Source organism: Oncorhynchus tshawytscha, linkage group LG08 (assembly GCF_018296145.1).
Source record: "Oncorhynchus tshawytscha isolate Ot180627B linkage group LG08, Otsh_v2.0, whole genome shotgun sequence".
NCBI lineage: Eukaryota > Metazoa > Chordata > Actinopteri > Salmoniformes > Salmonidae > Oncorhynchus > Oncorhynchus tshawytscha.
The window spans coordinates 20,439,321-20,510,808 of record NC_056436.1 but is presented as its reverse complement, the minus strand read 5'-3'; the positions used below and the strand labels follow the sequence as shown (position 1 = coordinate 20,510,808).

The window sequence follows — 71,488 nt, the reverse complement described above, 5'->3', positions numbered from 1 at the left end:
TGTATTTTTCTTGGTGCATATTTTGTTGAGTATCCAAATGCTGCTTCAACCAGATACATTAAGTGCATAGCAGAGCACTAGCTGAATGAAGTGGCCTTCCTACCAGTGATTACATTAGCAAACATAAACTCAATATCTGCTCCAATTATTCATGTCTCTGTTCATCCATTCTCCCTTACCATCACCATTTCACCCATGGTTGTATAGAGACAATATCCCCAAATCAACTCGCTTTCATCACCCTAGATCCCTATTTAATTAACAAGGGTCTTTGTTGCAAAAAAACAATTTAATGCACATTGTTAGTCTTCAAGGGCAAGGTCTGCAGAGTCTTCAAGGTCTGCAGAGAAGGTCATTGGCTGCCACGTCCCCTCCATTGAGGACATGCACGACTCCAGGTCAAGGAAGCGTGCAGGAAAGATAATTGCTGACCGGGTACACCCCCTTTTCCAAAAACTCTCCTCTGGCAAACAGTTCAGGTCAATCATGACCAAAACCGTTTGAACGGCTAATAATTATGTCTGGAATGGAGTAACGGAATGGCATCAAACCATGTGTTTGATGTATTTGATTCCATTCCACCTATTCCACTCCAGCCATTACCATGAGCCTGTCCTCCCCAATTAAGGTGCCACCAACCTCCTGTGATTTAGATGTATTATTTATCCTGTAGATTATACATTCCTACAGTTTCTCTTTATTGCATGTCATGTATGTAAACATTATGCAAATTCCTCTGTCTGTTTCTGTATCTCTATTTGGTGTCTATTGCTATCAGCAATAGAAAAAAATTCTGGGTTTGTGAAAATGTGAATAAAGGTGACTCTGATTCATTCAGAGGGACAGGGCTGGTTAACAGTGCGGCACTGAGCTCCTGTGATCGACCAGGCTGCACCAATACTATTAAAATAAAAACATTTCTTCACGGGGAAACAAAATTCTTATTTCCATTGCTGTTATAACTGTACTAGTTGGCCGAGACGCCCATAACAAATATATCCCTGTTTCATCAAGGGTGGATAATCTGAAGTTTAAAAATCAGGAGTTTAACTTTCAAGAATAAACTACCAGCCATACTGGTTTAGTCCTTAGAAACAATGATAAAGCCTCAAAGGGAAATAAGTGATCTGAAATGAGTGACAGGTGACTATATCTATTGACATCTTATTTAAATGTGACTTGTGATATTGTGTATTTTAACACTGCTTGATGAATAGTTAGAACAAACTCTCCTTATCATTCCCATTGAGCTCAGTTCACATTCTTCCTGCCTTCGTTATCTGGCTGCATTTTGTTGAAGATGTGGCTTAAGTTTTTTTGCTGCACATTACTCTGCATTTATTCTCTTGTTCAAAATGCAACATAGGATTCGTACAGTATACTGTACTGTTGGCGAGTGAGACTAAAGTGAATTGGCATTGACATTAAAATGGTCTACACAGCCAGTAAACAACAATGGTCAACCAGATCAAATCAAATCTACGTTAATTTATATTTTGGTGTTTTTTGGTGTTTATTTAATACGTACGATGAACACTTTCCACGCTGCTCTTTGGTCTCATTCAATTGACGACGGACGTAACAGAACCTTGGTACAGAGCAACACTCTGCTCAAACAAAGCAAGAGGAACAAAAGCAAGTACCAAGGCCTTGCTTCGTCCGAAATGGCACCCTACTCCCTATATAGTGGACTACTTTTGACAAGAGCTATGGGCCCTGGCCAAAAGTAGAGCACTGTAAAAAGAATAGGGTGCGATTTCAGACGCAGATCCTGTCTTTGATGGAGGTGGAACAGCTTGCCTTTTCCTCTGAGACTCAGCTGCCTCCCCTTCCCTAAATGCATGGGCCATGTCTGAACAGCACTCATACCACTTTGAATGTGGATGTGGACATTAGGTATTATGCAGTGAAAACAATTAACCGTAGTAGCATCATGTTTTTTGTGTTACCACAGATACCTAAGAAGTCATTTAGTTTGAAGGCCTGGCATTCTAGACTTGGTGTTGGTTTATACAGTGCTCTGTTGTGTCACATTGATCTCTAGCCTAACAGGTAAACTGGTCACATACTTTTTGAAACAACAAAAGAGTCAGAAGTCACACAGGTGAGTAGTCTTCTCTCTGCCTGCTTTCTCTTTGTTCCCTTTATTTCACACCATTACCCACCTTTAATTGGTATTAAATTGAGCACTGTTTGTCTGGTAAATTCATTTTTGTCTAGCTAATCTGAGCATAGCAAAGCCGTGTTTCACTATAGGACTACATCATACAGATTACTGCCGATTTCAATGACCAAATCTTATCTGTCTGCTTGAAATGAACTATACTGAGGAAAACAAGCTCAAGGTAAGAGGCTTGAGATTGTATAAACAAGTATAAATGGGATAGTTACACCATGCTCCAAAATATGTAAACATGGTCTGGGTGCTTTTCTTTTAAAGGAGAACAAGGTAGTGTGGGCATGATGATCAGCTGTGTTTCTCAGCTGCAATAACAATGTTTCTGGAAAGTGTTGTGCAGTTGGTTTGATTGTAACGCACACTGTACTTGTGATGTGAGTATAGCCTCGCTGTCAGCCACTCTCCTCTCTGCTCTTTAACGGTCTGATGTGATGTTAGCCCCTCTCCAGCCCCTCTCCAGCCTCTCTCGTGTGTCTGTGCGTGCGTGCGTGCGTACGTGCATGCACGACTGCTCATGTGTGGGCCTGCCTGCTTGTGTTAGTCCAGGCCCCGGACTCTTCATCTGCCCTGTAATGATGACGGACATATCCAATGACTTGTCCTACTGGCAGACAAAACACATGTATCCTGTGTTGCTCAGTTTTTAGAGCATGCCACTTGCAATACCAGGGTTGTGTATTCGATTCCTTAGACTGCTAAATGACTAAAATGGAAAAATGGAGGACTTAATCCAGGACACATACCTCACCTAACAGTAGAACCTTCAAGTCTGGTGAGGAGTTCAGCCTTCTGTGTTGTATGTCTGGGGCAAAGAGTGTTAGGGAACATTGCATTAAAAAAAACACATTGCTATGATCAGTATCTCATTTGTTGCATTCAGTGGAGCTTTGGGCACTACAAGGTTTTAATGATGTACCCATCCTAACTGGCAAAACTTTTAATGAGGGTTTCCCAAAACAAATGTAGAGAGTAAAGACATCCCCAAATGTTTATGGATGGAGTGTGGTGGAACATTGTGAAATAATCAATGTGCTGGAAGTGCTGCTAATTATTGCACCTTATGACAAGTTTTTGATTCCAGATATATTTGAATATGAACAAGGCAGCTTCCAGCTCTCAATATGTGTGGATAATGTTTATAACATGTTTTCATTTCCATGAACGTAGGAATTTGGCTTGGTGACAGGAGTAGATGGGGATAATGTTATGCAGAGGATTCTTGTCTTTCAAATCCACTTGGGGATTCTGTTTCCATTGTCTCTAGGAGTGAGCCTGTGTTTCTGGCAGCTGTCTGTGTCACAGATAAGCGTGTGACTATATCACTTGAAGGAGGTTTATGCCGGGCTGCTCTTGCTGCTCTCTCACTCGCTCTCTTTCTCTCTCTCTCTCTCTCTGCCGGATCAGAAGACTGATGGATTACCAGCAGGTGTGTGTCTGTGCGCGCGGCTGTGTGTGCTTGCATGCCTGCATGTGTGTGTGCATGCAGGGAGCATAATGTACTGCAGACTAGAAAAACAGAACAAAATGGCGTCCGTATCACATTGAGCTAAACACCCCCCCCCCCCCACCCCACGCTCCCCCAATCAGAAATCAGACCACACATGACCAGCTGTCTCAAACACTTCATATTCTGTTGCTCAGCCAATGTACACACGCTGAAGTATACACACATGCTTTAATGATGCTGGATTGGTACTGTATAGTCTGCTGGGCAGCTACAATAAAGGCACATCTTGAAAGACCACAGAGACTGCACAGCAGGAGGGCAAAATGCAAATGAGTACAGTGTAAAGGTAATCTCATCTTCCTATTCAAATACAGTTAGACTTAAAACCCAGACAGCAGGGCCACAGACCTTTGGGGGGGAAATGCTCAAAATAAAATAGTGCTGCCGCACACCCCACCACCGAAAATAAAATTGACTTTCATAATTCATTACTCGAAAATCATAACATCATAACATACCAACTGCCTCTGCAGCATATCAACATTTATAGGCCTATTTATTTTCTGATACAACCCACTCATTCATCACACATTGTAAGCCAGCTAGTGCCAGTGAGTCCTAGGCCTAGAGACAATGAGAGATGATTGACATCAGGAAAAGAGTGGCTATTAGCTGATCAGAGCGAACGATGATATAGGCTAAATGTGCTAGCTAGTTAGCTATGCTGTTGAAACAAAATAGTTTTCACTTGATTTGAGTTTGTTCGACTGCTGACATATGCCTCTTACTAGCAAGCAGTCGAATTGCCCTATTCTTTTCCCCTAACAGTGAGAGAGACACATGATCGATCCAACTCAAAAGTAGCCTCCTACCGGTATTCATGTCTCCCTGCCAGGCGCACGCAGCCAGTGGCAACTGCATGCAAGTCAGACCAGTGCACCTTTGGGTCGAGAGAGTGGGGAAGGTTTTTTGAAATTCAAGAGCTTATGAAATTAGCTAGTTTGATGTGGAATTCGTTATATATTTAATAAAAAATAAAAAATTTAACTCAAAATAATTCATAATTCATAAAATAAAATAAAATCCACTGAGCTGCTAGGGCACTTTTTCATAGGCGGGCAAAAGGGCAGGTGCTTGGGCACTGGTTGAGCCCTATCTGTGCACGTGCCTGCCAGACAGAGTGTTTTGATATGGGGACCTATGGACTACATGGCTATGTCTTGATGGTCCTAGTTAGATAGTTGGATACAATGGATATACCAAACTCCAGCTCCAGCTGCATCCCTGGAACATATAAAGAAGCTACTCACCTGCATATAAATTAGTCGTATGGAAGAACAGCTCATGCAGGCACCAGCTCAAGGGCAAAGTAAAAGCTATTTTCAAATCAGTAGCTTCATTAACTAGGAAACACACCAAAGGGAGAAAGCATATCTCGTATACCCTACCTGTCACTAATGTATTCCGGTTTGGTTGTTGCATAAAATTAAAGCTGGTTAATCTCCATCAGGGTAATTAGCCCCCTTTTCAATGTTCTCCATTAATTTAGACCACCAAATAGAGGAAAAACAACCAATGCAAAAATAAACCAATGTAACATGGAGCCTATCCAAATATGCACCATGAAATAAGTCCCTTGGGGAATGTACATTCTCTATTACCATTATCTGGTATTTGGTATTTTATTAAGATTCCAATTAGCTGTTGTGATAGCAGCAGCTACTCTTCCTGGGGTCCACACAAAACATGAACATGACATAATACAGAACATTAATAGACAAGAACAGCTCAAGGACAGAACTACAGTTGAAGTCGGAAGTTTACATACACCTTAATCAAATACATTTTAACTCAGTTTTTCACAATTCCTGACATTTAATCCTGTCTTAGGTCAGATAGGATCACCACTTTATTTCAAGAATGTGAAATGTCAGAATAATAGTATAGAGAATTATTTTTTTCAGATTTGATTTATTTCAGCACATTCCCAATAGGTCAGAAGTTTACATACAATCAATTAGTATTTGGTAGCATTGCCTTTAAATTGTTTAACTTGGGTCAAACGTTTTGAGTAGCCTTCCACAAGCTTCAACAATAAGTAGGCCTCCTTGCTTGCACACGCTTTTTCAGTTCTGCCCACAAATTTTCTATAGGTGATGCCACCCCCGTGCTTCACGGCTGGGATGGTGTTCTTCGGCTTGCAAGCATCCCCCTTCTTCCTCCAAACATAATGATGGTCATTATGACCAAACAGGTCTATTTTTGTTTCATCAGACCAGAGGACATTTTTCCAAAAAGTACGATCTTTGTCCCCATGTGCAATTGCAAACCGTATTCTGGCTTTTTTATGGCAGTTTTGGAGCAGTGGCCTCTTCCTTGTCGACTTGTTTTACTGTGGATATAAATACTTTTGTACCTGTTTCCTCCAGCATCTTTACAAGTTTGTTCTGGGATTGATTTGCACTTTTGGCACCAAAGTACGTTAATCTCTAGGTGACAGAACTCGTCTCCTTCCTGAGCGGTATGATGTCTGCGTGGTCCCATGGTGTTTATACTTGCGTACTGTTGTTTGTACAGGTGAACGTGGTACCTTCAGGCATTTGGAAATTGCTCTCAAGGATGAACCAGACTTGTGGAGTTCTACCATTTTTTTTCTGAGGTCTTGGCTGATTTCTTTTGATTTTCCCATGATGTCAAGCAAAGAGGCACTGGGTTTGAAGGTAGGCCTTGAAATACATCCACAGGTACACCTCCAATTGACTCAAATGATGTCAATTAGTCAATCAGAAGCTTCTAAAGCAATGACATCATTTTCTGGAATTTTCCAAGCTGTTTAAAGGCACAGTCAACTTAGTGTATGTACACTTCTGACCCACTGGAATTGTGATACAGTGAATTATAAGTGAAATAATCTGTCTGGAAACAATTGTTGGAAAAAGTACTTGTGTTATGCACAAAGTAGATGTCCTACCTGACTTGCCAAAACTATAGTTTGTTAACAAGAAATTTGTAGAGTGGTTTTAAAATGAGTTTTAATGACTCCAACCTAAGTGTATGTAAACTTCTGACTTCAACTGTACATGCATTTAAAACGTCACGTTTAAATGCCCAGTGCAGTCAAATATGTGATTTTCCTGTGTTTTATATATATATTTCCACACTATGAGATTGGAATAATACTTTGAACTTGTGAAAATTATGATAATGTCCTTTTAGTGTAAGAGCTGTTTGAGCTGTTTACCAGGTGGTAAATTAGTTAATAGACCAATAAGAAAGAGAGTTCAAAGCCTCTCTGCTAATAACAGCTATGGTAGTTTTCAGTTTTCCCCTCCCTGCTCAGACCACTCTCAGACAGTCCTAGCAAAATTCTTGCTTGAGAAAATGCTCTTTGTTTTAGATTAAAATGGTTTAAAAAAATTATCACAGTAAGGTACATAATTGTTACCCAGAAAGTAATTTATATTGAGATAAAAATATGGCTGCATTGGACCATTAAGGAAATCAGATGAGATGAAGACCACAGGTGTGTGAGTGAAGGCACCATGCAGGTGTGTCTGATTAATAGGACAGGTAAGTGATTTACAGTGTTAGTGGATTATTATTCTCAATCTCCCACCTTCGTTGTGATATGTCTTTCCATGAGGAGCGCACATACATGTTAGTGTAAATTCTTCTAATATCGCTTTTATTTCATCATGTGAAGGTATTGCCACAGCATACACTGCATGACATGGCCTGTTTCCAAGTATGTATAGGTGTATCAAAATGTCTTTAATCATAACCAGCCAGCCTGTACTTAGTGGAAGTCGTGATGCGAACAAGTTTCAAGTGTCAGTAATTGGTTATCTCGCTGACTCTCTAACCACGTGATGTAGTGATGTGGTTAGTTATCTAATTGATATAGTTTACTCTAAAATAGCCATGCAATTAGTCTTTGCAATGTAATTCACCATAAACTTGTGTCAATTGTTTTGAGAAAATCTGATGGGTTATTGTTTACACTGTATCTCCAATGTATAGAATGGGAGAGAATAAAACACAATGATATACAGTCAATTAACTACTGTGAAACTACCGATGATCTGCTTCTTGCTCAGGATGTGTGACTATAATATATGTAATTTATACTGATACACAGTAGTATCACAATTCTGGTTATGTGATTTTGTTTTTTTCTCTCAAATATGATCAATTGTTCCTCTTATGTAAATCCCCTGGTGTCAGAGAATGATTGATTGGTTTTTCGTTTAATAAAGAGCATGAACACGTACCACGCTGCGCATTGGTCCTCCGATCCTTACTACAGCCGTTACACATAGACAGCCGTTACACATAGACATGTGGGCAGAAAGCTTATTTGGGCAGAAAGCTTAAATTCATGTTAATCTAACTGCACCGTCCAATTTACAGTAGCTATTACAGTGAAATAATTCCATTCTATTGTTTGAGGAGAGTGCACAGCTATGTACTTGAACATGTATCAATAAACCAATTAGGCACATTTGGGCAGACTTGATACCACATTTTGAGCAGTAATGCAATGGTTCATTGGATCAGTCTAAAACTTTGCACATACACTGCTGCCATCTAGAGGCCAAAATCTAAATTGTGCCTAAACTGCAATAACACATTGTGGCCTTTCTCTTGCATTTCAAAGATGTTTATTATTATCTTTTACGACATGTAATGTGTTATATTCTCCTACATTAATTTCACATTTCCCAAAACTTCAAATTGTTTCCTTTCAAATGGTATCAAGAATATGCATATCCTTGCTTCAGGTCCTGAGCTACAGGCAGTTAGATTTGGGTATGTCATTTTAGGCAACAACAAAAAAAGAAAAAGGGTACGATAAATAATAGATAAGTAAAAAATAGAAAATAAAAGTTACAAATAATTAAATAGCAGCAGTAAAATAACAATAGCGAGGCTATATACAGGGGGTACCGGTACATAGTCAATGTGCGAGGGCACCAGTTAGTCAAGGTGATTGAGGTAATATGTAAATGTACTGTAGGTAGAGTTAAAGTGACTATGCATAGATCATAAACAGAGAGTATCAGCAGTGTAAAAGAGGGGTCTGGGTAGCCCTTTGATTAGCTGTTCAGGAGTCTTATGGCTTGGGGATAGAAGCTGTAAAGAAGCCTTTTGGACCTAGACTTGGCACTCCGGTACCGCTTGTCATGCAGTAGCAGAGAGAAAAGTCCATGACTAGGGTGGCTGGAGTCTTTTACTTTTACTTTTTTATTTTTAGGGCCTTCCTCTTACACCGCCTGGTATAGAGGTCCTGGATGGCAGGAAGCTTCACCACAGTGATGTACTGGGCGATACGCACTACCCTCTCTTGTACCTTGCAGTCAGAGGTCAAGCAGTTGCCATACCAAGCAGTGATGCAATCTGTCAGGATGCTCTCGATGGTGCAGCTGTAGAACCTTTTGAGGATCTGAGGACCCATGCCAAATCTCTTCAGTTTCCTGAGGGGAATAGGCTTTGTCGTGGACCTCTTCACGACTTTTGATATTTGAAAAATCTCAAATCTCAAATCTATTTAAATTTGTTTCACACTTTTTGGTTACTACATGATTGCATATGTGTTATATCATAGTGTTGATGTCTTCACTATTATTCTATAATGTAGAAAATAGTAAAAATAAAGAAAAATCCTTGAATGAGTAGGTGTTCTAAAACTTTTGACTGGTAGTGTAGGTGATATATAGGGCATTCGGAAAGTATTCAGACCCCTTCCCTTATTCCACATTTTGTTACATTACAGCCTTATTCTAAAATGCATTCAATAAAAAATGTTTCTCATCAATCTACACACAATACACCTTCATGACAAAGCAAAAACAGGTTTATTAAAAATAAAAAACAGAAATGCCTTATTTACATAAGTATTCAGACCCTTTGCTATGAAACTCAAAAATGAGCTCAGGTACATCCTGTTTCCATTGACGATTGAGATATTTCTACAACTTGATTGGTCAATTTAATTGTTTGGACATGACTTGGAAATGTCCCTCAAAGCAAAAACTAGGCCATGAGGTCGAAGGTGTCACGCCCTGACCATAGAGAGCCCTTGTTTCTCTGTGGTGTAGTAGGTCAGGGCGTGACTAGGGGGTGTTCCAGATTAAAATTTATATGTTGGTGTTTTGGTATGGTTCGCAATTAGAGGCAGCTGGTAATCATTGCCTCTAATTGGGGATCATATTTAAATAGCTATTTTTCCCATCTGTGTTTGTGAGATATTGTTTTGTGTTTTGTGCATGTAGCACCACGTAGTCACGTTCCATTGTTTGTGTTACTGTGTTTGGGCACTACGACTTCACGTTCTTTAAGTTTTCTTGTTTTGATTCTAGTTTCACTTTGTATTAAAAAGATGTGGAACTCAATGCACGCTGCGCCTTGATCCGCTCATTTTGAAGAACGTGACAGGAGGAATTGTCTTTAGAGCTCCAAGACAGGATTGTGTTGAGGCATAGATCTAGGCAAGGGTACTTAAAAATGTCTGCAGCATTGAAGGTCCCCGAGAACCCAGTGGCCTCTATCTTTCTTAAATGGAAGAAGTTTGGAACCACCAAGACTCTTCCTAGAGCTGGCCGCCCGCCAAAACTGAGCAATCTGGGGAGAAGGGCCTTGGCCGATGGTCAATATGACAGAGCTCCAGAGTTCCTCTGTGGAGATGGGAGAACCTTCCAGAAGGAGAACCATCTCTGCAGCTCTCCACCAATCAGGTCTTTGTGGTAGTGGCCAGATAGAAGCCACTCCTTAGTAAAAGGCACATGACATCCTGTTTGGAGTTTGCCAGAAGGCACCTAAAGAACTCTAAGACCATGAGAAATAAGATTCTCTGGTCTGATGAAACCAAGAATGAACTCTTTGGTCTGAATGCCAAGCGTCACGTCTGGAGGATACCTGGCATCATCCCTACGGTGAAGCATGGTGGTGGCAGCATCATGCTGTGGGGTGTTTTTCAGCAGCAGGGACTGGGAGACTAGTCAGGAATGAGGGAAAGATGAATGGAGCAAAGTACAGAGAGATCCTTGATGAAAACCTGCACCAGAGTGCTCAGGACCTTCAACAAAGTACTGAATAAAGTGTCTGAATACTTATGTAAATGTTATATTTACGTTTTTTATTTGGTATACATTTGCAAGCATTTCTAAAAAACAGTTTTTGTTTTGTCATTATTTGGGTATTGTGTGTAAATTGATGAGGGGGAAAAAACAACTCAATCCATTTTAAAATAAGGCTGTAAAGTAACAAAATGTGGAAAAGTCAAGGGGTCTGAATACTTTCCGAATGCACTGTAACCTAGCCATGGCCATAATAACTTTACTTCAGATGTCGTTATTGGGTGCTATCGTTCCATCTGTGTGGAGCGGTCTTGAGAGCATGTTGTATGGAAACTACACAACTCTGAGAGGTGGTGGTCTGTAATATATGATTATATGCTTGTGGGTAAAGCCCCCTTTCCTCTAATGATTGTCTATGAATTACAATATAATTTCAGTGAGTCTGTATTTTCTGTAGATGATTGAGTATTTGTGACAGAAGTAATGTGCGTTCTGGTGTACTGCAGAGGGGGCTGGTGGGAGGGGCTATAGGAGAATGGGCTCCTTGTAACGGCTGGAATGGAATAAATGGAATGGTATCAAACACATCAAACATATGGAAACCACATTTGACTCCGTTGCTTTAATTCCATTCCAGCCATTACAATGAGCATGTCTTCCTATAGCTCATTCCACCAGCCTCCACTGGTGTACTGTTTTCAGACAAAAAATACTAAAGTTTCACAATAGTTTGATAACAGAAATAGTATGTCGGTCAAATACATTTGTTTTCTTCCCGGAAGTGTTCTTTGTGAGCCATTGTTACATATTACAACAGCTCCCCCATCTCACCACATCTGTCAGCGGCAGGCACCGCAGACCGATACTGAGACAGTCCGCAGGGTAACTCATTAGAATAACCATCAATGGGTAATCTTTTGATGGTTTAATGACTTGAGAATCCCCAGTAGAGACCATGTAATCAATACAAATAGAGGCCCTGGAAGCTCATTGACATAGAATGTACAAGTATCTGATGTAAAATGTGTTGCATAATAAGCACCAATGAGAGAACAGGGAATAGGGGTATCCACTAGTGTTTAGGGTTTCCCAAATTCGGTCCTGGGGACCACAAGGGGTGCACGTTTTTGTTTCTGCCATAGCACTACACAGCTGATTCAAATAATCAACTAATTATCAAGCTTTGATAATATGAATCAGCTGTGTAGTGTTCAGGGAAAAACCCAAACGTGCACCCCTTGTGGTCCCGAGGGCCGTGTTTGTCAAACACTGTTGCAGAGTTTCACAAAGTTAGGAGATTGCAGAATCTTAAACGTCATCGAACATTAGTTTACACTGGCGTGCTAATGAGGCATGGCAGCTGGGAACTATAGCCCTACATCATTCCAGTATAATTGTAATACAAATGCGACAAGAATTTGCTTCGAAAATGCAGAAACCTTTAAGATGTTAAACAAATATATTAAAGTTCTGTACTCGAGTCCCTTGATGCCATTGAAGAAGTTGGCGCTGTCCCTGGGGCTGAATCGCTCGTGAAACTCCAGTATTGAAAAATAATTGTGTAGAGATTAGTTCTGTCCATGGTACTGAATCGCTCGCTGAAGCAGTGTATATATGTTCGCGCTGTCCGTAGTGCTAAATCCCTCAAGGTAGTAGCTCGAGTATTACAGTAAACTTGCATTGATCAAGTCCATTACAGTAAACATGCGTTAATGAAGTCCTTGTAAACGGAGTAAATTTCAACAGGTAGGTTGTACAAGGTTAAAACAGGTTCGTAGAACATGTCCAGACTCTATTGACATAATAACTCCACTGTAGATGTAGATACCGTCTGCATGTTCCTTCTGAGTGGAGAAACCTTGTCTTGAAGGCACTGAGTCGCATCCAGTGAAATGTATTTATTGTAAGAGCTCAAGTTTCTACTGAGAAGCATTGACTTGCGCTAATACAACTGCAGTAACACAACACACACACCGTTTGGAAGTAATCTGAAACCTGGTATCCCACTCAAAAATGATGTCAGACTCCCATGTTATCAGCATTGCTGTGCGAATGAACAGGATATGGCGGGGTATACGTAAACATCAGGTACGTTGTTAGAGGAGCCAATATCCTACCCTTGCGATATTCCGTGCAGTTAACCAATAGACTTCAGTTGCCGTTGCTAAATTTAGTAAATGTTTTATAAACTACGTAAAGGCATAACGTCTGCGAAGACTATACACTATATTATAGTCAGTATCCCTCTTAATTGTTAGTGCAAAAACTACAACAGATGTATTAATAATTGTCAATTGTAAAAGTTATGCAACAAAAGAGTCGGGTGCGTGCAGTCGATTTCCTCCAAGATTATGCACGGGATCCTATTGTTTGACATCAGAGCGGTTCTATTGCCCATGTGGCGTCGTTCTTTAGGCCTACCTCTTTTGTTCAATGCAATACTATCCCGTCTTCCCTGCAAAAGCTCTACCACCAGCACTTCTTTAGCAGGTCCCACAGAGTGAAAGGCTGAATCAAGGAGTACGAACGAACGTGCGTATGAGCCAATCCGTGATGACTTCCTCCCATGTTTTTCCAATCGAAAGAAGAGGGAAAATAGCAAACATCACATGTCCCAGTAACTGCTGCTAAAGCTCTTAGTTTGTTAAATCTTCTCGACTGGTAGAACTAAGTATTTGGGGGGAGGGAAGCACAACGATGGCAATAGGGGGAGAACCGCTCATTTGTGCAGTGTAATGTGCGTCCTTTCTTTTTGGTCGAGATTTCAAATCGAAACTCCATTGAGCAGCATATATTTGGATAATAAAGCGCTGTTGCGGGGCTGAATAGCTGAGAATACGCTGAAGAAGGACTGAAGGAGCAAGCATTTTGATAACTTGGATGGAGGGCAAGCGGCACTCAGTCACTGTGGATTAACTCGGCGTAGAGGCACAGCGGGGGAAGTGCGTTTAAGGTGCAGAGGTGCAAAGGTCTCCCTGCTGAGAGTTGATCCGAGTTCCCCATCGCAGCCACTTTATCGCACTCGGCTGCAGAGACGTGCGATCGGCTAAATAGAGCAAGCCGGTGTTACTGCGGAGGAAAGCCTCTACTGTTGTGAGGTGTGTCGACGAGCGGCAGGAGAATGGCAAGGGCTTTAGCGAGTCTGAGGGAAAACCAAACGCCCGTTTTTCAGCAAAGGATTCTGTTGAACCGCGTTGGAATTTGACTCTTTCTGTGTTGGTTTATTTGGATCTTTATTTTAAACTCGGAAGAAAAGCACAAGTGGATTGGATTCTGAGGGGTACAAACCAATGGCATATCACTCGGGCACTCTGAATAGATGGGCTGTGCGGAATTGTGCGCTATGAAATCCAGCGCATCTTGCATCGATATAATTTAGCCAAAATCCAATGGAGCAAAACAAAAAGGAACATGGGAAAATATGAAATGTGAGAAAATTCGATTCCCCTGACCCTCGGTGCTCAGATCAGGACGGGCGTTCCTTCTTCAAGGTAAACTTTTACACTTTAGATGTTAAGAATGTTTGTACATTTTCATCCGTCCTTTTTGTGTTTTTTGGTTCGTCGTTTGTCGACATATAGAGCAAAACCGTGTTAAGATGTGGGCTACTATTGTCAAGGCTGAACCCATCAGGTTCCAAAGCAGAATAACCTGCAGGACGTTGTTGAAAACTAGGTGTGAGCAGTATAACCAGGTATTCAGGTACATCGCAAGGTCAAAAATAAGCCTGAATGAATATGGGTCGTTTAAAGGAATTCAGTCTGTCTGACTGCAATATTATGAATTTGAGGGTATGGTTGTAGATCAAAATTACGCAGTGGTATCATTTGTTTGGCCAGGTCGCTGGTTGAAATGTTATACATAGGCTCAGTTGTGGTGCTGTGTAGGCTATCTATCGTTAGGCCTGTTCAATCATTATCTTGATTTGGGTGAATGTGGTATATTGGCATTTTACTAGGATCCCCATTATTTATTAGGATCATCACTATTCCTGGGGTCCAAAATGTGATGGTAATGATGGTGTGTGTGTGGGTGTGGGTGTGTGTGTGGGTGTGTTAACGCAGGCACCCTCTTTTACTGCCTCACCCTGTCACGAGGAGCTAGATTGAAATCACCTCTATTTATATGCAAGCTGAGTTACCATGCCAATTCAGCTTGATAGATAACTCCGCTAAATGTCCCCCATGAAATGTGTGTACTAAATGTAGGCTACCCATGCATGTTACAATAGTCTTCAACCTTGGCATAGGTTCAAATGATGATAGAGGATTCAGGCGTCGTCATCTTCTTACCCTATCCTAGGCGATACATCATGCTCACTACCATGGCACCACTGTCTGGCTGCTTGATGCAGCCCACATAACCACCCACATATGCTTGATGCACTGGGATTACATGTATAGAGATCATACGTAAATGAGCAACCTTATTCTATAATAATCCTTTGGTTAGACATGGAGTTCATATTTGCTATGTATAGGTAAAGGCAATGCATGGATGTTATTTAGAATGGCAACAATGTGTCCTAGGAAATTTAAAACTTACGCAGTGTTCTTGCGCGCGTATTTGTGTTTTGAGTTAGCGTTCTGTACTTGTGGTACCATTTGTGCATCAAAACTATGGCATCTAGTGAGCACAATAGACTACGTCAATGCCCATTTGAATTCCATATCACAAGGCAATTATTTTATTTCAGCAACGCTGGTTATCCGGTAGGCTATCTTTACGCACGTGCGCTTCTATAAATCGAATCTGATAAACACGACATATTTCAATACTTCAGACCCTACGACATGTCATCCTTAACGGGGCAGGGTAGCTGCAATGGTTTTGGTGTCAACAATGTGTTTGTTGTGCTTTATAGTCAAACGTGTGCTATTTTATGGCGTCATTATGAGGAGACAATGACACGTCTCTGTGTTCTGATGAGGCTTACCTGCGCATGTTTATCCATTGACATGTATCTCACACCTGTCACATGAAAGCATATGGGCAAAGCACTATTATTACCATATATGAAGTTGATTTTCTCATTTACTTCTAGACGGCAGGGGAATAGAAAACAAATAGGTAGGCAGTTCAGCAGCCCCTGTCAATTCCTAAACCGCTCTTAGAAATGGTTGAAATATGAATTTGTTTTTGAACGCACATTGTGATATGCTATATAATTAATTTCACTTAATAAACAGTAGTTATGTAATGTACAGTTCCATGTACTGTATGTAAAGGTGTTCTGTACTCCATATCCTCTGACCAAGTATATAGGTAAACTGAGCTGCAGCTCCCCTGCCAGTGGCTGGTGGTGCTATAATTCACTTTATGCTACTGTACCTCCAAGTCCATACTGCTGCCTGCTGGAGCTCTGAGGGGCTGGGCAGCACTGAAGACGGACAGCAGCTTTATCCTACAACCTATAGACCTACGGGTGGAGTGGAGAGTGGAATGTATTTTTGATAAACACATTGGCCTGTATTCAAAAGAAAATATTGTATAGTGCATTATGTCTTCATTTTTAGACCTGTGGACTTCTTCAATTGTTGTGATATCATTTGAAAGATCTGTCTTTTTTTTCAATCTGTGAGGGATTTGGGCCGTTGGAGATGTAGTGGCAGCGGTCCCTGTAGCTCTGAGATGTGTTTTAATTACACTAGCAGTGCTTAAGACCCCGTGATGTCGCGAGCCTGAGCCAAGGAAGTAAAGAGCACAGTGTGATGATCCTGCTGTTACTGTGATAGGGTAACTGAGGGAATCAAGCGCTGCAAAACAACATCCTCCCCCAGGCAGGATTAGCACCACACTCTACCTGGGTGCTCAACAAGTACATACTGTATCCTCTAGTCTACTACAGCATACTGCCTTTGATATGCCCTCTGGGTGCATGTGTGAGGAGTTACCATGACATACAGTATTTGAACACATTTCCAGCCAATATTACTTGTTCTTACAGAGAGCATACGATCAGCAAGTACTTACGGTCCTCTACCACACCATCTTTATGCCTTTGATATGCATGTTCTTTTCCCGTCTGTGTGAAGACATACCATGATAGGTTTGAACACATTTATTGATACATGAGACATGAGACATGTGTCTCAGACAGATTCGTGTTAGCAGATGTGTGACTTGACAGCTCTGGTGGGATGAAACCTGGATAGAGTCGAACATTAAACTAGACATAGCACTCAGCTAAAATTCATGTGACCCATTTATGCTGAGTTAGTGTAACCCAAGATGCCTGTTTCCTTTCTAGAGATGTTATGTTTTACCATGATGTAGTATATGCTCTATGCTGTGTTTACCAAATGTTGCATATCCATGTGTCTTTTTTGCATCATATGCTGTCAATGAAACTGGTGATGCGGGGACTGTTATAGTTTGTTCAAGAGTTCAGCACCATGGACAGTTACAAGTGAGATTGTGTCAGAAGTTTGGGAGGCTAGAAGTGTGATTGTGTCAGAACCATGGACAGCTCCTCGCTCTTGATCTGGGTTCTGCATGGTAGAGTGCACACAACAGGGTAGGCCAGCTGGTAGAGCATGTCGTTTGTGACGTCAAGGTTATGTGTTCGATTCTTACGGGGGACCAGTACAAAAAAAGTAAGAGAATGTATGCACTAGAGGTCGACCGATTAATTCGGGCCGATTTCAAGTTTTCATAACAATCGGTAATCAGCATTTTTGGACACCTATCATGGCCGATTGCATTGCACTTCACGAGGAGACTGCGTGGCAGGCTGACTACCTGTTATGCGAGTGCAGCAAGGAGCCAAGGTAAGGTGCTAGCTAGCATTAAATGTATCTTATAAAAAACAATCAATCTTAACATAATCACTAGTTAACTACACATGGTTGATGATATTACTAGTTTATCTAGCTTGTCCTGCGTTGCATATAATTGATGCGGTGCCTGTTAATTTATCATTGAATCATAGCCTACTTCGCGAAATTGGTGATTTAACAAGCACATTCGTGAAAAAGCACTGTCGTTGCACCAATGTGTACCTAACATGAACATCAACGCCTTTCTTAAAATCAATACACAAATATAGATTTTTAAACCTGCATATTTAGTTAATATTGCCTGATAACATGCATTTCTTTTAACTAGGGGAATTGTGTCACTTCTCTGGCATCTGTGCAATAGAGTCAGGGTATATGCAGCAGTTTGGGCCGCCTGGCTCGTTGCGAACTGTGTGAAGACTATTTATTTCGAACAAAGACAGCTAACTTCGCCAAAAGGGGGATGATTTAACAAAAGCACATTTGCGAAAAAAGCACAATCGTTGAATGTACCTAACCATAAACATCAATGTCTTTCTTAAAATCAATACACAGAAGTATATTTTATTAAGCCTGCATATTTAGTTCAGGGTATATGCGAACCTGCATATGCAGAGTCAGGGTATATGCAACAGTTTGGGCCGCCTGGCTCGTTGTGAACTAATTTGCCAGAATTTTACGTAATTATGACATAACATTGAAGGTTGTGCAATGTAACAGGAATATTTAGACTTATGGATGCCACCCTTTAGATAAAATACGTAACGGTTCCATATTTCACTAAAAGAATAAACGTTTTGTTTTCGAAATGATAGTTTCCGGATTTGACCATATTAATGACCTAAGGCTTGTATTTCTGTGTGTTATTATGTTATAATTACGTATATGATTTGATATTTGTTAGAGCAGTCTGACTGAGCAGTGGTAGGCAACAGCAGGCTCGTAAGCATTCATTCAAACAGCACTTTCTTGTGTTTGCCAGCAGCTCTTCGCTGTGCTTCAAGAATTGAGCTGTTTATGACTTCAAGCCCATCAACTCCGGAGTTAGCGGGCTGCGCGCTAATAGCGTTTCAATCGGTGACGTCACTTGCTCTGAGACCTTGAAGTAGTTGTTCCCCTTGCTCTAAGGGCCGCGGCTTTTGTGGAGCGATGGGTAACGATGCTTCGAGGGTAGCTGTTGTCGATGTGTTCCTGGTTCGAGCCCAGGTAGGGGCGAGGAGAGACAGAAGCTACTGACAATACTGAAGTGCCTATAAGAACATCCAATAGTCAAAGGCATATGACATACAAATGGTATAGAGAGAAACAGTCCTATAATAAAACTTCTTACCTGGGAATATTGAAGACTCATGTTAAAAGGAACCACCAGCTTTTATATGTTCTCATGTTCTGAGCAAGGAACTTAAACATTAGCTTTTTTACATGGCACATATTACATTTTTACTTTCTTCTGCAACACTTTGTTTTTGCATTATTTAAACCAAATTGAACATGTTTGATTATTTATTTGATGCTAAATTGATTTTATTGGTGTATTAAATTAAGTTAAACTAAAAGTGTTCATTCAGTATTGTTGTAATTGTCATTATTACAAATAAATAAATAAGTTAAAAATTAATCGGTATCATGGATTAATCGGTATCATGGTTTTTTGGTCCTCCAATAATCGGTATCGATATCAGCATTGAAAAATCATAATCGGTCGACCTCTAGTATGCACTCACTACTGTAGGTTGCTCTGGATATTATGCTAAAATGTAAATGTTTCAAGCTCATTCATTAACTGGGAACCATGGACAGAAACCATATTATCTGTTTGCTCAAATATACTGTACTGTAGGTTTTTCTGCTCCCAAAACAGCTTTGATATGAGGCTTAAGAGAGAGATGTATTTATAATCTATCTGACCTTTATGTGAATGGATTTTGTGGTAATCATTATTCTTAGCATTTAATTACCTACTGTGTTTGTAGTGTTTAAGGATGTATTAGTTTTTATGGTTTGATAATTGCTAAACAAGGAGTTAATTGTTGAGTCAATTTTAAAAGTCACCAGGCAGCATTGCCTTTAAGCACAAGGTTAATAGAGATTGGGCCAAAGTGGATTGCTGGATATGTACATTTAATTAAGAATAATTGAATGAAATGCCAATCAGAGGACCAGGTCTGCTAGACTCTGTATAAGCTGTATATCCAGATGGGATGTAAATAACATCTTATAGTTTAGATAAACCCTGCTGGTCTGTTTAACACATGACAGACTGGCTAGACACCTAGTATGGCAATAGATCCCTTTACTGATCCTAAATCCATGATCCAGGATTAACTTGAAAGATTACACAATACTTTTACCTTACTGATAGGTAAATTAACCTTTGTTGTTTTGGATTTCAAATTAAAAAATAACTATTGGTTTGTGATACTTAATGGATGCAAGTTTTTAGGAGAGTTTTTACTTATGGTATAGATAAAACCCTGGTATCCAATGTACCTTATTTAAGAGAGCATAGAATCAGACTGACATAGATCGTTGCCAAGGAATCTGTGGAGTCCTAACGCTTCTGGAGGATCCCAAACCAAATCAGGAGTTACAGTTCATTAGCGTAGGAGAAAACTTCAGCTGGGAACGACTAATCAAAACCACCAGGTATTTCAATGTTTTAATTTCCTTAATTTGTTGTTCCTCTAGTTGTTTATGTGGGGTGAGCTTTGTGTCAGTGTGTCATTGTAATGTGGTGACTAGAATGGGCTCCTCTGTCTGTCTGTGAGTGGGATGTACTTTGAGGGGTGTTTGTCTGTGATAATGAGCTGTCAAGGTGACAGCGGTGGGTTGTTTTGATCTTGCAACCACCCGCTGGTTTAAACAGGAGAAAAGTGGCAGTCAGGAATGGTAATAGTTTCTGTGGTGAAAGCTAGTGAGTCTGTCATGCGGTTACGCATTTGACTGATGAGGCACTGATCCCTAGTTACTAAAATATTGATAGATTGATATGCACTGGGATAAATCCCAAATGAAATGACAGCAGAACTTCATGTTCTGTTATTTTTACATCAGAGACACCAGGGATGTGCGCATACGTATTTGTATATAAGTTATTCCTCAGTTTACCTTCAGACAACATGTAAAACCACAGTAAGTGAGTCTATGGGAACAAGACCCATAAAATAATTATGTATTGAGACCCAAAAGGCAATTAATCTCAGAAGACCTGCCAACCACATGAGCAGGGGGATGGGATGGTTGGATGTTCGATTAACATGGGCTATGTATAGGAAATGTTAAGTTAGCGAGTTCCACTGCTGATTTTTATTCTTCCACTCTAATCAAGGACTGATCGAGACCTGGGACACCAGGTGGGTGCATTTAATTATCAGGTAGAACAGAAAACTAGCTGTACTCCGAACCTCCAGCTCGGATTTGAATACCCCTGTTCTATGGCATGGGATAAGCATAGAAATTCACATTTAAACCCACTAAGAAACATATGTATTCTGTTGATAGGGCAGGAGAGTTCATCTGTCTTAATCAACACTGAGGGAAAAAAATGGTTTAGTATTATCCCAGGACTTTGTAAATACAGTATTTACCAAGAAGGGTCCCGAACCAGGCAAGTTATTCACAGTTGATGCAATTTTCTGTTTTCATTCTATTTTTCCATTTCTAGTTTCCAACATCACATTTTGGGGGGGTTATAGCTTTAATTTGATAAAACAGAATCAGCAGAGCTGTCCTGGTGGTGCATCATTGGTCAATTTGCATTTGGGAAAATATTACCAGAAGTAGATGTATGGAAGTGAGAGTGTATTTAGTGAAGCTAGAGTAGAAGGGATAAAACAATAATTTGCTATCAAATAGGTAGATGTATACATTCATAAAAATACCTTCATGACACATACAGTACTAGTCAAAAGTTTGGACACACCTACTCATTCCAGGGTTTTTCTTTATTTGTACTATTTTCTACATTGTAGAATAATAGGAAGACATCAAAACTATGAAATAACACATATGGAATCATGTAGTAACCAAAAAAGTGTTAAACAAATCAATTTTTTTAATTAATATTTTAGATTCTTCAAAGTAGTCACCCTTTGCCTTGATCACAGCTTTGCACACTCTTTGCAAGCTAATATACTATCTTCTTTCATGATGTGTAGTCTAGCCACTTTCAGTTAAAACATGAATATTCACAATATTCTCTTAGCCTCTTAGGTGTTTGTAAATACAAACATATCATAATACTATCTATCTATATAATCTTAATGCTTTATCCGTTTTTTGCGACTGTCAGTAAATTGTAGTGTGTAAGGTTCTGGGCCGACTTCCTGTAGTGTGATGAGATTAGTGTGAATAGGTGGGTATATCCTCTCCTCTGCCTGGCCTTAATCTGCCCAGCAACACACGGACCTGCCGTGCCCTGCTGTACATATGGCACATTTGACAAGATTACACACACTACTGATGGGAAAAGCCCTTTACGAGGCTTTGGCTGTGACAGATGCAGAACTACAGACACGAGCTGCAGAGCTATTCTGTACAGTAACAATAAGTCATTTATTGGATTTATATAGTGCTTTTCTACCATCTGAGGTACTCAAAGCGCTTTACATAGTAATGGGGAAACTCACCTCATCCACCACCAATGTGTAGCACCCACCTGGGTGAGGAACGGCGACCATTTTGGTGCCAGAACGCTCACCACACATCAGCTTTCAGGTGGAGAGGTGAGGAGTGATATATGCCAATTGGGAATGATGCTTTGGCTGTGATAGAGGTAGAGCTACAGGAAACTACAGAGCCATTTTGGCTCACTACAGCACCACCACACAGTGTTACCAGCAGCCCCACCTCCTTTTCTAAATCATATTACTCTAAAGGGCAGATTATTTTAAAACTAACCTTCTTGTGATTTCAGTTTAAATGCAATTAGCCAAACCACACATTGATTTTAATAGCTGTTTTATGTATTGCATTTTCCAAGCAACCAACAAAGAGATCAGTGGTTTAAACCATATAGATCATTGGTGCTTTGATTTGGTTTGACCACCTGGGGTCTGTTCCCACAACTGTCTTATTGTGATTACACAGCTGATGTATAGCTATATACAGCTGTGTGTGTGTGTGTGTGTGTGTGTGTGTGTCTGTATATCAGTGTGATAGCCAGACTACTAAATCAATGATACCCAAACTATCTGCACTGTCTCTATCTTGCACCAACCCTACGCACTCTCACTATACTTTATATACACACCATATACACACTGACTAGACTTCATTTGCACACCATATACACACTGACTAGACTTTATATGCACACCATATACACACTCACTCACACACACTACACTGTCACTCCCACACAAATCCCTAACACATTTTCTTCAAACACTTATATGCACACCATATACACACTGACTAGACTTTATATGCACACCATATACACACTCACTCACACACACTACACTGTCACTCCCACACAAATCCCTAACACATTCTGTTCAAACACTACATGCACACACACACACACACACATAACACACACGCATACCGATACAACACAAACAAACAAACATACTTACACACACGCACACACTTTTACACTTGCTAACTTTTGTTATTGACCAAATACTTATTTTCCACCATAATTTGCAAATAAATTCATTAAAAATCCTACAATGTGATTTTCTGGATTTTTTTTTCTCATTTTGTCTGTCATGGTTGAAGTGTACCTATGATGAAAATTACAGGCCTCTCTCATATTTTTAAGTGGGAGAACTTGCACAATTGGTGGCTGACTAAATACTTTTTTGCCCCACTGTATATAATTATTTATTTAGTTTACTCTGCATTGTTGTACAGGTTCGTAAGCAAACATTTCACTGTAAAGTCTACACAAATTATATTCGGTGCATGTGATGAATACAATGTTATTTGATTTGTTATTAGGGTTTATCATTTGGCACCATACTCAGGATACTGCTAGTGATTGACCACTGTACCAGACCTTCAAATGGGTTTCTTTCTAACACTTCAGCAGGGCTTGATTGAGCTTGCCTGGTGGATATGAATATATGCATGAATAGTGATGTTCCTTTGGCACCATACTCAGGATACTGCTAATGATGCACGTTAAGGTAGCCAGTCTGGTACAGTGTACAGTGTGTATGTCCTGCATCACGTTTAGTGAGATGGAGCATGGAACCCTAATCCCCAACTCTTATGAGGTGGCAGCCATCTGTCCTGGCTGGCTTGTGTTCTATTATTAACAACCCTTTCCTGTAGTCAAAAGACCTAGTGGCCTCATGGGTGGAATGTTATTCATATTTATCATAATTTCATAATTTATGTTATATATATATATTTTACTGCCGAAAATCTGGTGTTTCCATGTCAAACAGTTTTGTTATATTTCAGTCTTCTGTGATGTATATAACGTGTAATACTGGGATGCAAAACTCAAAATGTAATACATTTCAACTCTATATCTGACATGGTACAACCATGTGTGTGAGGTGTATACTTCTGTTTCAAAGTAGATTCTCTATGTGTCCCTGATTTAGCCCACTGCAGTAAAAGGTTGACGAGTGCTGTGGATTGACAGAATGGCTAATTCTGTGGCGAAGTAGCCTATAACATACTTGGCCTATTATTGGGAATTGCCATAATTCAGACATGCAGTGTATTTATCAGAGATGAGATCGAATAACAACATCAAGGCAAAATAAGAGTTTTGGTCTGTATTCAATACGTATCGCCGAAGTAAAGGTAATTTCAGATTGAGCCGGCATATGCAACGTTTACATCGAATGCAGTCTGTGACTGTTGGAACATTGTCAACCGCGCTATAAAGTGTATTTTCTGTGCTACGGACTGAATAGGAATCTAAATCTAGATTCCAAGGATATTTAGATATTCCTGACGCGTTGTGATAACGGAGGTTGGGTTTCAGGTTCTATGGTGCATCTGATCTGAGTGTTCTCTGAGAGCCACCTCTTATATTGCTCCACACACAGTAATGAATTGGAATAGCTTTGTGCACATCTGTATTCAGCATAGAGGCCACAGTGTGATACTATAATGGTGTCTCTTGCTTCATTGAGGATGGGCTCATACCAGTTATACGCCTGCAGACAGTTGTGCTGAATACAAATGTAGGTTCCTGCATCTCTCTCATTTAATTAAAAAAACGATTGATCAAACACCAACAATTTTTTAAAATCCTCTGAGCATCCTCTGAGCATGCACTCAACCAGGTTCATTTCATATCTTCTGTGACCCTAAGTTACAGTTTGATATAATGCTTTGTAATGTATCATATTCTTTCCCTGGTGCACTTAAAGACAAACACACGGAAAAGAACAAAGAGTCGCTAGAATATTACAGATGAATAATTAAGGGAGCCGAATATCTCGGGAGAGATAGAGATAACGTTAATGCCTTGGTAGTGGTGGTGGGGATATTTCAAGTATTTATTGCATTAGAGATGAGGAAAGTGTCTGGAGGAGCCCAGCTAGTTAGGGCATTGAGTTGAATAAACCCATGAGGACAGATGAAAGGATGATAGGACAGTCTCCACTCCCCAGTATTTGCTCTGTCAAATAGGAGTCTGGAGAGAGTTACATGCAGTGCATGACTGAAACTCTATATAATACATAATGTTAGATTGGGCTTTTGTCAAACCTAATGTCAATGTGCTATTGTGAAGCTATAAATTGGGTAAGAATACATGGGAAGGGGGAGGGAGGGAGGGAGGGAGAGAGAGAGCGAGGGAAAGGGAGAAAGGGAATGGGGGGAGAGAGAGGGAAAGGGGGGAGAGAGAGATTACAATTGAAATTATTCTTTACACTTCTTCACATCATTCCACTGCTGAATTGAGCTTCCTATACCGATCTTCTACAGAGGTGTGCTAGTGCAGGATACTTATTTGACTCCCATTAAAAGATAAATGTTTAAACCGTAAAGATTCAATTAAACACTTCTTAATTTGCACAGCGGGAGATGAAACATGGCCAGAGTGTCACTATGAGTTTATTTCTAAGCTTATATTCATAAGCAGTGGGGTTGGGAGAGGTGGACAGATGCTGTTCACCACCACACCTTCCAAAGAGGAAGGTGAGGAAATGAGAGGGAGTAGAGGGAAGAGAGGAGAGGTGGGAGGAGATGAGGGGGGTAGAGGGATGAGAGGAGAGGAGGGAGGAGGGAGGAGGGGGAGGGGAGTGGAGGGAGGGAGAGGAGAGGGAGGGAGGGAGGGAATGGAGGAGGGAGGGGGGAGGGAGGGAGGAGGGGAGTGGAGGGAGGAGATGAGAGTGAGTAGGGAGGGAGGAGATGAGAGGGAGTAGAGGGAGGAGATGAGAGGGAGGAGAGGGGGGGAATGGAGGGAGGAGATGAGAGGGAGTAGAGGGAGGAGGAGGAGGGAGGAGATGAGGGGGAGTGGAGGGAGGAGATGAGGGGAGTAGTGGAGGGAGGGAGGGAGGAGGGGGGGAGTAGAGGGAAGAGAGGAGAGGGGGGGGAGTAGAGGGGGACGAGAGGAGCGGAGGGAGGAGATGGGGGGAGAGTAGAGGGAAGAGAGAGAGAGGAGGGGGGAGTAGAGGGAAGAGAGGAGAGGAGCGAGGAGAGGAGGGGGAGTAGAGGGAAGAGAGGAGAGGAGGGAGGAGATGAGTGGGAGTAGAGGGAAGAGAGGAGAGGAGGGAGGAGATGAGGGGGATGAGAGTAGAGGGGGAGGAGAGGGAGGGGAAGAGTAGAGGGAAGAGAGGAGGAGGGGAGAGGGAGATGAGGGGAGTAGAGGGAAGAGAGGAGAGGAGGGGGGGGAGGGGGGATGAGGGGAGAGGAGTAGAGGGAAGAGAGGAGAGGAGCGAGGAGAGGCTGGGGAGTAGAGGGAAGAGAGGAGAGGAGGGAGGAGATGAGTGGGAGTAGAGGGAAGAGAGGAGAGGAGGGAGGAGATGAGGGGGAGTAGAGGGAGGAGAGGAGGGGGAGTAGAGGGAAGAGAGGAGGGGGAGGGGGGGAGAGGGGGAGTGAGGGGGAGGGATGAGAGGAGAGGAGGGAGGAGATGAGGGGGGAGGGAGAGGGAAGAGAGGAGAGGAGGGAGGAGAAGAGTGGGAGTAGAGGGAAGAGAGGAGAGGAAAGAGAGGGGGAAGAGAGGAGAGGAGGGAGGAAATGAGGGGGAGTAGAGGGAAGAGAGAGGAGAGGAGGGAGGAGAGGAGGGGGGAGTAGAGGGATGAGAGGAGAGGAGGGGGAGGAGATGAGGGGTGTAGAGGGATGAGAGGAGAGGAGGGGAGGGAGAGAGAGGGGGGTAGAGTAGAGGGAAGAGAGGAGGGAGGGAGGAGATGAGGGGAGTAGAGGGATGAGAGGAGAGGAGGGAGGAGATGAGGGGGAGTAGAGGGAAGAGAGGAGGGAGGGAGGAGATGAGGAAACAGAGGTATAGAAAGGGCTGGGAGGAGATATGTTCATTAGAGGACAGGAGAGAGAGGAGCCTTATGCCACTGAAACAACCATGGACCGAGGTCAGGAGAGACAGAGAAGCATGTGGGACAATGTTAGTCAGAGCCAAGCTGAACTACAGTATATGGTAGAGTTGAGTTGAGTAGTTAGACACATCACAAAATGATTTCCTTGCTGGGTCCTTGGTTATATTATCGGTTAGAATGGCTTCATCTGCCATGCTACAATACCTTTATATATATCTATATACAATGGGCTGATACAACTAAGCGCAATTCATGTTTTACTTCTGTTGGCCATTCTCTGCTCATTTGGTGTGGGATTCCCTTCTGTTCTTAGTGACTAACAGTAGTTCTATCTTTCACAACTAGTTATCCAGGCCTACTGTGAGCGAGTGGCACGGGGAGCAGGGAGGGAGAGATGAGAGACTGCAACCAACCAAGCCGACTCGCCCTCTATTTGACTAATAGCTGTCATAGCTAGGTAATTTATCATCAAATATGATTACATAGTACCTGTCTTGGACTGCAGCAAACTGGGAGATGCTACTTAGCTAATGTTAGCTAGCCAGGCTAATTGAGGCTGCAGTACATGTGCTTTCTCATCCTACAGTTAAACATAACAATAACTCCATTCAGAATATTATGTAGCAGCCTACCTGTTGGCTGTTGGTCGTTGTAGCCGATCCTTCTCCTTTAACTTTTAAATACGTCATTTTAGTTCATCTCCTAATTTTTGCCATACAGGCGGATACATGAACAACTTCAAGCCCATTCTTAGTTATTGTGAATTAGCATTGCTTTGATATTAGTTTTTCACAGTAACAACATTAATCCACTCTCTAATTACCTCCCAGGGAGATTTGAAATATGTGAAGGGATAAAATATGCCAATTAATGACAAACATACAAACTCACACACAGAGAGCCAGCGCGACATGGAGAGGGGGGCTAGGGAGAGAGAGAGAGAAATATATGCCAACCACAAACATACAAACTTGAGAGAGAGATTAAATATACCAATGACAAACATACAAACTTGAGAGAGAGATTAAATATACCAACGACAAACATACAAACTCACAAACACACCCTTCCACAGCTGGCATGCTGATTGGGGTCTCAGACAGATAATATAACCATTCTATAGAGACAGTAGAATTATTAGCTATCTAGCTCAGCCGCTTGGCAAATCACTATCATCCCTCCCTACCTCTCTCCTCTATCAAGTGTCTCATGGCAGAGAGAGAGAGAGAGAGAGAGAGAGAGAGAGAGAGAGAGTTTTGAGTTTTTATGAAACCTTTATTTTTTACTCAAGTGTTAACATAAATTTTGTAATTCCTAAACAAAAATAAATACATAACATATACATTCAACTTATTTCATCAGCAAAAAATAATTTCCCCTCTACAAAACAAAGCGCTCCTTCGTAGGCCCACTTCTCCTCAAATAATAGGAGATATTTTACAGCTGAAAAGAACTCAAAATCTACTTTTATTCTTGCTTTCACTAATCCTTTAAAAACACATCTTACATCCTGCCCATATCCCGCTTCTATCTTATGTTTCCTACTCAGGTAAATTGACATCTTAGCTTGTCCCAAAATAAAATTTAACATTTGACATTTTCTTTTCTGTTGTTTACTATATTGAAACCCCAAAATAAAAACAGTGTTATTGAAAAACTCCCCTACAGCTTTAAACAAAGATTCCAGCATTTCCAATAGAGGTTTTATCCTCTCACACTCCATAAAACAGTGAAAAATGGTTTCTCTTATATTACAAAAAGGACATCCATCTCTAACATCTGAGTTAATAACAGATACAAAAGAATTAACTGCAATGATGCCATGTAAAACCCTCCATTGCATATCACCAGTACCCTTTTGTAACGGTGGCTTGTACAGTGCTCTCCATGCTGGCTTTACCTTGTCATCAATGCCCAATTTTACCCTCCATGGAGTGTCTTTTCTATTTTTCAATTTATCTCTATTCAACACCTTGACACACCCCCTATACAAGTCCTTCCCATTCACCTCATCCAAACCCACCTCCTCCAACCCTCTCAAATCCAGCAATGACGCCTTTCTTTCTGACTCTGGGATATTTGGTGTAATCCCTAGTCTTGGAAATGAGACGTCTTCATCTCGTACCTTCTTCTTGTGGCTACTAAGCATACCCCATTCTTCCGCTGACAGAGCCTTCCTGCAGCTCCCCAGCATTTGTCCGACAATCCTTTCCGACCTCATCCCCAAATGTTCTGCCACCCGTCTTCCATCCATTAAGGCGGGCCCAGCCATGGCCATTAACTGTTTTAAGGTGATGATTTTCCCCTTCACCAGAATCTTGGAGAAATGTGGAACAGCTGCAGTTGTACAATCCAGTCTTGCCCCATACACCAGAGGTTCCTCCAACAGCCAATGCACTGACTCCGCTGAAGTTCGTCTGGACACCTTCATTATACTCCACACTCTGAGAAGGCCTCTGTAAAACGGAGGTACTCCCTCCCTAGAAATCTGTCTACTATCAACCAGAAATAAAGCCTTCTTTAAACCTAATCCTCCAACCCGCTGTAATACAAGACCTGCCACCCCTCTCCACACCATATTTTCCGGTCCATAAAGCAACCTTTGAATAAACTGAAACCGGAAAGCAGCAGCCCTACTAGCAAGATGTACAAGACCTTGTCCCCCCTCCTCTTTTGACAAATACAAAACACTTTGTGGAACCCAGTGATATTTATCCCAAAATAAATCCACAATAATTGCCTGTATCTTAGCCAGAAGGCCAGATGGTGGTTCTAAAACTGACAACCGATGCCACAGTGCAGAGGCAATCACATTGTTAACTATAATAGTGCGCCCCCTATATGACATACGAGATAGTAACCAATGCCATCTCCTCATCCTCCCTTCCACCATTTCAACCACCCCACTCCAATTTTTTTCCATAGTCCCCTCATCTCCTAGGTACACTCCAAGATACTTAAAACCTCCCTTACACCATTCTAGCCCCCTGGCAAAGCCATGATCCCTCCAGACCATTCTCCAATCTGTAAAGCACAACTCTTTTCCCAATTTACCTTTGCAGAGGATATTCCCCTAAAACGATCAACCAATAGACTCAAGCTATCCACCTCCGCTTGATTTTTCACTAACACAACTACATCATCAGCATAGGCTGAGAGACGAATAGGAGGAATATCCTCTGAAACGTACACCCCTGCAATGCGACTTCTAATGCTATTTAGTAGTGGCTCTATAGAAATGGCATATAACATTCCTGACAAAGAACATCCCTGCCTAATACCTCTACACACTTTAAAAGGAGCAGTCAAACAACCGTTAACTTTCAATACACTTTCAATGTCACCATATATCACCTTTTCATGGCAATAAAACCAGAGCTGAACCCAAACGCCTCAAACGTGTGCCATAAATATTGATGTTCAACTCGGTCAAATGCCTTTTCCTGATCAATTGAAATTAGACCAGCATCCAACCCAATAGCCCTAGAGACGTCCAAAAAAATCACGAATCAGAGAAATGTTATCCCCTATCTGCCTGCCAGGAACACAGTAGGACTGATCCGTATGTATGATTTGCCCCATCACCTCCCTCAGCCTGTTGGACAAAGCCTTTGACAATATCTTATAATCAGTGCACAATAAAGCCACTGGCCTCCAGTTCTTCACCTCCCTCGGGTCACCATTTTTGGGCAGTAGGGTGAGGACAGCCCTGCAGCAAAATTGTTGAATCTGGATTTTCCCTATTTCCCACTGTTGAAGGGATACAAAACTGGCCTTTTGAGACCTCCACCTCTCCCAGAAAAAACTGAAACAGTTCCTGAAGTGAGCATCACTCAATAAAGTTATATTAAAATGCCAGTATGCGCTTTTGGGTTTTACATCGTTAATGAACACCACCTCTGTTATTAAACAATGATCAGAAAATCCCACTGGGGTTATCACACTTGATTTACAGACCTGAGATTGATGCTCAAAAACATAAAACCTATCTAACCTGGCCATAGATATGATGTTCTCTCTCACATGCGCCCAGGTGTACTGCCTTGTCCCTCCATGTTGACTCCGCCAAATATCTCACAGTTCATATGTTACAATGAGGCGTTTTAAAAAAGTCCTTGAGGCTATATGAGGTTCTTGATGATTTCTATCTAAATCGCTAACTGTGCAGTTAAAATCCCCAGCAATAAATAAATAATCTTCTTTGTAACATTTCTCAATGGTATTTGATAATGTCTCTAAAAAACATACCCTCTCAACTGTCACCACTGGGGCATATACATTTATCAGACACATAGTGATGTTTTCATACCTTGCTCTAACTTTTAATAACCTCCCCTCAACTACCTCTTCAACCTCATATGACAAAGGCAAAAACCCTTTTGAGAACAAGATAACCACACCCCCACTTTTTGAGTTTTTATGACTACACACCACTGTCCCCCCCCACTCCTGTTGCCACATAACTTAATTTTCCAAATTACTATGCGTTTCTTGTAGAACATTTATGTCACTTCCCTTTCCCCTAATTAACTCATACACCATTGCTCTTTTTTTACCATCTCTTGCCCCATTTACGTTTAAAGAAGAAATCTTAAAACTGCTCATGGATTTTAAAAAAATACAGAGGAAGATACAGCCACCACATCTCTTTACAGAGTTAAAACTGCAACTGAAGTCTCATTTTCTTTAGAATTTACATCACTTATCACTCTCGTGACCACTTTCTTGAGTCTAGCAATTTCAGGGCTTTTCAAACTTCCCCCTGTAAATTTTGACATCAGAAACTTTGCTGATTCAATAAACAATTCACGTTCAGGGAAAAAATCAGTTACATTGTAGTCCTGCATATATTTCTTCCCTTTTGTCAACTTCAGAAATTTACGTATCTTCTCGATCCCATACCTCCCTTCCACCCCATCTATCTCACTATATTGTTGTGACGCGTCAGATGACTCACTCTCGCTATCCTCCCCAGAAGAAAACTCCACCATCTCTACAACTTGTTCATCTTCAACTGATTTATCAATCCCTACCTTTCTCTTAGAATTAGACCCTTCACCACCCGTTAAACTCTTCCTTTTACTCCTCGGTATTTTGAAAACATCCGCTTCCTTTTCCATTATTTCAATCTCCTCTTGACTTCCAATTTCATTTTCCAGCACCACCTCAGCGACGGCAGTCGCAATCTCACCTACTTTTTCCCCTCCCTCTTTGTTCTGATCTACCACAATTGCCCCCGTATCCACAATGCCTTCCTCTCCTACTTTTCCAACCACATCTGCCCACCTTCTCTCTTCCCCTGCACCCTTAGCATGTTCATCCCTTCGCGGTGGTGCGTTAGTTGCACCAGCACTAGAGCTACTACCAGGCTCAGCGTGCTCATTCTCGGGACAACTACGCACCAAATGCCCCTCTCTTCCACAGCCAAAGCATTTCATTGATTCAGTAGATACATAATCAAATCCATCAATCTTAAAACTGAACGCTAAATTCAGTTCATCTCCGTCCTTTTTTAAAATCATATGCACTTGTCTTCTATGAGACACGACATGTTTCAACAACGGAGATTTGCATCCAAAAAGAACCTTCTTTATTGTAGATACGATTTGACCATGGCGAGATAACTCTCGCTCCAACACTTCATCTCTAACAAATGGTGGCACGTTAGAAAGTATAACTTTCTTCGCCGGATTCATAAGCGGAAATACCAGCGTCTGTGTCTCCCGCAACACAACACCCCTCTCAACTATCTTATTCACCTTTTCAATTAAATCTAAGAATATCACTACAGCGCTATTCATCCTTGAGGCTGATTTGATGCTATCATACCCAATGATAGCACCCACAGCCAAGCTACATTCTTCCACTGAACACCCAGCCGCAGCAGGAATTTTTACTCCATGCCTCCGACTAAGTTTTTCAAACTCTACACTTCCGCGAGTGGCCATTACAACCAGCCCCACCCGCTGGTTGTGCCCTCGCGAAAAACCAACCTCAAAGATCCCACCACCCCTATACGTGCTTAGTGATAGTTAAACAATATACCCTTAAAACAACTAAACTAATCTATATATATATACCAAAACCCAATAGAGTGAAAAGAAATTCCATTCGCTCTCACAATCACTCCTGCTTGACGACCCACTCCCAGCATGCACTCCAACGAGAGAGAGAGAGAGAGAGAGAGAGAGAGAGAGAGAGAGAGAGAGAGAGAGAGAGAGAAGAGGGAGAGAAAGAGAAGAGATAATGGGAGAGAGAGAGAATTAGAGAGAGAGAGAGAGAGAGAGAGAGAGAACGATAATGGGAGAGAGAGTTAGTGACAGTGCCAATACTCCCATAATGACCCTTTAATGAGGCCCTGCATATATTGGATAAGCCCATAGTGCATCCATCTCTATTCTCCTCCTTCACTGTTTTCTATTGCTTTCCATCACCAGTCATTTGCAGGTTGTCTGCTTGACCTTCAGAGGAAGGTAATCATTAGCATGCACCAGTTTTATTGATTAAGAGTGGGAAAGAGAGAGAGCTTTGCTGGGATTTTGTTTCGTAGGGCAGACGGGAGTATGCATTTGAGTTTCATCGAGGCTGGGTGGGATGGGTGGGGAGATTGGCAGATTGATGAGCTAGGTTGGTTGATTGGTGGGTTGGTGTTGGTGGGGTCATGTGTAATGGCTTGAGAGGAGAGTCTTTGTGACATTTTGCATGCTGGGATGGGACGTCAGCATGGCATGGTGTGCTGTAGTTATGCGCCAAGCACGCAGAGATATAGAGCTGTGGCTGCCTGTACACGCCAGAACAACCTTTTAGCACATTTAACACTGCTCAGGCCCAAGACTGTGATACGCAAGGACAATAGTTCTTAGATTTGAGGAGTTCAGTTTTAAACTCTCCCAACTCTCAGTTAAATACAGAAATATCTCAGTAGCTTTGCCTCTAGCATGGGAATGGACAGAAAGCATATTGTAGTAGGTCTTGTAGACATTGCATGAACACCATCAAGCTAAACAAATCGTAGTGTTTGAAATTCCTAATGGATTTACCTAGCTGCATTTTAATGCATGGTGGACACATTCTAAACAGAACCTTTGTTTTTTTTCTCTCCTGAATTTATAATAATAGGATGTGTTCGATCTCAGCATACACAGTATAATATGTTTTTATGGGAGTTACACAACTGCAGATTGTATTGTTTCTTGCATTTTCAAAGACAGACTCCAAGGCACAGTACACTGCGTTGGGAATGGGTAATCTGTCATGACATTTTATGGCTTTTCATACATATTCAGGCTGTGTAACCCGAACAGGATGCACATCGTACATCATAACTGACCAGAGGGCCATTAAAGACAGTCCTTATTAATTATCACGCCTCTCTACTTCACACACAGAGAACCCAACATGGCAGCCAAAAATATGTCTCAGAAGGTAAAATATTTGTTGAGAACTTAACTCTGAGCTTGAATTAATGTGCCTCTATATTAAAATCAATACAGGTCATGAATTCTGTGTAGTTTGTGTTTATTATTCAGCCTTAGATCACAATGCTTGCCTTGCTCAGCCAGTAGCCTCCGCTGTAGTGCAAAGTGAAATAGGGTGACATCACACACAGATCCAATTAACCCCAGGAATATTGTTTTGAAACAAACCAGCTAGCTATAGCTGACACTGTATGGCTTTTGCACTGTGGTTGATGTTTTCTCATCTTGATAATTAAAAAGAAAACACATAGTATACAGAACCTCGCTAAAACATCAAATATTTCTGATTAGAATTGTGTAATACTGTAGCTGTGCCTGTTGTTATCTATCACTATCTTATCTTTCTGTGAGAGCATGGTATCTGCCCACCTCTGTCCTTTGAAAGACTATGTAGCATAGGCTGTTGTATGGGGGATTCTACACTTTGAATTAAGCCCATGAAGTTTTGAAGATGGCCGGCAGAGATAGCACAGACACAGACTGTAGAATTAGCGGTTGCGCTTGCTTGAGGCAGGTAGAAAGTAATGTATTTTGAGAGGCGAGTGGAATGACCTCTCAATGACTCTGTGTGGTGAGTCAATGACAGCTGCCCTATAACAGTCAGGCATTGCATGCTAGGCTAATATGGGACCTGACCTCAACACTACAACAGAAAACTCTGCTGGACTGGGGAAATACTATTGTAGATAGCTAAAGTGAGTTAAATATACACAGAGCTGCATGTTGTCCACAAAATTGAATCCAGGGTTTGTTTAATCATATGATCTCCATGACTGATCTAGACCTTGGCACAAGCCCCTACAGCTCTGCTCTGCTAAAAAGAGCTCCAACTCTGGCTCCCCTCCTTGTTGGGACATCTCTAGCATTCTGTCTGGGTGCTAAGGTAAAATATATGATGGTCTACTTCTCAGCAGAAGAATGGGATGTGTGTCAACGACGTACAAAGTTGAGGTAGCTAGCTAAGAGAAAGCTGAGAGAGCAGCCATACAGTCACTGAATGGACTTCTAAAATCAGAATTCAGAACATAAAGACCACCTCCACCAGCTAGATAGATCACAGAGACCCACCGTGTCCTGTTCAATAGCCTGCATCTCTTTAGAGACTCTTTTGAGGCTCCCACCTGGAAGCCTTCCACCTGGCAGCAAAACTTTGTTATGGAGAGAGTTGAGGAGACTAGAGAGAGGAGAGAGATTGATGTCTGAGATGAGATGTCAGACATGGCCTATCGCTGAATGGCTGAAATAGTTTCCAACCAGGAGAGGAGAGTAGAACTGCAGGATTAGATAGGCCCACTTAAATGAGGGGTATATTCTGCTTCCATCTGCCCCCAGGGGCAGCGGCCACACTTAGGACTGTTTTTTCCCCATTGATAGACGGTTTGTGGATGTATTTAAGGTGCTTCCAGAGCAGACATGTCTGGTCTCAAGGACAGGGCATTGGCTAGTCTGTCTGGATGGATGTATCCGTTAGGCTAGCTAGACAGTCATTGATGTCACTATGGCAAACAGTGAACTGATACATTTCCATATTCTCATTTGCTTTGAATATACACTGATCAAGAGTATAATTTCAGCTAAGCCTAGGGTGTGCCAAAGTAACAGGGGATGATTTTTGTATTGCATTTCTACACACAGGGGAGCTCATTTACTGCATTTCTACACAATTTAAGAAACTCTACATGCAATTTGGAGAACAGCAAAATGGACTCCAGTCATTACCACCTTGTTTCTGTAGCTTTATTTACCTCAGTCAATAAGGGACTTAACATTCTACAAACACATGTCATACAAGGATTAGCTGCTACGCATTAGCTCAGCACCGGGATTAAACCTCTAGTTTAGTTTCATGTCAAGTTAAACAGCAGTTACCTAGCCAACGCCATGTACCACAGCCATCTTTACCTCTGCACTGTTTCGAGGAAGAGTTGCACTGTTCCCTGCAGCTAATGTCGACATGCTCGCCAAAAAGCCAGCCAACCATACTAACAGCTTTCCCTCCGGTCCCAGGTGTCCGCATGGTCCTAAAGTCAGCCTTTAATACCGCTAAATTGTATCTTCCTTTTAATCGGGATGATTTTAGCAGCCTGTTTTGAATTGTTTGGTGTTGAGCCCCTGACACTGATTATCACTGTTCACTAAAAACTGCATTCTTAGCATAATATATTCAAACCTGCTTCTATCATTATGAACAAACCATGCCATTCCGTTAGGATTTCTATAAGTAGCTGCTTCTGTTTGGAAATGACATAGTATTATTATGCCTAGCCCTAGCAGCAGTTGCTCAGACAGAAAAACATCTGAGTTGACCTGAAAGCACTGAGATTGAGATTTAACTAAAACAATATCAGCTGGAAAGGAGAGCTATAGCCTGTAGACAAATTAGACTGATTATAGGTGTGATAGTATTCAATCAACAGGTCAAGGAACAGCCATAGACTGATTATAGGTGTGATCACCTTGTATCAGCAGATCCAGGGTCAACTATAGACTGATTGTATGCCTAGGTGTGATACAGATGTTGGAACTTAATTTGAGCCAATCAGATGTGAATTATTATGTGGATTATAATTCATGGACATTTTTTCTAGGGGTTGATATATTTGATACAAATCAAGATAGTAGATATGACAAACTTCAGAAGCCTTTTTAAACCTCAAATAAACTACAAGTTTTAAAATATCATGCATTGCAGGAAAGTTGTCCTGCAACAGGGCAATCAAATTAAGATTCTATATCTGTATATGATTGCTTTGTATGCCTCCTGCTGCTAGGCAGTGGACACACAGATGGAGGAGGAGAGAGATTTGGAGTGGTTGTCCATTAGGCCCTGCATTAATCCCTAAATGTGGAATCAATACAGGAAGTGAAATGTGAGTGGAATAAAAAAGGCAGGGGCATCAGGTAAAGGCTATACAGTATGCCTGCCATTGGATCAAAGACAAATCAATGACAAATAGAATCGTAATGGTTGCAGTTGCACATCATTATTGAATTATAAAACATGATGTTGAAAAGCCGTTCGATGCATTTCTGCAAGCCAAAGTCATAGATTAGTAACAACAAATCTATCAATATTATGTCTTGACCTAATCTCACTAAGTCAAAAAGCAGTAGGTTTTGTCAGTCAGTGCCATGTAATTGCTTGTAGCTGCCTCATACTGTAGATGCATTCTGCATACAATATGTGCAAAATAAATAGTGGGGGTAAGCCATACCGGTAAAACGTGAGCCTATCACAATTAATACAACATGCCCCCATGTTGTGGTTTGAGGAGAACACTTACACTTTGTCAAGGTGGAGATGAGTGGCTGAGACGCTCCTGGACAAGGTGGAGATAAGTGGCCTAGACCGAGGTGCATGTGGATAACAGTGGATGCATCAATTCAGGCTACAAGTGCAGGCCTATTGACAATCACAGAATGTCATTACAATACACCTAGGTTTCCTAACAGATGTCTCTTTCCATTCATCAAATTGCGGGATGCACATTGCACTGTTGGGGTTTGGATGCTGAAATTATTTTGTGAGTGTGTAGGTAGTCTACAGGAGCGCCTTTGTTAAGTGATTGTCTGACAATCAGATGAAAACATCATGACTGGTTGTGTTTATGCTACATTAAAAGGATGCATAGTGCGTGTCCATAAGGCTAGGGGAAGCTAAACTTTCCCTAAAGTAGATTTAATTAAATTGCCAAAACAATAATATAAAGCTTAATTAGCTTACTCCTGTCTATACATAGATAAATAAAATCATAACAAATAGGCTACTACACCAGAAAGCATGATTTGGCCACAGAGGATAATTAGCTTCCACAAAAACAAGCTTTGAATTGTTTTAAATCGCATAGCCTAATGTCAGAAGAGCCCAAAATTTAGACAGCGCACTCTGCAAATACCAAATAGATGATTGTTGAGTTGAGATTGTCAATGAAAAGCAGAGAGGCAGGCATATCACAATATTTAAAATATAATCGCGGAAAAACTGTTTGGAAAGCAAATGGCTATTGCTGTAAAGAGATGACAATGAAAAGACTCTAATCTGTCTTTTAGCTATACAAATTCTTAACTTAATTGAGCAAACAGTAGCCTATCATATTAGCACTAGCAGAGAGCAACGGTCATATGAGTGTGCATAATCTTTTTCATTGGGTCAGTGCCACCTTTGTTTGTTTTTGGACAATAATTTCCTCCTCCAGGTTAGACCAACGTCATATTGTATTTGTGTCTCCCCTTTTCATAGGCCTATAATATGTATCAGACAACATATTTTTTATTTATCTGTTTGTCCGTGTCAGCAGAGTAGGCTACCATTTCATTTTTCTAGAATAAAAATGTGTGTGCTCACTTTGGTGTCCCGTACCGGTAAGAAATTAAATCTACTTTCACCCCTGCTGTATTCTGTAGTGTAGATCATTCTGTCATCCATATTCATGGGTAACAGACCCTTGGAACTGGCAGTATTTGTATTTATTCAGGATCCCCATTAGTTCCTGCCATGGTAGCAGCTACTCTTCCTGGGGTCCAGCAACCTTAAAGCAGTTATATACTGTACAATAAAAACTATTACATGGCATTACATTTCATAACACTTTACACAATAGATTAAGTGTGTTCCCTCAGGCCACTACTCTACCATCACATACAGTATCTACAATACAACATAAAGGTGAACGTGTGTGTAGGGTGCGTGTCTTATCATGTGTATGTGTGTCTGTGCCTGTGTGTGTCTCTTCACAGTCCCACTGTTCCATAAGGTGTATTTTTATCTGTTTTTAAAATCTGATCAAAATCAAATCACATTTTATTGGTCACGTACACATGGTTAGCAGATGTTATTGCGAGTGTACTGAAATGCTTGCATCAGTTATCTGATGTGGAATAGAATTCCATGTAGTCATGGCTCTATGTAGTACTGTGTGCCTTCCATAGTCTGTTCTGGACTTGGGGACTGTGAAGAGACCTTTGGTGGCATGTCTTGTGGGGTATGCATGGGTGTCCGAGTTGTGTGCCTGATATACATACAGCTGTAGGCCTATCCAAATGTATAGTACAGGAATCCTATACTAAGCAATAAGGCCCAAAGGGGTGTGGTATATGGCCAATATACCACAGATAAGGGCTGTTCTTATGCATGACGCAGTGCCTGGATACAGCTCTTACAAATACATGTTTTGTCTTACCCATGGTATACAATCTGATATACCATGGCTTTCAGCCAATCAGCATTCAGTGCTCGAACCACCCAGTATAAATGATTAGGCCTAGGCTGAGGCTGCTGCCCCCAGTTGGAAATGAGGCGCCTTTGCTGCTTGGTACAGTACCGTCTTGGAATAAGTCTTGGGAAAACAAACAAACAGCACATTCAACAGACATCATGGTCTACCACCTGGCTATAATAACAAATCCTATATTCATGCAACAATCAGTCTGCTTTGTCTCGTCTCATAATGAGGCTACAGGAATTAGGTCATTTTTCTCTTTCTGGATCCCATACAAGTTTCATGAGAGCAGCAGAGCCACAGCCACTATATATGTGCTGCTGCCAGTCTAACTGTAGAAATAACTCTGAACTCTGGACCCGTCCATCTGTAGCACATTTTATGTTCATATCCCTGGCGTCATGGTAGACAGGCCAGGCTGGGAGGAAGTGGGTGTTTTTGAGAGAGAACAGGACAGGAAGCGTGTGTGTGTGTGTCTGTGTGCCCTCCTCTCTACACTAGCACCACAAACAGACAGATGGTCTCAGTAGATGGCCCGCTACGTTGAAAGATTTGGGGTTAAGCTCCAAAGTTATTCTCATGACTTTGCCGTGCAGCAAACACACATCCTATTTTTCTCAGACAAGAGGATTTACAGATTTTACTAGAAAAAATAAACAAATAGAATGATGAAGGGAGAGAGGGAGGGATGGAGGGAGGGATGGTGGGAGGGATGGTTGTAGGGAGGGATGAAGGGAGAGATGGAGGGTTGAAGGGTGGGATGGAGGGAGGGTTGAAGGGATGGAGTGTGGGAATAGAGAAGGGATGGAGGGAGGGATGGAGGGTTGAAGGGATGGAGGGAGGGATGAAGGGATGGTGAGTGGAAGGGATGGAGGGAGGGAGGGATGAAGGGAGGGATGGGGAGTTGAAGGGGTGGAGGGAGGGATGGAGAGTTGAAGGGATGGAGGGAGGGATGGAGAGTTGAAGGGATGGAGAGTGGAAGGGATGGAGGGAGGGATGAAGGGAGGGATGGAGAGTTGGAGGGATGGAGAATGGAAGGGATGGAGGGAGAGTTGAAGGGATGGAGGGAGGGATGGAGAGTTGAAGGGATGGAGAGTGGAAGGGATGGAGGGAGGGTTGAAGGGATGGTTGGAGGGAGGGAACACAAAGACACACAATGTGCACTACGGAACATCATTTCAGAGGTGTTCTGCATGCATGGCAGAGTGCACACACATCGTTACATAAGTATAACGTTCTGTCTGCTGCGTCTGTTAAGGGTCATCAGCCTGCCCACCTCATCTATAACAAAAACGAATCCAAAATTAATGGACACATTTAATTGCTTCACGATCCCCACCACCCTTATGAAAGAGTTTCCATGCATTTCTAAGTGCTTATTTGTTTTTGCATTATTCATGTCTCTTTAATTGCACAGGGCTCCTGATCTTGTATAGAGTGTGCTGTCTTTTCTACACTGTTTGAATTATTCAGTGGTACGACTGGCTGGGCTGTTTTCTCTTTTTAACCAGGTGCTGCACACAGAGAGAGAGGCGATAGTCATACATGTGTAGCAGCTGTGTGTTGTATTACATGCCTATGGTTTCAGGCACATTGAGGATGTATACAGCGTTGGAAAGCACAGCTCTTCACAGTTTCACGTGTGAAGGCTCCACACATACACTACACACAGGCAGACACGCACGCACACACTTATGAAGCGTCTCAGGGGTGTTCCTGTCCGTCTCATGTACGAGGACGTTTTCCCCAATGTAGCCGGAGATGACAAGGGAAAGAATAATAGTCACAGATAGGCAGCACTTCTGTGGTGGAGAAATTATACTTCTGCTAGCATGGGCAGGTGATGAGATTAAGTTTATTGATCACAACATAGAATTTAATCTCCGCTGGGAATCCACATAGAGAAAATGTAAGGGAACATTTACCTGGCAAGGTTTACTCATAGATCATGTAACTTCAGATGGTTTTTACTCTGTAAAGGAGAGTGGCACTTGACCGGATCGGGAGTTTTTGTATTTTCTTCAAATGCCAAAGCCATTACTCATTTCAGAGCATAATGAAAAAGTACTCATCTTTCTTGGAGCTTTGGGGAGATTAAGTTTAAGTCTGTATAGATAACATGTTGTGTTACATTATTCTCATGCCATTTCATGTTTGTGCTGCAGGACATGCACAGTGTTATAGACAACTCTATCATTGTCCTCCCTAGCACAGTGTGGACTCGAGTCACATGACTTGGACACAAGTCTGACTTGAGTCTTAAATTTGATGACTTGATATAAAATAAAATAACTTGAGACTTGACTTGGACCACAAGACTCGGGACTCGACTTTGACTTGAGACTGATCATTTTATCTGGCCAAGTATTGTCATGTTTTGTCACTCGTTTTGTGGCACAGTCTCCTGCCGATTACTCTCCATGCAGCCAGAGACAATAGCCACAGCATCGCAAAAGATTGGCTAGTGAAACACACACTAGGTCCTCTGATTGGACCAGAAAACTGTCAATCAACCCAGTTCGAAAAAACATCAAATTGTAGGGAGAGAGAAATACCATAAAGAAATATGCAGCTCCAAAAAAATGAAATAATGCAAAGGGCTGTCTAGTAGCCCCAATAAATAGACAAAGATTTGCAGTGGAACAAGATTTGTAGTTGAACAAGTCATTGCAGGTATGGACTTTTTAAAAACTTGTCTTGAGACTTGTGACTCAACTAGACTTGCTCTTAGAAGGCACGACTCGGACTTTACTTGACCCATCCTACTTGTGACTTGACTAGACTTGCTCTTAGAAGGCACGACTTGGACTTTACTTGACCCATGCTACTTGTGACTCGACTAGACTTGCTCTTAGAAGGCACGACTTGGACTTTACTTGACCCATCCTACTTGTGACTCGACTAGACTTGCTCTTAGAAGGCACGACTTGGACTTTACTTGACCCATCCTACTTGGGACTCGACTTGAGACTTGGACCATGGGACTTAATAGTTAGTTACTTGGTCCCACCTCTGCCCTAACATAACAATGATACGTAATGTTTAAGCTCGATTTTAGGGTTCAAATGTTGTAATTTTTCACTAGTGATTGTTATATAATCCAACCATGCTTAGCTAGGTTCGCGGTAAGTTACTGTAAGTAAGTTACTGTAGCTTGCATCAAATGTTTGGTCGGTTGTAGCAGAAAACCGCATTGACAGACTATTAGAAGATGGTGTGGCACATAATGCTGGGGGAGATACAAAGATGGTGAATGCAAATTGTGACTTTGGATCTTTTGTCTGATGTTAGGAGAGGACAGTGAACATAATATGATGTTTGAAAAGGTGTGGCATTAGTCGAATGAGTATAAAACAAAGTAAAAGGCAAGCTGGCATTTTACATTTTTTATTTAACCTTTATTTAACTAGGCAAGTCAGTTAAGAACAAATTCTTATTTACAATGAAGGCCTACCCCGGCCAAACCCGGATGTGCGCCGCCCTATGGGACTCCAAATCACAAACAGATGTGATACAGCCTGGATTTGAACCAGATGTGAGACTGTAACAAAATTGAAATTGAAATAATTTATACTTAATTATTGATTTATCATTTGGTAATGAGGCCTAGCTACTGTACAAATGTCTCCATTGTGGTTTAATATGTGTGATGTCATCATATAAACTGATAATGGATTTGTTTTAGTAATGATAATGGCGAGCTAAGCTGTTTTCCATGCTAGTCATTACAAATCCAGGGCAATTGATATCACTTCTCTGAAAGCGGGATATATAAAAAAGCTGCTTATACCCTGTTACAAACTGAAAAGGATCCCTTTGCAGTCAGACGTACGGTGTCCGTCAGTGGGGGAAAAAAATACCTTAAACATAATCTCACAGTGAATAGTATTCATACTGCATGTGCAACCACAGTGGGATTTGCCAAAAGACCATACTACTTACTGTACTGTAGGCTTCTCACATCCTATTCAGCCAGTCAGTTCCTGGCTTAGTCCCAGGCTCTGGGCATGGATTCTGTCTTGTTTAATTGTCAGGAGATAGGGTTGTGTGATTGGCGATAAGTAGGCCTGGGGCCAGTGGGAAGCTACTCAGCACATTATCGGCCTATCTAAGCAGCCTGCCTGCCTGGAGGCTGGAGGCTGCCTTCCATCTCTATCCGCTCCTCCTCTCATCTCATCTGGGTCTTCATCCAGATCCCCACATCAGATCATCCTATCCATGGATGTTTTCTGCTGGCTACTCATCTCAGCTTGGTGCCATTATTTCAACTTCACCCAAGAACAGTTCAGGGAGAGTATCTTACAGGCTTACAGTGCATGTAATTAAGCGTAAGGTGCAGAGGTGAAAAGAGACAGGTAGAGGGAAAACGAGGTTTTTGAACCCATTACCCTCGCGGCTACCCATCTATGCACCACCTGCTTCTCAGTTGGAGTGTTCTGGACGTGGTCACGACTCAGATCAAAGCTGCCGTTGACCCTCGTTCCCCCAACACTGTTCAAACCATAGGGGTCACAGAGGCTAGTAGTGATTTGAGGCAGCAGTTTTCTGGAACCCCCTCTCCTCGTCGTTATCACCCACTGAGAGCTCCTTCCTCCCGGGCTAGAACACTTGCAGCGTGGTGTCAGTCTGTTCTGATCAGACCCACCAGACTGAGGGTTTGTAGCAGGGGGGCTGTGCTCTCCTGGGGAGATGAAAGATGGGCTTAGGGAGGCCTGACTGCTCATTGGGCCTGGTGGAGGCCAGCTATACTGTATATACGGATCACTACGCAGCCTGTTACTCTTGCCCTCTCCACGGCTCTCCACCACGCCGGCCGCTTAGCATATGGGCCCGCTGGTGGTTCTCTCCCCAGCAAAGCCTGATGGGATGCTGGGGCCTCCGGCTCCTCCACTGATGCTCGTCTATTGCTGGAGGCCTTGGACCACACAACAGCTACACATCACCCCATGCCCACACACACAGACGCACATACGCATGCACCAACACACTCACACATATTCTCCTTTGTGAAACACAGGGGGAAGGGGACAGGTTCAACTGTCCTGGATGGTAACCTGCGATTCAGTGACCAGTAAACAACATGTCTAAGGAACCATGGGAAATCAGGTCGGTAGCTCGATAAGCTTTGTCACAGTGTCATGAGCTGCTTCAGCCTGTTTATTAATATGCATCTCATTACATGCGCTGGATTTATGTTCCTTTACAATTAAAAAGGCCTGAGTGAACAGGCAAACAGGTTCACACATGCACCCATGCATGTACACATGTACACACTCGCACACACACACACTCACGCTTGCACATAAACACATGCCTGCACACACACACACACACACACACACACACACACACACACACACACACACACACACACACACACACACACACACATGCTGTTACTCATGCTGAACAGTGTTGTTCCTCTCTTGTTATTGAAGTTCCCCAAGCATTGCTGCAGAAAAGAGGGAAGTGGTGCGAATGAAATAAGATATGGGTATACTGTCGACAATGTATTTTTTAAACTTTTTTACCCCCCAACTTACCATCACAAATAGCTGACAAGACAACAATTGTATATTTAAACTAGCAAATATGGAAAGAGAGATGGCGAGAGAGAGGTAAAAGAGAGTCTGTGTGACTCAGAGCACCTTCCTTCCAGAACACTCCATTGTCTCCTTGTGATGAAAGTCTCTGAGGGAGCAGGGCAGGGAGAGGCTGTTCCTGCTTTATACAGCACAGTGGCGGATGCTGCTGCCTGGCTCTTGGGGGAGCAGCCTTTGCAGCATGCAGCGCTGGGTTTCAGCTTATGTTTCCTCTTTAAGATGGTGATTTATGTGAGATATTCTGTGGAAATGCTGCCACTGCCATTTATCGCTGAGAAAAAAAAGTATTTTCATCCCTAAAGTCCTCACCTAAGTAAGGCTACATCTTCAGCTGTTTGAAAATAGATAAAACATACATTGAGTGTATAAAACATTAGGAACACCTTCTTTATAGTGAGTTGCACCCCATTTTGCCCTAAGAACAGCCTCAATTTGTTGGGGCATGGACTTTACAAAGTGTTCCACAGGGATGCGCACCCATGTTGAATCGAATGCTTACCACAACTGTGTCAAGTTGGCTGGATGTCCCTTGGATGGTGGGCCATTCTTGATACTGGTGTACACACTCGGGAGCCATTCTTCGCTCCCGAGTGGCGCAGTGGTCTAAGGCACTGCATCTCAGTGTAAGAAGCGTCACTACAGTCTCTGGTTCAAATCTAGGCTGTATCACATCCGGCTGTGATTTGGAGTCCCATAGGGTGGCGCACAATTGGCCCAGCATTGTCAGGGTTTGGCCGGGGTAGGCCATCATTGTAAATAAGAATTTGTTCTTTAACTGGCTTGCCTATTTACATTTTATTTTTATTTTTTAAATACAGATTGGAAGATGTTGGTCATGAAAAACCCAACAATGTTGCAGTTCTTGTCACACTCAAACCGGGTCACCTGGCACCTACTACCATACCCCGTTCAAAGGCACTTACACCTTTTGTCTTTCCCATTCACCCTCTGATTGGCACACATACACAATCCATGTCTCAATTGTCTCTGTAAGCTGTCTCCTCCCCTTCATCTATACTGATTGAAGTGTAATTAACAGGTGACATCAATAAGGGATCATAGCTTCAACCTGTCCTGGAAAGAGCAGGTGTTCCTAATGTTTTGTACACTTAGTATATACTGTAGCTCTTTAGAAGCCATTAGCAGTGTAGAAGCAGCTTGAAGCTATGTTCACTTTGAAAATATTTTCTTAGCACCTCATACTATTCTACTTTGCAATGCAAGAAGATGTCAAAGCCATGCAGAGAGACAATCAAAAATAGCAAATGCAAATGTTTCTCCAAACGAAACTGAAAGAAATGACTATGTAATTTGTTCGGGGAAAGAATGAATCAGACTTTTCTAGTCTTGCTCAGCAGCTTCATTATGTCTTGCTATGACTACAACAAAAGCCAAAGCCGGGAACAGTGCATATTGGTGAGAAAATATACCACCACAGGGCATAAATACAAATCCTTTATAATTTATTGTTTTGATAGGTATATTCATATTGGAGACATGGCTACTAGCTACTATCTCAATGTGCATGTGTGTTTTTGTGTTTGTTACTATGTGTGCATCTGTGTATGTGCATGTGTGTTTTTGTGTTTGTTACTATGTGTGCATCTGTGTATGTGCATGTGTGTTTTTGTGTTTGTTACTATGTGTGCATCTGTGTATGTGCATGTGTGTTTTTGTGTTTGTTACTATGTGTGCATCTGTGTATGTGCATGTGTGTTTTTGTGTTTGTTACTATGTGTGCATCTGTGTATGTGCATGTGTGTTTTTGTGTTTGTTACTATGTGTGCATCTGTGTATGTGCATGTGTGTTTTTGTGTTTGTTACTATGTGTGCATCTGTGTATGTGCATGTGTGTTTTTGTGTTTGTTACTGTGTGCATCTGTGTATGTGCATGTGTGTTTTTGTGTTACTATGTGTGCATCTGTGTATGTGCATGTGTGTTTTTGTGTTTGTTACTATGTGTGCATCTGTGTATGTGCATGTGTGTTTTTGTGTTTGTTACTATGTGTGCATCTGTGTATGTGCATGTGTGTTTTTGTGTTTGTTACTATGTGTGCATCTGTGTATGTGCATGTGTGTTTTTGTGTTTGTTACTATGTGTGCATCTGTGTATGTGCATGTGTGTTTTTGTGTTTGTTACTATGTGTGCATCTGTGTATGTGCATGTGTGTTTTTGTGTTACTATGTGTGCATCTGTGTATGTGCATGTGTGTTTTTGTGTTTGTTACTATGTGTGCATCTGTGTATGTGCATGTGTGTTTTTGTGTTTGTTACTATGTGTGCATCTGTGTATGTGCATGTGTGTTTTTGTGTTTGTTACTATGTGTGCATCTGTGTATGTGCATGTGTGTTTTTGTGTTTGTTACTATGTGTGCATCTGTGTATGTGCATGCTCACATGCACATGTTCTGTTTTGAGGCCGACCATTTTTATTACGATAAAGAAAGCATCCATACACTGTCCACCCCACTCTCTTTCTCTCTCTCTCTGAGTATAGGGAAAGAGAGCGAGAGAGAGAGGGAAACAGAGAAAGACAGAGAGAGACTGACAGAGAGAGAGACAGACAGACAGACAGACAGACAGACAGACAGACAGACAGACAGACAGACAGACAGACAGACAGGCAGGCAGACAGACAGACAGACACATCAATATGTAAGTGGGCTGTTAGTACAGTATGAAGCCACCGTGTTGCCCTGATCCTTGTAACACCCTCCTCTATCACTCTCTCTCTGGGAAAATAACCACCTCTCTTCAGCATCCCCCCCCCCCTCTTTCTGTCTCTTTGTGTCTGTCTGACTTGCTCTGTCTCTCTATCGCTCCCTCTCTTTTCGTTCTTGCTCTCCTTTCTGGGTAGCACTCACTGAGGGTTAATAGTATGACTGCAGTTTAACAGAAGCTACCATGCCAAATGTCAGACCAGAGTAGAGTAGAGCATGTATATGCTGGCCTGCACTCAGAGACTAGTCTGTACACAGCAGGGCTGCCAAGCTGAGATACTGTAAGAACCCTTTAGCACCCCTTCACCATGTGATTCCCTTCGAGGTATCTCTACTGCTCCACGGTTTCCAAGAGCATTTATTAGAAAGGTGACTATATTTGCATTGGCTTCTATATTTATTAACGGTTATGATAAGGTTTACGGTTAGAGATTAGTGGATAGGGGTTAGGAGTTATGATAAAGTTTACAGTTAGGGGTTATGGGTTATGATAAGGTTTACAGTTAGGGGTTATGGGTTATGATAAGGTTTACAGTTAAGGGTTAGAGGTTAGTGGTTAGGGTTTAGGGGTTATGATAAGGTTTACAGTTTGGGGTTATGGGTTATGATAAGGTTTACAGTTAGGGGTTAGAGGTTAGTGGTTAGGGTTTAGGGGTTATGATAAGGTTTACAGTTGGGGTTATGGGTTATGATAAGGTTTACAGTTAGGGGTTAGAGGTTAGTGGTTAGGGTTTAGGGGTTATGATAAGGTTTACAGTTTGGGGTTATGGGTTATGATAAGGTTTACAGTTAGGGGTTAGAGGTTAGTGGTTAGGGTTTAGGGGTTATGATAAGGTTTACAGTTTGGGGTTATGGGTTATGATAAGGTTTACAGTTAGGGGTTAGAGGTTAGTGGTTAGGGTTTAGGGGTTATGAAAAGGTTTACAGTTTGGGGTTATGGGTTATGATAAGGTTTACAGTTAGGTGTTAGTGGTTAGCGGTTAGTAGTTATGGGTTAGGGGTTAGGATAAGGTTTACAGTTAGTGGTTGGGGGTTATGATAAGGTTTACAGTTAGTGGTTGGGGGTTATGATAAGGTTAACAGTTAGTAGTTAGGGGTTAGTGGTTAAGGGGTTAGGGGTTTAAGTTTATGCTTCGGTTACATTGAGGTTAGAGGTAAATATCCATAACACTTTGAAAATAAATGTATTGAGCTATTGGCGTGTGATGAAAACAATGTGGGTTATTCCAGGTTAAACATCAACATCTTCATGTGATTCGACTGTGGTTATTTTAGGGACCGTGACACAATACCAGCCTAATTCCAGTTGACATTCATGTCAATGCTCTCACTGTCCTGAGGGCCAGCTGCCAAGCCACAGGGCTCGTTCATCCTTCTCCTCATCCCCCTTTTCTGTGTACACCAGACCACCTGCACGTGTGTTGACATATCTTAAACATTTAGGATCAGATTTTGAATGTGATGGAAACTTCCCCTTTTAGAGGACTTAAAATATTCATGTTTGCGTTGTGTGTTAAATTTGATCAGTGTGAATTATAGAGGAGTGTTCATCTTTTGGCTATATGCATAATTCATCGGGTGGAGTGTCTTCCACACATCGCTCCCCCAATGCTCCCCCTGAAGTTTTGTTTGCCCTCCACTGCACAGTCAGTCAGCCATTTTTTATTGATGAACAGGATACAGAAACAGAACGGTACCTCTTGCACAACTTCACTTTGTCCTTAACATTGAGTGTGACTGTGTAGGCGAATATGATTATTAGTGACTAGCCATTGTTGCTTGTCTTTAGAGTGCTGTGCTGTGCTAGAGTTAATTTCATAAGCCATTGTTATTGTGCTCTTGCAATGTCGAATGCTCTTAATATGAACACTGTAGTTAGAAGGCTGAAGGCAGGCATGCTGTAAAACAGAAGAGCATTTTTATTTTACACAGTTATAAAAGGTTATTGTCTGGCTGTGTAATAAATTGGGACTTTACCATTCTGAATACTACTTTTGTTCAGATGTTTCCCTAGTTTAATAGGAGATGGAAGTCATTGAAAGTAGGTAAAACATGCCTTTCAAATCTGCCTCAATCTGTGTTAAATAAAGGACCCTTTCAGACTATAAATTAGCATGAACTTCCTGAACTTTGGTTGAATTTAATAATAATGCAGTAATTGCATTGACACTCTTGTGGTTAATTGCACATTCGGGACAAACACATAATGTTCCATCATGAAAGGAAGGCGATAATGTTATGTTTTCAATTCTCTAGCATTTCCTATTCTGGATTCTGTAACACCCTATAATTTGCTTATACGTAAACAAACAACAAACATCCTGCTAGCAGAGCATTGCATTTGAGTATGTGAATTGCAAATATAAAGAATACCAATCTACGTTGAATAATCCTGCCTCCACTTCCATCAAGGACAAATCATACAATGTCATACTCCTCTCTCTCTCATATCACCCTCTCTCTCGCACTCTCATCAATACAGTGCCTTGCGAAAGTATTCACCCCCCTTGGCATTTTTCATATTTTGTTGCCTTACAACCTAAAGTAGATTTTGGGGGGGTTGTATCATTTGATTTACACAACATTCCTACCACTTTGAAGATGCAAAATATATTTTTCGTGAAACAAACAAGAAATAGACAAATAAACTGAAAACTTGAGTGTGCATAACTATTCACCCCCTCAAAGTCAAATATCTGGAAGACAGAAACAGGTTTCCCCCATGATGATCCTTGTATTTAGCGCCATCAGCCTTCAATTCTGACCAGTGTCCCAGTCCCTGCTGATGAAAAAAATCGTGTTCGGATAGTGTTCTCGGGGTGTTCTCGGGGTGATGAGAGGTGTTGGGTTTGTGCCAGACATAGCTTTTTCCTTGATGGCCAAAAAGCTCAAATTTAGTTTCATCTGACCAGAGTACCTTCTTCCATGTGTTTGGGGAGTCTCCCACATTCTTTTTGGCAAACACCAAATGTTTTCTTATTTTCTTCATTAAGCAATGTTTTTTTTACTGGCCACTCTTCTGTAAAGCCCAGTTCTGTGGAGTGTACTACTTAAAGTGGTCCTATGGACAGATACTCCAATCTACGCAGTGGAGCTTTGCAGCTACTTCAGTGTTAACTTTGGTATCTTTGTTGCCTCTCTGATTAATGCCCTCCTTGCCTGGTCTGTGAGTTTTGGTGGGCGGCTCTCTCTTGGCAGGTTTGTTTTGGTGCCATATTCTTTCCATTTTTCAATAATGGATTTAATGGTGCTCCGTGGGAGTTCAAAGTTTCTGATATTTTTTTATAACCCAACCCTGATCTGTACTTCTCCACAACTTTGTCCCTGACCTGTTTGGAGAGCTCCTTGGTCTTCATGGTGCCTCTTGCTTGGTGGTGACCCTTGCTTAGTGGTGTTGCAGACTCTGGGGCCTTTCAGAACAGTTGTGTACATATACTGAGATCATGTGACAGATCATGTGACACTTAGATTGCACACAGGTGGACTTTATTTAACTAATTATGTGAATTCTGAAGGTAATTGGTTGCACCCGATCTTATTTAGAGGCTTCATAGCAAAGGGGGTGAATACATATGCACGCACCACTTTTCCATTTCCATTTTTACTTTTCTTTTTTTTTTCATTTCACTTCACCAATTTGGACTATTTTGTGTATGTCCATTACATGAAATCCAAATAAAATCTATTTAAATTGCAGGTTGTAATGCAACACAATAGGAAAAACGCCAAGGGGGGTGAATACTTTTGCAAGGCCGCTGTATCTAGTAGATGTCATGAACATGTTCCAATACTGTTTGTGTGTCCAAGAATGATCTTGGCATACTCCTCAACGTTGATCAGGGAGTCATAGTGTGCTCAGCTCAACTACCTCATTACAACTGCTATACTAGCAATCATTCCTGGCTGTATCGCTGGCTATATGCCACACAGTCTCCTCAGTTTGAAAATAGTCCTGGTTGGTTTCCAGTGACACAGTTACTCTGTTCCTTATATTGTGCACTATTTTTGGCCAGAGTCCTACAAGCCTTGGTCAAAAGTAGTGCCTAAATAGGGAAAATTATGCTATTTGGGACGTACAGAGCAAACAGGAGTGTATGTACTGTGTCTCTGCAGGGAGTCAGGCCATTAGTCTCAAAGTGTCTACTTTAACTGCTATTCTCATATCTGATTTTATGGGGAATCATCAAACAGTGCTTTTTTAAGGTTCTCTGCAGTCTCTCTGTGTATAAATGCTATTTTTAAACCACCACTCGTGGCTGTCACTGAGAGATTGCATTGAGGTTTTAGCCTCAGTAAAAACAGCTACTAATTTATATGCATGGGGTATATTTGCATAGTTGTGACATTCTTTGTTTTCAATCCAAAGCATGTAGAAAATGTGTTGATTGATGGGCCATTCCCCTACTGTACATATTCTCTGTCTTTCTTAGACTTGTGATTTAGCTAGAGGATTTAGATGATATTATATTGATATTGTAGGTTCTTGTTCATGTATATGGAATTATGAAAGCAAGCTAAACCTTAACCGGTACATTCCATTTGTCCTGGCATTCCAGCATGGCCAGAGGTGAAATAAGTATTACATTGTCATACTTGAGTAAAAGTTAAGATACCTTAATATAAAATGACTCAAGTGAAAATAACCCAGTAAAAAACGACTTGAGTAAAAGTCTAAACGTATCAGATTTTAAATGTACTTAAGTACAGTGGTGGAAAAAGTACTCAATTGTCATAATAAGTAAGTACAAAGTAAAAGTACATTCTACACATCAAATTCCTTATATTTATCAAACAAGATGGCACAATTTCCTTTTTTTTGACAGCCTGGGATGACCAGGGACATTTTCTTGATAAGTTTGTGAATTGGACTTTTTCCTTTACTGCTAAGCATTCAAATTGTAACTAGTTATTTTGGGTGTCAGGGAAAATGTATGGCGTAAAAATTACATAATTTTCTTTAGGAATGTAGTGAAGTAAAAGTAAAAGTAGTCAAAAGTATAAATTCTAAAGTAAAGTACTAATACTCCAAAAAACTACTGAAGTAGTAGTACTTTAAAGTATTTTTACTTAAGTACTTTACACCACTGACCATGGCAATTCACTTCATTAAGCATCACGTGTTAACCATGATGCATCATGTCTTGTATATTGTTGTGAAGGCCCTTATCCAGGCTTGTGAATGAGATCTACCGAGCAATGAATCAAATATTTAATGTTCCACTGCAGATCTGTATATGCAATACAGACTGCAGAGGGAGAGAGAGAGAGCGCACTCTCTCCATTATGATCTCCTATTTCTCTCCTCCTCCTCTTCCCTCCCTCATCCCCGTTCTTTCTAGTCCCTCATGCACACACAAACAACAGTATGTATAGCCTGGAAAGGAAAATCGATGGTAAAGAATTACAGTGTGGTAATGAACATGATCCTGCTGTCTGCTCTGTGAGTGGGCAGCAGTGTTGCTTATATTACCCTGTGGTGGTATGACCTTCCTGTGTGCTCTGGAGACAAGACTAGAAAATTAGAAAATCACACAGGCTGCCATGCAAGTTCACTGGACATGCATGTCATGTGATTCACTGTGTCCCCGATAGCACCATATTTCCTATACAGTGCACTATGGACCCTGGTTAAATGTATTTCACTATATAGGGAATAGGGACAGTAGGGTGCTATTTTGGATGCAGATATTGGCTCTTTACCTACATTTAGTAGCCTGTCATGTGACGAGTACCTTTTCTACTTCATTAAAATGACATACTGTATCATGCCAGATCATCCTATAGGCTAAATGAGGCCTTTTCCAAATGTGAGGTATGTTCATACATCATACAGGCCTGTGGTTTTGGCATGTGTCAGTGTCAAGTATGGTCTGGCTGACTATGATGATAGACCATTATGTCGACATGATCCCATTCACTCTATGGCACGAAATTAAATTCTCCTGTCAGAATTTTTCACACCTCATCACATTGACTTTATTTAATTTGCCCATCATCCTTCCTTTGTAGCTAGGCAGACAGGCAGACAGACAAGCAGGCAACCAGGCAGCCAGTCGGGCAGGCATGCAGGCAGCCATGCAGGCAGCCATGCAGGCAGCCAGCCAGGCAGCCAGCTAGGTAGCCAGGCAGGTAGCCATGGAGTCAGCCAGGCAGGCAGCTAGGCAGGCAGCCAGGCTGAGAGAGTAGCGAGACACTTATCTTGTCATTCCATACTTTCCTCAGTGTAATTACGGCGGTGATACCTTCCCGCATGTCAAGGTCATGTGCTAGATGTGTCCGCTGCAGTCCACAGATCAGGCTTAAGCAAGATGAAACAGCTCCTCTGTTCGGCACCCCCACACACTTCTAATGCTGAGTGAGTGACCCCAACACAGGGATAACATTACTCACTCTGGGGGTAGAGAGCAGAGCAGCAGGGGATGTGTTTAAAAGTAAACAGCTCTGTTCGGAACTATAGTGTATGGACAGGCTAGTGATTCATGTAAACACACATTTCTTCTTTCTGTTAGTATATTTAACCAGTTTATAGTTGTACTGACATTATTTAACCAGTTTATAGTTGTACTGACGTTATTTAACCAGTTTATAGTTGTACTGACGTTATTCAACCAGTTTATAGTTGTACTGATGTTATTCAACCAGTTTATAGTTGTACTGACATTATTTAACCAGTTTATAGTTGTACTGACGTTATTCAACCAGTTTATAGTTGTACTGATGTTATTCAACCAGTTTATAGTTGTACTGACATTATTTAACCAGTTTATAGTTGTACTGATGTTATTCAACCAGTTTATAGTTGTACTGATGTTATTCAACCAGTTTATAGTTGTACTGATGTTATTTAACCAGTTTATAGTTGTACTGATGTTATTCAACCAGTTTATAGTTGTACTGATGTTATTTAACCAGTTTATAGTTGTACTGACATTATTTAACCAGTTTAAAGTTGTACTGACGTTATTCAACCAGTTTATAGTTGTACTGACATTATTTAACCAGTTTATAGTTGTACTGATGTTATTTAACCAGTTTATAGTTGTACTGACGTTATTTAACCAGTTTATAGTTGTACTGACGTTATTCAACCAGTTTATAGTTGTACTGACGTTATTCAACCAGTTTATAGTTGTACTGACGTTATTCAACCAGTTTATAGTTGTACTGACGTTATTCAACCAGTTTATAGTTGTACTGACGTTATTCAACCAGTTTATAGTTGTACTGATGTTATTCAACCAGTTTATAGTTGTACTGATGTTATTCAACCAGTTTATAGTTGTACTGACGTTATTCAACCAGTTTATAGTTGTACTGACGTTATTTAACCAGTTTATAGTTGTACTGATGTTATTTAACCAGTTTATAGTTGTACTGACGTTATTTAACCAGTTTATAGTTGTACTGATGTTATTTAACCAGTTTATAGTTGTACTGACGTTATTCAACCAGTTTATAGTTGTACTGACGTTATTCAACCAGTTTATAGTTTTACTGACGTTATTTAACCAGTTTATAGTTGTACTGACGTTATTTAACCAGTTTATAGTTGTACTGACGTTATTTAACCAGTTTATAGTTGTACTGACGTTATTTAACCAGTTTATAGTTGTACTGACGTTATTTAACCAGTTTATAGTTGTACTGACGTTATTTAACCAGTTTATAGTTGTACTGAAGTTATTTAACCAGTTTATAGTTTTACTGACGTTATTTAACCAGTTTATAGTTTTACTGACGTTATTTAACCAGTTTATAGTTGTACTGACATTATTGAACCAGTTTATAGTTGTACTGACGTTATTCAACCAGTTTATAGTTTTACTGACGTTATTTAACCAGTTTATAGTTTTACTGACGTTATTCAACCAGTTTATAGTTTTACTGACGTTATTCAACCAGTTTATAGTTTTACTGACGTTATTCAACCAGTTTATAGTTTTACTGACGTTATTTAACCAGTTTATAGTTGTACTGACATTATTGAACCAGTTTATAGTTGTACTGACGTTATTCAACCAGTTTATAGTTTTACTGACGTTATTTAACCAGTTTATAGTTGTACTGACATTATTGAACCAGTTTATAGTTGTACTGACGTTATTCAACCAGTTTATAGTTTTACTGATGTTATTTAGCCAGTTTATAGTTGTACTGACGTTATTTAGCCAGTTTATAGTTGTACCGACGTTATTTAGCCAGTTTATAGTTGTACTGACATTATTTAACCAGTTTATAGTTGTACTGACGTTATTTAACCAGTTTATAGTTTTACTGACGTTATTTAACCAGTTTATAGTTGTACTGACGTTATTTAGCCAGTTTATAGTTGTACTGACGTTATTTAACCAGTTTATAGTTGTACTGATGTTATTTAACCAGTTTATAGTTGTACTGACGTTATTTAACCAGTTTATAGTTGTACTGACGTTATTGAACCAGTTTATAGTTGTACTGACATTATTTAACCAGTTTATAGTTGTACTGACGTTATTTAACCAGTTTATAGTTGTACTGACATTATTTAACCAGTTTATAGTTGTACTGATGTTATTTAACCAGTTTATAGTTGTACTGACGTTATTTAACCAGTTTATAGTTGTACTGACGTTATTTAACCAGTTTATAGTTGTACTGACGTTATTTAACCAGTTTATAGTTGTACTGACGTTATTTAGCCAGTTTATAGTTGTACTGATGTTAATAAACCAGTTTATAGTTGTACTGACGTTATTTAACCAGTTTATAGTTGTACTGATGTTATTTAGCCAGTTTATAGTTGTACTGACGTTATTTAGCCAGTTTATAGTTGTACCGACGTTATTTAGCCAGTTTATAGTTGTACTGACGTTATTTCACCCATTTTTTTTTGTACTGACATCATTTCAACCAGTTTATAGATGTACTAATGTCATTTCAACCACTTTCTAGTTGTACTGATGTCATTTCAACCAGTTTATAGTTGTGCTGACGTTATTCAACCAGTTTATAGTTGTACTGACGTTATTTAACCAGTTTATAGTTGTACTGATGTTATTTAACCAGTTTATAGTTGTACTGACGTTATTCAACCAGTTTATAGTTTTACTGACGTTATTTAACCAGTTTATAGTTTTACTGACGTTATTCAACCAGTTTATAGTTTTACTGACGTTATTTAACCAGTTTATAGTTTTACTGACGTTATTCAACCAGTTTATAGTTTTACTGACGTTATTCAACCAGTTTATAGTTTTACTGACGTTATTCAACCAGTTTATAGTTTTACTGACGTTATTTAACCAGTTTATAGTTGTACTGACGTTATTGAACCAGTTTATAGTTGTACTGACGTTATTTAACCAGTTTATAGTTGTACTGGCGTTATTTAACCAGTTTATAGTTGTACTGACGTTATTTAACCAGTTTATAGTTGTACTGACGTTATTTAACCAGTTTATAGTTGTAATGACGTTATTTAACCAGTTTATAGTTGTACTGACGTTATTTAACCAGTTTATAGTTGTACTGACGTTATTTAACCAGTTTATAGTTGTACTGACGTTATTTAACCAGTTTATAGTTTTACTGACGTTATTTAACCAGTTTATAGTTTTACTGACGTTATTTAACCAGTTTATAGTTGTACTGACGTTATTTAACCAGTTTATAGTTGTACTGACATTATTGAACCAGTTTATAGTTGTACTGACGTTATTCAACCAGTTTATAGTTTTACTGACGTTATTTAACCAGTTTATAGTTTTACTGACGTTATTCAACCAGTTTATAGTTTTACTGACGTTATTCAACCAGTTTATAGTTTTACTGACGTTATTCAACCAGTTTATAGTTGTACTGACGTTATTTAACCAGTTTATAGTTGTACTGACGTTATTTAACCAGTTTATAGTTGTACTGACGTTATTTAACCAGTTTATAGTTGTACTGACGTTATTTAACCAGTTTATAGTTGTACTGACGTTATTTAACCAGTTTATAGTTGTACTGACGTTATTTAACCAGTTTATAGTTGTACTGACGTTATTTAACCAGTTTATAGTTTTACTGACGTTATTTAACCAGTTTATAGTTTTACTGACGTTATTTAACCAGTTTATAGTTGTACTGACGTTATTGAACCAGTTTATAGTTGTACTGACGTTATTCAACCAGTTTATAGTTTTACTGACGTTATTTAACCAGTTTATAGTTTTACTGACGTTATTCAACCAGTTTATAGTTTTACTGACGTTATTCAACCAGTTTATAGTTTTACTGACGTTATTCAACCAGTTTATAGTTTTACTGACGTTATTTAACCAGTTTATAGTTGTACTGACGTTATTTAACCAGTTTATAGTTGTACTGACGTTATTTAACCAGTTTATAGTTGTACTGACGTTATTTAACCAGTTTATAGTTGTAATGACGTTATTTAACCAGTTTATAGTTGTACTGACGTTATTTAACCAGTTTATAGTTGTACTGACGTTATTTAACCAGTTTATAGTTGTACTGACGTTATTTAACCAGTTTATAGTTTTACTGACGTTATTTAACCAGTTTATAGTTTTACTGACGTTATTTAACCAGTTCATAGTTGTACTGACATTATTGAACCAGTTTATAGTTGTACTGACGTTATTTAACCAGTTTATAGTTGTACTGACGTTATTTAACCAGTTTATAGTTGTACTGACGTTATTTAGCCAGTTTATAGTTGTACTGATGTTAATAAACCAGTTTATAGTTGTACTGACGTTATTTAACCAGTTTATAGTTGTACTGATGTTATTTAGCCAGTTTATAGTTGTACTGACGTTATTTAGCCAGTTTATAGTTGTACCGACGTTATTTAGCCAGTTTATAGTTGTACTGACGTTATTTCACCCATTTTTTTTTGTACTGACATCATTTCAACCAGTTTATAGATGTACTAATGTCATTTCAACCACTTTCTAGTTGTACTGATGTCATTTCAACCCGTTTTTATTTGTACTGACCTCAATCAATTTCTAGCTATACTGGTGTCATTTCAACAAGTTTTGACCCCTGGGTATTGTCCTACTAAATGGACACATTATACAAATGGATGTTCAAGACTGGGGTGAAATATAACTAAGTATCAGAGCATCTTTGACTCAGGCTGTCAGTGTCACTGCTGGTGTCATGAAATGAATGAAATAATCCAGTTCAGATGATAAATTATCTATTTTTCTCTCCCTCTCTCTGTTTTATGTTGCAGGTGTTTGAACCTGACTTACAATGGAAAAACTGCTGGTCTGTCTGTTGGTTATCGGAATAGCAGTGAAGGCCCAGATCTGTCCGAAGCGCTGTGTCTGTCAAATACTATCTCCCAACCTCGCAACCCTCTGTGCCAAAAAAGGGCTCCTCTTTGCCCCCCCGAACATTGACAGGCACACTGTGGAGCTGCGGCTGGCCGACAACTTCATCACCAGCATCAAAAGGAAAGACTTTGCCAACATGACCAGGCTGCAGGACCTTACCCTGTCCAGGAATACCATTAGCTTCATCACGCCGCATGCATTCGCTGACTTGGAGAACCTCCGCGCCTTGCACCTGAACAGCAACCGTCTAATCCGGATAGCCAATGACACCTTCAGCGGCATGTCCAAACTGCACCACCTCATCCTCAACAACAACCAGCTGACGTTGATCCACCTGGGGGCCTTCAATGACCTGCTGGCCCTGGAGGAGCTGGACCTGTCCTACAACAACCTGGAGTCCATCCCCTGGGAGGCTATCCAGAGGATGACCAGCCTTGCCACCCTCAGCCTTGACCACAACATGATCGACTACATTCCTGAGGGGACCTTCTCTCTTCTCCAAAAGCTCAACCGCTTGGATGTGACCTCTAATAAGTTACAGAAACTCCCTCCTGATCCTCTGTTCCAGCGGGCCCAGGTTTTGGCCACATCTGGGATCATGAACTCTCCCTCGTTCGCGCTGAGCTTTGGTGGGAACCCACTGCACTGCAACTGTGAGCTGCTGTGGTTGAGGCGCCTGAGCCGAGAGGATGATCTGGAGACATGCGCCTCACCGCAGCATCTCTCCGGACGCTACTTCTGGTCTATACCTGAGGAGGAGTTCCTGTGTGAACCTCCTCTCATCACCCGGCACTCCCATGAGATGCGGGTGCTGGAAGGCCAGAGGGTGGTCTTGAGGTGCAAGGCCCGGGGGGACCCTGAGCCTGCCATACACTGGATCTCCCCAGAGGGGAAGCTGGTGGCAAACTCCTCCCGAACGCTTGTGTACACCAACGGCACCCTGGATATTCTGATCAGCACAGTGAAGGACACAGGATCCTTCACCTGCATCTCGTCCAACCCGGCGGGTGAGGCACATCAGACTGTGGAGCTGCTGATTATCAAACTCCCACACATCTCCAACAGCACCAACAACATCCAGGAGCCTGACCCTGGCTCCTCGGACATCTCCACATCCACCAGGGCTGGGGCCAACGGCAGCAACCACACTGGAGACACCAAAACTAGCACAGATAAACGGGTGGTCATCGCCGAGGCCACGTCCTCCACTGCGCTGATCAAGTTCAACTTCCAGAGGAATATACCTGGGATCCGGATGTTCCAGATTCAGTACAATGGCAGTTATGATGACTCTCTCGTTTACAGGTAGGTTCTGTTCAATCCCCTCTTGGTGATTTTATTGACTGGATTTGTGTATGAAATTCGTGGTGATTTCATTTCAATCAAGTGCACTTATAGTATTGGTTCAGAGATGTTTTTATGGAGATTCATCTGTGCATAATATATATTTTTTCTCAATCACATTCACACACCATGCAAACCCCAAATTATTTTTTATAGGCTTTCAACAACTTTAAAAATCAACCAATATTCAATTGCTTAGCAATTACGGTAGCCACAATCTGAGATTTAAAGATATTTAGCTGGTAGCTCATGCTAGATTTGTTGGATTGTAATCTATTACATTTCATGTTAGGCTGTTGTACAGTGAGTGATTGTATTTGTACAACAGAATTGAGTAAACAAATATTTAAAAAAAATACATGAGTGGAATTACAAAAACCAAATCCCAATGTTATTACATCTGTTTTAGATCCTTTGTAATCCTTGAAAATTAATTAGTAAAACCCCTGCAAAGCAAAACTCACATCCCCACATTGGCTCAGAGCAGGCGGGCTGTGTGGCAGAGGGATCAAAGAAAGACAGCAGTCTCTCAGTCATGATTTCATATAGATTAAAATGAGCTGAACTCTGCATCGTGAAGCAGCACATAACCGGCCTGTTTTCTCTGTGATGTGAATAGGATATTATTTAATTTCGAAGAGGTCCTCAGTAAAATGGCTATTTCAGTCTCAACAACTACAACTAACTGGAATTGCAATGGGCACATGGAGTACATGGATTTACGTAGTTGGAGAACTCCAATGGGCAGGAAGAAACCATCTGCGGTTCATTAACAAATACATCTGTCACTTTTTATTGTTGATCTAATAGGGAAGGATCAATCCCTTTGCTCTCTTTGCCTGTAGAGGCATGAATGGAAACCAGTCCTCTATCTTTTGAGCATAGGGTGTGTAATGGCTGGCTGCAGCATCTATCCTCAGAGAGTTGGGAGTGGCGAACACCAGGCTTCTTTTTAAAGGGTTTCTAACATTAGCGTATCTTCAGGTTGTGCATTGAACAGTATTACTCATTTTCCACTAACATAGTCTTAAAAATAACTTATTTAAAGCTTCACCCAACTACAAAATCAAATTTGTCCCGCTCACTAGTACTGAGTTTGTGTTCTTGTGTGTATATGAAGGATCACCAATTGTCTCTGGGTTACATTGACCTTTTGAATAGCATGTCGCCTGTCTATATATCCCACAAGCACAGGCCATTTCGGTTTTACTATAGTTTTCTCTATAGTTATTTCCAGGGGCACAACTTTCACTGGAGGACATGTCCCCCCCACATTCTGAAATTGCATTTTTGTCCCCCCCCAGTTTTATAATTGGAATGTGATACAAAATGAGGCAATGGTATGATTTAGGACCATGCGGACACCTCCGAGCGGTCCGGTAGGCTATTTGGAGTGTTTAACTTACTGGATGAAAAAATAATAATTATGTCCCCCCCCCACTTCTAAAACCAAAGTTGCACCTCTGGTTGTTTCACCTGCACACAGTCATTTTCCTTTCAAGCATATTTATTACTCAATGGGGGGGTGATTAAAAAATGTGGGCAAAAGCAAATTGTACAGCAAGCTTTTATGTGCACACAAATCAGGAGAATGAGCCTCTTTTAAAGCACTCTAACTTGGGCCATTTTAGCCAGCAAAAAGTCCTGTGGGGCAGGTAATACCTGGCTCAGATGTGCTTAAGGCATAAAAGAAACAGCTTCATTCAAATTAAATGGCCCCAATTTCCATGTTATTGTCCAATAAACACACCCAGGCTAACTTAACAATTTTGTTAAAATGATGTCTCGTCTGTGTCTCATGTGATTTTAAATATTTTGAAACTAAAAGAAGAAAAACGTTCCATTAGCTGTAGATTTCGATGACACGGCTGGATGGAGATGTGCTGTGCACATTGCCCGATGACTGTTGGTTGATGTCAACCTGCATGTGAAGTCAGCCTACATTATCTTGGTTTGACAACCTCAGGCTCAGCAAATGTTAATAGTAAATGAATCAGTGGAAGTGTTGTTTACTTTTTGGATGCTATTGTTTTTATCTTTTACATTTTAATAGCTGCACAGTCATTTTCTTGACAATGTACTCTACTGGTAGAGAGCCACGTTACGTGCCTGCCATAAGCTAAGTTTTCTGTATGAAAGGATTCAATTAATTGAATTTCTTTGGCAATGCAGTCAGTTCCATGTGGTTTTGAGCATCGCAAAATCATAAACAACAAAGAAAGGGAAAATAAATACAGTATTTACTGGTTATTCTGTGACTGTCACAGTTTCAAAGATCGATAAAGCTAAGCATTTTTAAATGACAATGACAATCTCTGCCAAGTAATGTTGTTGTAACTCCTTTTTGTATAGTGATGAATATGTATACACTCGCTACTGTAAGTCACTCTGGATAAGAGCATCTGCTAAATGACTAAAATGTAAATGTAAAAATGGATATCTCTTCACTCGAAAATTACCATGACTGGCTTAGTCTTTCCATTTGTCAGCCATTTCTAGAATGTATCAATGTGTTAACTGTTCAGAATTTTATGGCAGTTATTTAAGACCATTAAATTCTCCAAATATTTGTCAGAAGATGGTTAAAAAAGAGGGATGGAATGGACAGGCCTGAGAGCGTTGTTCATTAAATGAGTCCTTGCTGGTTCTTAGAGTGAACAGTCCTAGGCAGAAATAGCGAGGACAACTTTAATAACAGAGATAATAACACAGCTAGCCACCAATAAATGCTGCTTTCTTGGCCACTTTCTTCCAAATAAAAAAACACCACAATGGCAAAGACAACATTAGAGGTCAAATGATATTCAGGAATATAAATAACATTAGCATTCACCTTGTCAATGTATGCTGTCTAATGTTATACAGGAATATTGCACACGCAATGCTGTAACATCTTGAGGTTGTTTATGTTGTCTTTGAACATTTTAGGTTTCATTGCTCTCCAAAAATATATTCATTTTTATTAGCCTTGTAGTTTTGGGATAATGAGATATTATATAACAATATTTATAAAATGCAGCAACTAGCATTGTTTTAAGATTATAGGAAATTGCTTGCCAGAAACAGAAGTACATTTTAACAATTGGTAAGAAACGAGTATGCATTAATGACATGAATTGTCTTTATAACACATTTCATTTAAATCCACATTGACATATCTTTCCTTTGTCCTTCTCTCCTCTCAGAATGATTCCCCCCACAAGCAAAAACTTCCTAGTCAACAACCTGGCTGCTGGGACGTCGTATGACCTGTGTGTTCTGGCCATCTACGACGACGGAATCACTTCCCTCACCGCCACCCGCGTGGTGGGCTGTGTCCAGTTCACCACCGAGTCTGAGTACCTGCGCTGTCACTTCATGCAGTCCCAGTTCCTGGGAGGCACCATGATCATCATCATCGGTGGCATCATCGTGGCCTCTGTCCTCGTCTTCATCATCATCCTCATGATTCGCTACAAGGTCTGCAACACCACTAACTCGGGCAAAGGCACCCTTGTCACCAATGTCCACTCACAGACCAACGGGGCGCAGTCTCAGGGGTGCAGTGTCACACCTTCTGTGTCCAAGCAGGCCATGGGAGGGTCAGACGGAGGGGGTGGAGGATGTCTAAAGGCTGTTGGCCACGCGTCAGACACGCTAACGCACTCGTCCGAGACCTCTCTCCCAGACTGCTCTACTGCTACGTCCCTGGTGACCCAAAGCTGGAACACACCTGGATCCTCAGGGTCTCTGAAGCCAAAGCGCAAGCCTGCACCAAAGCCCTACGCTGCTGCTGCCACCCCTGAGCCCAATATAGAGGCCCTCCCCAACGCTGAGACCCAGAATACCAACCGCAACAACTCCACGGCTCTGGAGCAGCCGTGCGCCCCAGTATTCCACTCCCCCCTACCCTTTTCGAGTGTCAAGGACACCCCCATATTGAGACGTGCACACCCCAGACCCTCCTCCAAGTACCTGACCTTACCGGTGGAAGGGGTGAGGGCCAAACGTAGGTACTCTCTAAACGAGGACTCGTCCAAGCACCACTGCTATGTTGGGACAACACAATTTGGGAATATGTGGTCTAAGCGGAGTATGTCCATGAACGGGATTGTACTTCAACAGGAAGACATAGACAGTGTGAAGGCCACCTTTTCCAGTTCAGAGTGGATTTTAGAAAGCACTGTGTGACTGTTGTGTGTGTGTGTGTGTGCGTGTGTGTATGTGCGTGTGTGTGTGTGTGCGTGTGTGTGTGTGTGTGTGTGTGTGTGTGTGTGTGTGTGTGTGTGTGTGTGTGTGTGTGTGTGTGTGTGTGTGTGTGTGTGTGTGTGTGTTGGGAAATCTGTTTTTGAACCATTTTCTTTTTCTTCTCCTCGGGTTTCAGTTTACTTTTATTTTCAAAGACCAACAATAAAATGGATGCTTGCCTTGTAGGAATCAGAATTGCATCCCTGCTTTCTTCCGATGGAGAAAATCTCCAGGAGGGCTCGGAGCCCAGAGCTCAGCAGTGTTTTCATACCCATACAACAAAGAAACGAAAAAGGAAAACATTGAGAAAAAGAACCAACATACCTGTCCACTTATACATTACATAGTCCCAATGTTAAAGTTGTGGCAAGAGAAAAGCATTGGTGCCTTACCTTTGCATAACAGTTGTCCTTTTGCCAGGAGCACCAACAGGAATTCAGCTGTCCCTGACACAGGATGTGGGATCGAGAGGAATAAGAGCGATTTCACAAAAAGCCTTTCTATTACAAGGAAATAACATTTCCTGTATATAGAGACAATACAAAAAAAACTATCAAAGACTTGTTACTTGGCCTCTTATTAAATTGATATTTTTTCAAGACAAATTCAAGCTTTCTTTTCAATGACATTGATATTGCCTTTGTTTAAAGGCACAAAAAAAACTGTACATAGAAACAACATCTGCTGTGTTGTTATGTTGTGTAAAATAAAAAATATGAAATAAGTATATTTCAATGGTCTTGTGTTGGTAATCTCTTCATCACAGACAGGCATATTCTCAGGCTAGCCCTACCATACACTATATATACAAAAGTATGTGGACACCCCTTCAAATGAGTGGATTTGACTATTTCAGCCACACCCGTTGCTAACAGGTGTATAAAATCGAGCACACAGCCATGCAATCTCCATAGACAAACAATGGCAGTAGAATAGCCTTACTAAAGAGCTCAGTGACATTCAACGTGGCACCGTCATAGGATGCCACCTTTCGAACAAGTCCGTTTGTCAATTTTCTGCTCTGCTAGAGCGCCCCGGTCAACTGTAAGTGCTGTTATTGTGAAGTGGAAATGTGTAGGAGCAACAACGGCTCAGCCACAAAGTGGTAGGCCACACAAGCTCACAGAACGGGACAGAGTGCTGAAGTGAACAACCAAACACAAGCTTAATATCACCATGCACAATGTCAAGTGTCAGCTGGAGTGTTGTAAAGCTCGCCGCCATTGGAGTCTGGAGCAGTGGAAATGTGTTCTCTGGAGTGATGAATCACGCTTCACCATATGGTAGTCCGACGGACGAATATGGGTTTGGCAGATGCTATGAGAATGCTACCTACACTAATGCATAGTGCCAACTGTAAAGTTTGGGGGATAATTAATAATGGTCTGGGGCTGTTTTTCATGGTTCTGGCTTGGCCCCTTAGTTCCAGCAAAGAGAAATCTTAATGTTACACCATACAATGAAATTCTAGATGATTCTGTGCTTCCAACTTTGTGGCAACAGTTTGTTATAGAGGCTGTTATAGAAGCAAAGGGGAGGGACCAACTCCATATTAATGCCCATGGTTTTGGAATGAGATGTTCGATGAGCAGGTGTCCACAGACTTTTGCTAATGTAGTGTACCTGAGAAACCCTCTCTAAGGTTCAGTCTAACCTCATCCATTAGTCCTGAAATGTTTTTGGGTTCCCATAGCTTGTCAAATGTTCCTCTGACCTACCAGTTAAACGAAGTGAGTGTTTCCAGATGCTATTGTAGGCTTTCCCTGGCGGGACCTCCATGACAGAATCCATATGGAATTATCCATACCAAGATAAGAAGATTGCAGACGTGTAGTAGTAACATTCTACCATAGTAGGCCTACTTATTTTACTGGCACATTAATTCAGAGGAATGTATCAAGGTGCGGCAGGTAGCCTAGTGGTTAGAGCGTTGGACCAGTAACCAAAAGGTTGCAAGATCAAATCCCGAGCTGACAAGGTAAAAAAACTTTCTGCCCCTGAACAAGGCAGTTAACCCACTGTTCCTAGGCCGTCATTGAAAATAAGAATTTGTTCTTAAGTGACATGCCTAGTTAAATAACAAAAACAAAAAAAAGCTGATAGGAAATAACTACTGATTTATGGGGACTTGTCAATGTCACAGTAGTAAATCCATTTTATAAGATAAAGCTCACATCCGTGTAGCATGGAAACTGACGTGTAGGTTTGATGATTCTCACTCACGCTACCTAAGGACTTCACTTCAGGAGAGTTGGATCAATCTGATGCCAGATGCATGGAGCTCTAAGCCTGCTATGTCATGTACCAGTAGAGCGGGATTTACATGTTTTAGTACAATTCCAAAATGGGTTTATCATTTCTTCCACACAAAACACAGATATTTTAACCTGGACAAATGGTACAATGCTGCTGAACTAATTCTGTGGGCAGTGACATAGGATAGGACAAATAGGATGAACTTCAATGTCCCAGAGGGGAAAATTGTCTAAGAAACACAAAACTGCTGTATACAAAATAGACACTGTACATTAATAAAGTACGTTGTTGGTTACCCATGTCATACACATTGGTGGTAGATGGAATGATAACTAGTTGAAATGACATCATTACAACCTTTTATACAACGGGTGGGGCTAATCCTAAATGCTGATTGGTTAAAACTGCATTCCATCCGGTGTCTATTCCACAAGTTACCAAATCAAATCAAATTGTATTTGTCACATGCACCGAATACAACAGGTTTAGACCTTACATTGAAATGCCTACATACAACCCCTTAACCAACAATGCAGTGTTAGCGAGGCTATATACAGGGGGTACCGGTACAGGGTCAATGTGCGAGTGCACCGATTAGTCGAGGTAATTGAGGTAATATGTACATGTAGGTACAGTTATTAAAGTGACTATGCATAGATAATAACAGAGAGTAACAACAGCATAAAAGAGGGGGGGCAATGCAAATAGTATGGTTTGCCATTTGATTAGATGTTCAGGAGTCTTATAGCTTGGGCGTAGAAGTTGTTTAGAAGGCTCTTGGACCTAGACTTGGTGCTCCGGTCCCGCTTGCAGTGCCTTAGTAGAGAGAACAGTCTATGACTAGGGTGGCTGGAGTCTTTGACCATTTTTAGAGATTTTTAGAGATACACCGCCTGGTATGTCCTGGATGGCAGGAAGCTTGGCCCCAGTGATGTACTTATGCCTTGCAGTCGGAGACCGAGCTGTTGCCATACCAGGCAGTGATGCTCTCGATGGTGCAGCTGTAGAACCTTTTAAGGATCTGAGGACCCATGCCAAATCTTTTCAGTCTCCTGAGGGGGGAATAGGTTTTGTCGTGCCCTCTTCACGACTGCCTTGGTGTGCTTGAACCATGTTAGTTTGTTGGTGATGTGGACGAAAAGGAACTTGAAGCGCTCAGGCCTACCGCTGATGATGATGGTGTTGAAGTCGTCCTTGGCCGTGCAGTCATGAGTGAACAAGGAGTACAGGAGGGGACTGAGCACGCACCCCTGAGGGGCCCCCGTGTTGAGGATCAGCATGGTGGATGTGTTGTTACCTACCCTTATCTTGGGGCGGCCCATCAGGAAGTCCAGGATCCAGTTGCAGAGGGAGGTGTTTAGTTCCAGCTTTGAGGGCACTATGGTGTTGAAAGCTGAGCTGTAGTCAATGAATAGCATTCTCACATGTGTTCCTTTTGTCCAGGTGGGAAAGGGCAGTGTGGAGTGCAATAGAGATTGCATCATCTGTGGATCTGTTGGGGCGGTATGGAAATTGGAGTGGGCCTAGGGTTTCTTGGATAATGGTGTTGATGTGAGCTATGACCAGCCTTTCAAAGCACTTCACGGCTACAGACGTGAGTGCTATTGGTCGGTAGTCATTTAGGCAGGTTACCTTAGTGTTCTTTGGCACAGAGACTATGGTGGTTTGCTTGAAACATGTTGGTATTACAGACTCAGACAGGGAGAGGTTGAAAATATCAGTGAAGACACTTGCCAGTTTGTACACGTCCTGGTAATCCGTCTGGCCCTGCGGCCTTGTGAATTTTGACCTGTTTAAAGGTCTTACTCACATCAGCTGCGTGATCACACAGTTGTCTGGAACAGCTGATGCTCTCATGCATGTTTCAGTGTTACTTGCCTCGAAACGAGCATAGAAGTATTTTAGCTTGCCTGGTAGGCTTGCGTCATTGAGCAGCTCTTGGCTGTGCTTCCCTTTGTAGTCTTTAATAGTTTGCAAGCCCTGCCACATAGGACGAGTGTCGGAACCGGTGTAGTACGATTCAATCTTAGTCCTGTATTGACGCTTTGCCTGTTTGATGGTTCGTTGGAGGGCATAGCATGATTTCTTATAAGCTTCCGTGTTATTGTCCCGCTCCTTGAAAGCTGCAGCTCTACCCTTTAGCTCACTGCGGATATTGGCTTCTGGTTGGGGTATGTACATACAGTCACCGTGGGGATGACGTCATCGATGCACTTATTGATGAAGCCAGTGACTGATGTACATATTCCAGTCTGTGCTAGCAAAACAGTCCTGCAGCTTAGCATCTGCTTCATCTGACCACCTTTTTATTGACTGAGTCACTGTTGCTTCCTGCTTTAATTTTAGCTTGTAAGCAGGAATCAGGAGGATAGAATTATGGTCAGATTTGCCAAATGGAGGGTGAAGGAGAGCTTTGTACACGTGCCTGTGTGTGGAGTAAAGGTGGTCTAGAGCTTTTTTTCCCCTCTGGTTGCACATTTAACATGCTGGTAGAAATGAGGTAAAGCAGATTTAAGTTTCCCTGCATTAAAGTCCCCGGACACTAGGAGCGCCACCTATGGATGAGGGTTTTTACTGTTTGTTTATGGCCATATACAGCTCATTGAGTGTGGTCTTAGTGCCAGCATTGGTTGGTGGTGGTAAATCGACAGCTACGAAGAATATAGATGAAAACTCTCTAGGTAGATAATGTGGTCTAGAGCTTACCACCGGCTAAATTGATGACATTAAAATGTCTATTGACTCAGTTCCATCTGACTGTGCAATCCACTGTCTCATCAGCCCAGCCAGGCTATCTATGAACTTGACCTCCACCATAAAAAGCATGTTGACATTATCTCAGATTTCTTTTATACTAACATTTCATTTTCAACAGCAGAGATTTGTATAAACCTTGCTGTCTGTCTCTCTGACATTTGCAACATTGTTTCAATACTGAAATTCGATCTCCAACTGTCGCATAGTAATGAACGTGTCAAGAGTCGAGACGATATGGACAGACAGGCAGCGTTTCTCAGCCAGTCAAAAATCATGAATCAACTGGCATAATTTTTATGGATATATTCAAAGACATGTAAATTGAAAAAAGGTCAAACTAAACAAAGTGCAGCTAGTTTACAATCTTTCCAGCTTCAGTTTGAAGTGATTGTGTTAGCTGTGTTGTTGGCTAGATCATCTGAACAACAGTGTCCTGACAAGTGAGCACATTTTCTATGCCAGGCAAAATGACACCTCATTAGCTCATAGTTATAAATGTCTCCAAATAAATGTCACTAGAAAACAGCTTAGAAAAAATACAAATGCAGTTACTTTGCTGTTATTCTGGCTGCACTGTTTGCTGTGACTGTAAGCTTATTGTAGTTGACTAGCTACCAAGCAAGGGATAAGAATATTGCCAGCCAGTTTGCCAATGGATCATTTAAACCGAATGACTGGGTTTTGTCTCTGGCAACCAAACCAATAGAACGAACGATAGAACGAACGACCAGCCGGCTTGGGTAGCAACCCTAGATTTGTGTTGGGACTATATCCTGTGGAAGGATGAAATTGTATAAATAAATTAATCAAAATAACGTTTTTAATGAAAATATTTCAATCATTATTTTAATATGTTGGTAATCTGTTGTATAAAAGTGATAATGACCTCGAAGCCAGTGTTTGAAGGATGTATTGACACGGTTTGCCGGCCTTCGACTTTGTCTCGGGCCTTACAACACTGTGCCAATATATCCTCCTAACACCGGCTTCACGGGCATTCTCTCTTAAATAATAACCGACAGGTTGTAATGATGTCATTTCAAGCAGCTTTGCCAGCTGGGATGAGTATACTGTCAGGATTCATACACGCTCCCATTTGTCTCAATCAAGTAGGTTCCTGGTTTTAGTCTTCGATCTCTCACATCAAAGCACTAGTGTATGACTAGTTGACACATAAAGACTTGAAAGTTGAGTCACCTTTGGGTACATTTTATGGACTATTTGTCATTCTATTGCACTATAGCTCTATAATGCATCTGCAAACCATGCCTATACATGTCAGTAGACACAAAAGTGTCGCCATAATATATTGGAAACAATAGAGTTCAGTTTTTTTGTCATATAGCAAATCCATGACGTAGCTTTGTAAGCCTCACTTGACAACAAACTGACTTATTGTTTTCCCCCCTGACCTTTGACACTATGAATTCACAATGGATTATAGAATCTGTTCAAACATATGGTATTTCTCTTTTTGTTTAGGTGCAACGTTGAAATAATTACAATATCTTAAAATAGAATATCACAATCTCCAGGATTGGGAGTAGCACAACAAACTGCTTATAATTACTACAGCGCTCTCTTTTTCGCATTCGCTATATTTTCCCTC

At 41.2% G+C, this 71,488-nt stretch overlaps 1 protein-coding gene across 1 annotated transcript; it reads left to right on the top strand.

Moving 5' to 3' along the window:
- The first annotated feature begins 13,061 nt into the window (after positions 1-13,061).
- lrfn5a (leucine rich repeat and fibronectin type III domain containing 5a) lies at positions 13,062-65,572 on the top strand. The gene is made up of 3 exons (XM_024430333.2): positions 13,062-14,193; positions 59,193-60,600; positions 63,825-65,572. Exons 2-3 carry the CDS (start codon positions 59,213-59,215, stop codon positions 64,807-64,809), a joined length of 2,373 nt encoding a protein of 790 aa, XP_024286101.1. The 5' UTR covers positions 13,062-14,193; positions 59,193-59,212; the 3' UTR covers positions 64,810-65,572.
- Positions 65,573-71,488: the final 5,916 nt, after the last annotated feature.

Coding starts and splice junctions, on each gene's coding strand:
- lrfn5a (XM_024430333.2), top strand. CDS start 59,213: ATGGAAAAACTGCTGGTCTGTCTGTTGGTTATCGGAATAGCAGTGAAG. Junction 60,601..63,824: donor GATGACTCTCTCGTTTACAG/GTAGGTTCTGTT, acceptor CTCTCCTCTCAG/AATGATTCCCCCCACAAGCA.